Source organism: Oncorhynchus tshawytscha, unplaced genomic scaffold, assembly GCF_018296145.1.
Source record: "Oncorhynchus tshawytscha isolate Ot180627B unplaced genomic scaffold, Otsh_v2.0 Un_contig_12034_pilon_pilon, whole genome shotgun sequence".
NCBI lineage: Eukaryota > Metazoa > Chordata > Actinopteri > Salmoniformes > Salmonidae > Oncorhynchus > Oncorhynchus tshawytscha.
The window spans coordinates 123,192-184,139 of record NW_024609669.1 but is presented as its reverse complement, the minus strand read 5'-3'; the positions used below and the strand labels follow the sequence as shown (position 1 = coordinate 184,139).

Below are 60,948 nucleotides of genomic sequence, written 5' to 3'. Positions count from 1 at the left end.
TAACTTCCACTCACCCTGCACCCGACCGACCTGGGAGTATTCTCCCCAACTTCCTCACCCTGCACCCCGACCTGGCAGTAATTCTCCTTAACTTCCCTCACCCTGCACCCGACCGACCTGGCAGTAATTCTCCTTAACTTCCTCACCCTGCACCCGACCTTCCTCACCCTGCACCCGACCCGGCAGTAATTCTCCTTAACTTCCTCACCCTGCACCCGACCCGGCAGTAATTCTCCTTAACTTCCTCACCCTGCACCCGACCTGGCAGTAATTCTCCTTAACTTCCTCACCCTGCACCCGACCGACCTGGCAGTAATTCTCCTTAACTTCCTCACCCTGCACCCGACCCGGCAGTAATTCTCCTTAACTTCCTCACCCTGCACCCGACCCGGCAGGCAGTAATTTCCCAAACTTCCTCACCCTGCCCCGACCCGAACTCCTTAACTTCCTCACCCTGCACCCGACCTGGCAGTAATTCTCCTTAACTTCCTCACCCTGCACCCGACCGACCTGGGAGTAATTCTCCTAACTTCCTCACCCTGCACCCGACCGACCTGGCAGTAATTCTCCTTAACTTCCTCACCCTGCACCCCGACCGACCTGCTCCTGGCAGTAAACCCTCACCCGACCGATTCGGATTCCCGATCTGTCCTTTCCCCGAAGTGTGTAATTGTGCACTCCTCATGCATGTACATGCATTTTCACAAAATGAATGATGCCAACCTTCAGTTTTAAATCCATGAAGGGAAATAAACTAGAGCACACTTCAGAAAAATGAAAATTGGGATGTAGGAAGAGGGATAGGGAAACAATGGGATCAGAGGTTATGGGTCATTTAAGTAAACTGATTCAGAGGCCAGAGATCGTTCCCACTGATTAATATGTGCACAGTAGGTAAGGACTGTTTTGTCAATCAAGGATATTATTGAGTCATTTTCCAGGTATGCATTAAATTACAACTAACTGGATCACAACATGAGCTTGGATTTTGGTCATAACCGGTCATTGTACCTGACTTCACAGACATTCCCATCCAATGTTCTGTCATTCTTTTTCTATGCCAGACTTACTCTCATTGTTTACAACGGCTCTATATCCAGACAATCTAATTCCTGTTTACATTTCCTGTTTATATTGAATCTAGCCTAGTCTGGATCTAAAATGAATTGTTCCATTTCAACAAAAGTGAAACAGAGCAAATTAGTCAGGCTGAAACGAGCCCCTCGAGCTGTATTTGTATATGAAAGACAAATGTGTTTGTTAGATTTCCAAAATGTCAAAATAATTCTGTTACCAGCTCAGTCTCTCACTACATTATTGTAAGATAAGTTGTAGTATGGTTATAAATAGTTGCAGGAAGGGTGCGGTGGGAACATAATGTTGTCTAGAAACATCCTAAACAGAAGGAAACACTAGGTAAGGCCTGGTCACTGTGGTTCCTTGACTTCCTTAACTTTGCATTACATTAGTGATATAGTTTCTCCAGACATTGGATGACTCTTCTGTGATCATGTCAACCATAACGGCATCTGAAAACCCCTTTTATCTCAATGTATGTCCGTTTGTTAGTTATTCTCCTTCATCTACTGAACATATGATAACGTTAGAGTAGGACCAGTCATTCCAAACACATTGTGATGACTCCTGAAAAGCTCACTTTTCAGTGATGCGGGTTTCTCCAGGATGTTGACATTCCAGTTTTCACAGATTATATTGCAGAAGACAGTCATCCCAGCTGACCCAGATCATCTTTGTTGATACAACAGTATTTTTCTACGAAATGCTATTAGACAACAACTTTGGAATTGCCACGTCTGGGATGTCCTATGAGGAGTGTGGCTGTACAGTAATGATTTCATGATTCATAATAATTATTATTATTTTGGGGCTTATATTGTATTTGTCCTGTTATTTGTCCTGTTAAAACAGAGATCTCCACATTCCTTGCCCTCAATACCCACTTCCCTTCTCTCCACTCAAACCAACTCCGCCTTCCCTGAACCCAACTGAATGAGGGAGGAGAGAGTGAGAAAAGGAGAGAAAGAGAGACAAGGGAGGAGTGTAACAAGAGGAGGCTCCTGCTGCTGCCCGCTGACTCACACGGATACAGTTATTAAGGCGCGGTCCTCAGTTCTGTTCTTGTCTTCTCTACATTATCTGGAGTTAGGGAGCTGGACAGAGAGTTAGAGAGGAGACTTTCAGAGAGACAGTCTTAGGGTGTGAGAGTTAGGAGCTGGACAGAGAGTTAGAGAGGAGACTTTCAGAGAGACAGTCTTAGGGTGTGAGAGTTAGGGAGCTGGACAGAGAGTTAGAGAGGAGACTTTCAGAGAGACAGTCTTAGGGTGTGAGTTAGGGAGGCTGAGAATAAAGAAAGACAGAGAGCGAGAAAGTGTTTTGAGAGAGATAGAGAGAGAGAAAGCGACTTACTGAGCGAGAGAATAGGAATTATAAGAGTAGTGAGGCCTGTATAGGATGTCATGATAGACTAAGATGTGAAGAAAGATCTGCACCGTCTGCCTGTCAGGCCCAGAGACCCAGACAGAGGCCCAGCAGTCACACCCTGCAGCCTGAAGTAGAGAGGAGAGAGTGAGGGAGATACTGTGTCTTGGGCACCAGCAAACACAGGACATCCACTAAACCAGAGAAAGAGAACATGGAGACCCTCATCATCAAGAATGAAGAGAATACAGAAGAGACTCATCCCACAACTGGAAGCAAAGATGTCACCACATCCATGATAAACATGTGGGACCTGAACCTAAACCAGGAACAAGAGGACCCAACAACAACGCACGATAAACTAGGGGAGAACACCCAGCCTCAGAACCAGGAACAAGAGGACACAACAACAACGCAGCCAGGGCAGAACACCCAGCCTCAGAACCAGGAACAAGAGGACCCAACAACAACGCACGATAAACCAAGCAGCCTCAGAACCAGGAACAAGAGGACCCACAACAACGCAGATAAACCAGGGAGAACGCAGCCTCAGAACCAGGAACAAGAGGACCCAACAACAACGCACGATAAACCAGGGCAGAACGCCTCAGAACCAGGAACAAGAGGACACAACAACAGCAATAAACCCGAGGGGAGAACACCCAGCCTCAGAACCAGGAACAAGAGGACCCAACAAAACGCACGGCCAGAACACCCAGAACCAGGAACAAGAGGACAGCACGATAAACCAGGGAGAACACCCAGCCTCAGAACCAGGAACAAGAGGACCCAACAACAACGCACGATAAGCCAGGGAGAACAGCCTCAGCCAGGAACAAGAGGACCCAACAACAACGCACGATAAACCAGGGAGAACACCCAGCCCCAGACAATCTCTAGCGGGTTTACTGTCACCCCAGAAGATGTGCTGTGTGACTCCTGCATCGAGATCCCGTGCCGGGCCCAGAAGTCCTGCCTCACCTGCCTGGTGTCGTACTGCGAGGCCCACCTCAGACCCCACCTGGAGAACCAGAGGTTCCAGAATCACCGACTGGTGGAGCCCTTACAGGACATCGAGTGTCACACCTGTGAGCACCGGCTACCGGCTTGAACTATACTGCCTGACGGACGGCTGCGGTGTGTGTGTGTGCTGCGAGTGTGAGGGACAGGGGCATCTGGGGCACAGTACTGTACCTGTAGAGGAGGCTCGAAGACAGATCCAGGTATTGGTAACATTTATATTTTAGTGGAGGCTGGTAGAGGGGGAACTAGGGAGGACTGGATTCTTTGTAATGGCTGAGCCTGTCCTCCCCTTTCTCTCTCCACCAGCCTCCACTGATACATACAGACACACCACACACTTCCATTTCACAGACAGTGAGTGATAACTGTATGAGTGCTCCCTTTTCTCTGGCATGGACATGTTGTTTTGGGTTGTTCCACGAAAACACTGCCTTTTGCATCCCTTTGATATTTTAAGTAGACATTGTGCACCAATATTACATTTTAAAAAAGATTGTTATATTAAATGAAGTGTCCTTTAATATAGAACACATGGAGAATTCAATAAATCTTTAATATGAATATAATCTTGATTACCCAGAAGGGAATTCTCATAAAACGATTTGTTAAAGTGCCAAAATTAACAATTTTGACATGTCACTCCTTGCACCCGCTGTGACTTCTGGGAAGATTTGAACACACTTAACCCCAACATTCAGCATCATTGTAAAGCCCTGGTTATGTTGATGACAAAGTCTTGTCTGGAGATGATTATTTATTTCATGTGATTAGTGATTAATTTATGTCGGCCCCTCATTTTAAGGTCAACCCTGTTACGTGAACTGAACTCTCGATTTAATATGGTGAAACTATTCAAGAGGAAATGGTCTCCCCGGTTACGTTCAACTCTGTTGCCTTATTTGGCACTCAGCAGTAGAAACAATAATAAAGTATTTCCCCCTGGTTCAGTACAAAGCTGAAGGATGGGCCCGGAGAAATAAAACCACTCTCAGATTCAAAGGATCAATTCATCAATGATATGAAAATTATAGTTTTAAACATGTTTGAGGCTAATTAGTGTGTTTACATTTACTTTGTTTACAAACATTGCAGTAAACAAGCTATATTTTGGGTTCTGATGGGGTACGACAGTTGAACTAAGCTAATAAAACATTTATAAGTTATATTCTTCAAGAATCAATGGGTACATATAATTAATTTATAAGTAAAAAAAATGGCTTCAGCAACTGCGATTGCCCCTTTCATAGGTACTTCCTGTTGTCTTTTTTTAACCTCTTGAGATGGAAAACTAGTTTTGTTTTTTAGTTATTTCTGACAGAATGTTAAAATTTGGTAAAACCAAACTTTTCTTTTTTCCCAAGTTACATTTCTCAAAAGGCACGGTTGTTGTTGTTTTGAAGTCCAAAACTCCAAAACTGTCTAGTGATCAGGACACGATGTGGGAGCATAGGATAAGGAGTCTCCAGGCAAATGAGTTTTTATGACAATTTGTTTATCACAAGACTTCAGTACGTTTCTCTGTGATAAGAAACCTTCTGTGTGACATGTGATACGTACAGCCTGCCCATTGTTCTCTTCCAATAGGTGGCCCTCTCTCAAAGCTACTGTAGTAAATAAAGCAAATGCATTTCCCATGGGCTATGCTGGTAACCTGGCACTGGTCCCATCGTGTGTGTGTGTGTGTGTGTGTGTGTGTGTGTGTGTGTGTGTGTGTGTGTGTGTGTGTGTGTGTGTGTGTGTGTGTGTGTGTGTGTGTGTGTGATCGTCTATAGACAGAGCTGCAGAAGAAACAAGGGGACATTATGAAGACCGTCTCAGTGGCAGAGAATTCCATTGGCAAGCTACAGAGCAACACTGCATCCATAGAGGTTTTTCACTACACCCGCGTTACTTTGACCATTTCCTCTGATCTTAATGAACCTTAAACACACAGCTGATACAACTAAGCACCTCCTCCTCTCCTTTAAAAAAAAAGTATGTCACACATTCTCTCCATACATTCTTTCCCCACGTTCGCATATTGTTCATTTATCACTTAAAACATTGTCTCTGATCTTATTGAACCTCGAAACATACAGCTGATACACATTTACTAAGTACTTCTCCATTCCTCCTCTTTCTCTTTATCACATATTCTGTCCATCTTTCTCTCCCCAGAGCTCGGTGGCAGGGGTACGTGCTGTGATGGAGCAGCAGTTCTATCTGCTGCAGGGGCGTGAAGAGGCCAGGGGAGGGCCACGGAGGGGTTCTGGAGGAGCAGAGGCAGGCGCTCAGCAGCCAGGCCGAGGGCATCCAGGCCCACCTGGGCAAGAAGAGCCAAGAGCTGAAGAAGACCCTGGCCAGAGTGGAGAGACTCTTCAGGAACAAGAGGGACGTAGACTTCCTGCAGGTGAGAGACTGGGGCTCCGGGAGTGAAACTTATCCTATGTACAGACCTTGGATCTCCTCAACCTTAACCATTAGTGGGAAAAATGCTAAGCTGACCCAAGATCAGCGTTTAGGCCCGGGGCAACTTTAGAGTGCACCAGAGAGGTTGGGTTTAATTCCATTTCAGTTCAGTAAATTCAGGAATTAAACTCACCCCAGGTGAGCATTGATGAAATGAACTGACTGAATTTAAATTGAATTGACCCCAATCCCTGGTGAGTGTCACACATGAAATGAAATGAAACAGAACGCATGCAGCTAGTGTTGTTGCTGAAAAGCACAATATCAACCTGCTGCCTTCAAGTCTCCTGTGTCATGATACTGTGAGAGGTATTTTATGAATTTTTACATTCTATTGGTTGATGCTCGTTGAATATTTATTGACAAGACATTTCAGCTTAAAATGTTGAATTAATTTGTAAAGTTTGAAAAACATAATTCCACTTTGATATTATGAGGTATTGTTTGTAGGCCATTGACAAAAAGAATGGAATTTAAATTCAGGCTGTAACACAATGTGGAAAAAGTCAAGGGGTACTTTCTGAAGGCACATGTATTTTATAGGTTGATGGTGTATATTGCATCACACTGCAGTGTTTGGAGATGTATTTATTTTACTAGGCAAGCAAGCCTGTGGCTCAGGGGCAGAACAACAGATAAGAACCTTGTCAGCTCAGGGATTTGAACTTGCAACCTTTGGTTACTAGACCAACGCTCTAACCACTAGGCTACCCTGCTCTCTTCGACTGCTCAGGATAGGACTCATTCTGAGCCCTATCCTGAGAGGACTAATATCTTAGCCTTTGCCTCAGCTTTCCCCTATGATCTGTTAAATATTGTCTCGGTCAGTAATTTTTGACTGCGTCTCGGTCAGCGGTTTGTAATGTTGACAGTGTCCACAGTGTGAGGGAAGTGACAGGTGGGAGGAGCTATAGGACAGGATCACTGTCATGACTGGAATGGAAGTTAGTGGTTTTCCATATGTTTCATGTGTTTGATACTTTCCATTGATTTCATTCCAGCCATTAGAATTAGCCCGTCCTCCTATAGCTCCTCCCACCAGCCTCCGCTGCTTACCATAGACACTTCATTTAGATTTTGAAAGGATTTGATAGGTATTAACAGTATAGCCAAGAACCTACCAAGTCTATTCAAGGGAAAGCAATACTACCATATTGCCTTAACCTATCTGAAATGTCTCGGGGTAGAGGTTTGGGGTTATTTCTGGACGGAGTCCTATTGTGCATCCTAAATGGCACTCTAGTTCCATATAGTGCACTGCTTTATAGTACACTACTTTCATGCTGTGATGGAGCAGCAGTAGTGCACTATAAAAGGGCATAGGGTGTCATTTGGGAAGCAGATATAGCTGTCTTAGTAGTGTGACAGTAGTGTGGTGGCTCCTCCTGCTGGTGAATGTAGGAATACTCTGAGTGGAAGACGGGGGCTGTGGATGTCTGTCTGCCTGGGCTCTCGTCGGCCTCTGATCGCCTGGCCTCCTTCAGCTGCCCTGCTCACTGAGTCCACCCAGGAACTGTGTGACCAGCTCAAGGCTACCTACAGGGACAAACTGAAGGACATCTGCAGGACTGGTGATGAGTGTACACATTTTAACCAGGGCTGTGTTCATTAGGCACCAACACAACAAAACTATAGAAGCCTGGAAAAACTGCTCATGTTCCTTTGTTTGTTTTTGTTGTTGACATATGCTGTTTCATGACATAATGAAAACGACCCAAGTTGTTAGTGTAAAGAGAATATTCTCCCAATGACTTAGCTAAATAAAAGTTAAATAACTAGTTGGATAAGTAACCATAGTCTTCCCAATGCATTGTATTATAGAGTTCTCTATGTAGTACCTGGAGGATAACTTATCTTTCTCCTACACTGACCTACAGAGAAATCTGGGCATTACAACCATGGTCCATCCCAAGATGTCAAAGTCTTTTTCACTGCCTGAGCCTGAGATGCGAGACGACTTCCTCACGTGTAAGATGTCTTTTTTGCATTAGCAACCATTTCTAATTTGATTTGCATAGCTAGTGCTCTTCACAATGAGCTAACCCTTTTGAGAAATAGCCTGACTTGGTGTAACCTTTCACATGTGTTATAGCGACTGAGGTAGCCTTTGAATAAGTATGTGTGTGTTTGTATTGTCCCTGCATGTGTCCTGTGCTGGCGACAAATCCATTTTCCCTCTGACGATTAATAAAGTTTATTCAATTAAATGTGTCTACTTGACAGATGCCAGCAGTCTGACCTTTGACCCAGACACTGTCCACAAGTTCCTGAGACTAACCGAAGACGACAGGAAGGTGACCAACACCACGCCCTGGCAGCACAGCTACCCAGACACGCCCGAACGCTTCGAGTACTGGCGCCAGGTGATGACCTCAGAGAGCCTCTACCTGGGCCGACACTACTTTGAGGCAGAGCTGAGTGGGGAGGGCATGCACGTGGGACTCACCTACAAGAGCATCGACCGGAAAGGCGTGGAGAGAGGCAGCTGCATCACAGGAAATGACTTCTCGTGGAGCCTCGGAAGGGAGGGGCGGAGCTTTTTCCACTTGGCATGCTGATATGGAGGCGGTCGTGGAAGCCACAAGTGTGTTCACGAGAATCGGCGTCTACATCGACTTTGACTCAGGCTCATTAGCTTTCTATGGTGTGACTGACATCGCTGTGACACTCCTCTACAGGTACAAGGCTGAGTTCATGGAGCCCTTGTATCCTACTGTCTGGCTCTCAAAGAAGGACAGTGTGGTTTTATTGGTTGGTCCTAAGGACCCCCACTAATGAAGAGCTCAACTCTGCCTGCCACCCCCATCACTCCCATGGAAACATCAGCTCCTGTCAGTCCAGAATCATAATACTTTGACTGCAGAAGTGTAGTTAGGTTAGAGAGCGGACCAGTACACATTTCTGTTTCTCACAAATACAATAAAGTATCTATTCTATTCATAAGCAGTTGCCTTAAGTGACTGATACTGTACTTATTTTACAGGACACAGCATCAAGTATCACAAGACAACAGACAGGGACTTTACAGGGGTATCTGCACTCATCCAGGACCTATATACTAGGCGGTGTCAGAGGAAGGCCCAAAATTCTCCAGATTCCAGTCACCCAACTCATAGACTGTTCTCTCTACTACCGCACAGCAAGCGGTACCGGAGCGCCAAGTCTAGGTCCAAAGGCTCCTTAACAGCTTCTACCCCCAAGCTATAAGACTGCTCAAATAGCCACCCAGACGTTTTTACACTGCTGCTACTCGCTGTTTATTATCTATGTACAAAATTACCTCGACTAACCTGTACCCCTGCACATTGACTTGGTACCGGTACCCCCTATATACAGCCCTGTTATTGTTATGTAATTTTATTGTGTTACTTTTGATTTAACTTTTTACTTAAGTTTATTTTAGTAAATATTTTCTTAACTCTATTACTTGAACTGCATTGTTGGTTAAGGGCTTGTAAGTAAGCATTTCACAGTAAGGTCTGGACCTGTTGTATTCAGCGCATGTGACAAATATAATTTGATTTGATATAGAACAAAACATGACACTGAGGGATTGAGTAATAACTTTTAACTGCCCTTTTTATTGGAACAGGTTAGCAAGTGACTGACTTGCTAACTACTGTGGTTGGTCTTTCATATGCAAAAACATACTATGTTTATTTGACATTGTGCTGAGTACTAACTACCAAGATGAGTTCAAGGGCTGTCTTTCATTGTTGTGTCAATGGTCAATCCAATGTAAATCATATTAACAATGTGACAAAGCTTTTGCCAAATCTTTTTAGAATTGATTTACAAATATGAATTGCTTGACTTTTTAAAATACCTAATACTTCAGATGAAATTAAGCATGAGACATATTATTTTTACATTTTAGATACATATATAGCCTGGTTCCTCTCAGGTTTCTCCAGGTTTGGCCCTAGGAGTTTTTCTCCTAGCCACTGTGCTTCTACACCTGCATTGCTTGCTGTTTGGGGTTTTAGGCTGGGTTTCTGTACAGCACTGAGATATCAGCTGATGTACGAAGTATTATATAAATACATTTGATTGATACATTACAACACGTAAGAAATGATTCTCATAAGAATGTGCACAAAATATTTACAGATACCATGACACACAGTCTCAGGCAGAGAAATCGATTGAGGTCTCGTTCTCATCATACGCAGGATTAAATGCAATGGCCTGACGGCTCAGGGAGATAGAGTTGGCGGCTTCAGTCCCATAGATACCTGGTACTTCGGGCATCATGGTGGGCTTGTCGAAGATGGGGTTTTCAAAGCCGTGGTCCGTGAACTCCCTATCTCCTCCTGGCTTCTCCTGCTGCCTGTGAGAAGGGATGGAGATGGTGGGCATGGTTGGCATTTTTATGACGCCTGCGGAAGAGGACAGCCAGGAGGGGGAGACCAATGACTACTATCAGGATGCCAGAACACGGCTCCCACCACAACTCCTGGGCGTTGTCCCCTGCCCCGTCACCACTGGTGGCCCCAGAAGAGGCCTGAACTCAGCCCCGAAGTTATGCCCAGGTTTGAGCCTTGGGCTTGGACGTCCTTCAATATGTCCTTGCCAGGGCCTCTGCCACCGCACCAGACTCCCCCATCCAGGAGCACGATCTGGATCTCAGCTGCAGCCGCACGGGGATCACCTCGAGGAAATACTGAGATTTGAGCACCTTGACATGCCTAGCTGAATGGACTGGTACGAGGGGCAGACCAAGGAAGAGGTGTTGCAGTCGATTCTCGATAAGACTCAAGGATGAAGCCTGGGAGGAATACTGGATGGTGACGATGGCGCTGCACACGTCACAGCAGTGTCCTATGGGGTACAGTGGCTTACAGCTCATAGGAGCGCATGTCACAGTGCCGCAGATCCTGTTGTGATTCGCAGAGTTCCCACAGTCACAGCCAGAGGCATCACTGCAGCCAGAAGCCCCGACGCTGGGGGATGAGGTTCCGTGGAACTGCAGCCGGCCAGAGTGTGACCCCAGATAATGGGTGAACTCCGAGCTGCTGCTGAACTTTTCCCAGAACGGACACACTCTGGACAGGGGCTGGGCTGGTTGGAGGTGTCCACGCGGAACGAGGAGCCAGCGCGGAACAACACATTGTCATACTGGCAGGGTACGCTCTCCTCGTGTACAGAGAACAGGAAGCGACCTTTCTCCAGGTCGTCTAAAGACTCTGCCGCCTGCCACAGCGCCGGTCGAACCACTGCAGAGACTCTGCATCTTTGAACTGGGCAGTGACGCCGGCCCCGCAACCGGGTCCCCTCCATTACTGACCGTGAAGCCGCCCCGAGGGAAGGATGAACTCTCCGTCCACCGGTAGCTGGATCTCCTGGACAGAGTGGACCGTCTCCACATACACAGACACTTTCCTCTGAGCCGAGAACTGCACTATGTCATTACCGCAGGGCACGGACCCTTTGTCCCAGTTGGTCTTGTTTTCATAGTTAGTGTCGGGTATCCACTGCTTGTACAGGGCGTCAGCTGCCCCGAACAGACAGAGACCGAGGAGAAGAAACACGGCTGGTGTTTTGGCATCCTGAATGCTTCTGACAGAAGTGGATGAAGTACGGGGTGACCTTTGTCTCTGGCAGTGTGACTGTCACATGAGGGAGTGAGTGCACAGGTTCCCAGATTATGAAGTTGATGATCTCTGGTTGACTCATCTTTACCGGCTGGTCACCAGCTTGGTCAAAGATTAACTGCTGCTGCAGCCGCAGCAATAACACCCCAAAATAACAGTGTAGATGTCTCTATGAAAGAAAAGTGATTTGATTTAGGCCTACACCTTTTCATAGCCTTTATGCCTAAAAACTGTCTGGTGAAAACTGTATAGTGTTAAAAAAATGTGCATCTACAGTAAAAGTAAAAGCCGCTATAGTGATGTTTCTTGTGACCAGCGGTGGAATTGAAATTTTAAAAAAGTCATTGCGAACTCATCAATGTTAAATCTAAACATTCTATGTAAAAAATAAAAATAAAAGATTTGTCAAACTGTTCCCATCCATATACTTCCTTGATTGCGACCAGTCATTTAAGGCAGAGTTTCCCAAACTCGGTCCTGGGGCCCCTCCTGTGTGCACATTTTGTTTTTGCACTAGCACTACACAGCTGATTTAAAATAACTAACTCATCATCAAACGTTGATTAATTTAATCAGCATTGTAGTGCTAGGGCAAAAAACAAAATGTGCACACAGGACCGAGTTTGGGAAACCCTGGGCTGCATTCAGTATGTTTTAACGTTCTCGAACGTTCAATTGAACAGAAACATTTCTGTACTGAACGCCAGTTGAAAAACAGGGAGGGTTGTGTGTTGGGAAACACTGTCCGCATGTCCACTGCCCTTTAAAAACGTCACTCATTGCTTCAAGCCACACCCACCAAATGGAAGCAAACCTTCATATTTCCAGTCATTGGCGCAAACATACCTCAAAGTCTGTTCAATGACGTTTTGGAGAAACGTGTTGTTCAGAACTAATCGTTCTGCAACAATTGAACGCACATCTGATATAGGTCGTGTGGGCGATATACATATTGGTGATGGATTCTTTTCTTGGGGGTGAGACGCTTTGCAGATGATCAAGGTGGGTATGAAATGAAACCATTACAAATTAAAGACCTGAAAATGATCAGTCTAATCACAAGCAGTAAGTTGCGTTCGAGGTAAAGATATCGCCATGAATATGTTTTTATTAATTAATTAATTAATTAATTCATACAATTAGTGATATCACATTTCACATCACATTAGATTTTCAAATCTCTGGTTCTAGATCTTTACAAAGTTGCAACCAGGCAACTTATTCTGCACCTATGAGTGGGGTCCTTCATACAAGCATGTTTATTGTTTACCTACACGTCATCCGGAAGTGAGTGTCAAAGAAGATGAGACTGGTGAGATCTCTTACTATTTTCAAACAAATAAGTTGTTTTATATCTTTAACTATTGATGACACTATGCCTGGTAACGCTTTACTGTTCAAGTTGCTCTCATGGCGTTTTTCTTAGCGAACTTTGTGTTGCCCTACTTCAGTGAGCCTTACTAGGTAACTGCTAACTAGCTTGCTCACTTAACTTGTTATTTTAGCTAGCTACGTTTATATGCAATTATTTGAATAGATTAACCTTTGTAATGTTTTAAACCGAACTATTTAGCTAGAATGCACAAATGACCCCAGAGCCATCTAATTAGTGTGTCACTCACTGTCATGTCATTTAGCTGTACAGTAGTAGCTATCTAAGTAACGTTAGCCACCTCAAAGTGAGCCTTGTTTGACAGCTCATTTATTTCTTGAAAGGATTCACAGGGAGGCAGATGCTCCACTTTGGTGACGATGATGATGATGCCCCCACTGCCACCAGACAGAAGAAATCCCAGAAATCAAGTGCGTTTTGGAAGTTGATTCACTAATTGATGAGGAGTAACAGAACAAACAGATATTTTCATTTCCACTCCGGATCAGCTATTCTGATCACCAGAATAAGAGATATTGTTTGTGAACTATTCCTCTCTCTCTCTCTCTCGCTGTGTGTGTGATCAAAACCTGCTCTTGTTTTAGGCATCCCCTGGCCACGTTCTTCCATCTCTTCTTCCGCACCAGTGCCATCTTAGTCTACCTACTGTGTGAAATCCTGAGCAGTAGTTTCATCGTCTGTATGGTCACCATCATCCTCCTCCTTTCATGTGACTTCTGGACAGTCAAGGTGGGTGGGTTGTCACAGTTTGACGTGGTACAACTTTATTTTGTCATACCCTTTTCACTATCGTGTTGGTCTGGATATTTTTATTTTCACAATGCCCTTTCCCACATGTTTCAGCGATTGTTGGATGTGCAACCAGGCCAGGCTAGCACAGCTTGACAGAGTAGTGTGAAAAGGGTCAAAGTTGCCTTTGTTTTATAGGTCCAGTTGGTCAGTGATCCCATTGTGTTTCTTTCTCAGAATGTGTCTGGCAGGTTGATGGTGGGCCTCAGGTGGTGGAACCAGGTGGATGAGGATGGACAGAGCCACTGGGTGTTTGAGTCCAGACCAGTACGGTTGCAGTATAGTCCATGACTGTATTTGTATTTATTACGGCTCCCCATTAGCTGCTGCCAATGCAGCTGCTACCTGCCTGGGGTCCAAACACATTAAGGCACTTACATATAAAACAAAAGATAAAACAGTACATCATGTAACCACAACATATCTACAATACAAAATGTATAATACCATATTACAATATACGTATGTGCTAGTAGTTGTATGTGTGTGTCTGTACATTTGTGTGTCTCTTCACAGTTCCACTGTTCCATAAGGTGTATTTTTATCTATTTAAAAAAAAAAAAGTCTGATTCTACTGCTTGCATAAGTTACCTGATGTGGAATAGAGTTCCATGTAGTCATGGCTTTATGTAGTACTGTGCGCCTCCCATATTCTGTTTCTGGACTTGGGGATTGTGAAGAGACCTCTGGTGGCATGTCTTGTGGGGTATCCATAGGTGTCACTGAGCTGTGTGCTAGTAGTTTAAACAGAAAGATCGGTACATTCAGCTTGTCAACACTTCTAACACACAACAAGTAGTGATGAAGTCAATCTCTCACGCACATTGAGCCATGAGAGATTTACATGCATATCATTAATGTTAGCTCCCGTGTACATCCAAGGGCCAGGCATGTTGCCCTGATCTGAGCCAATTGTAATTTTCCAAAGTCCCTCGTTGGCACCTGACTACACTATTGAACAGTAGTCAGGTGTGACAAAACTAAGGCCTGTATGAGCTGCCTTGTTGATAGTGTTAAGAAGTCAGAACAGCACTTTATTATGGACAGACTTCTCCCCATCTTAGCTACTGTTGTATCACTATGTTTTGACCATGACAGTTTACAATCCAGGGTTACTGCAAGCAGTTTAGTCACCTCAATTTCCACATTATTCATTACAAGGTTTAGTTGAGGTTTAGGGATTGATTTGTCCCAAATACAATGCTTTTAGTTTTAGAACTATTTAGACTAAGTTATTCCTTGCCACCTGTTCTGAAACTAGCTGCAGCTCTTTGTTATGTGTTGCAGTCATTTCAGTTGCCGTAGTAGCTGACGTGTTGAGTCATCCTCATACATAGACACACTTTTTTGGGATTTTTTGATTTTTGGCTTTACTCAAAGACAGCGGCATGTCATTAGTAAAGATTGAAAAAGTAAGGGGCCTAAACAGCTGCCCTGGGGAATTCCTGATTCTACTTGGATTATGTTGGAGAGGCTTCCATTAAAGAACACCCTCTGTGTTCTGTTAGACAAGTAACTCTTTATCCACAATGTAGCAGGGGGTGTAAAGCCATAACACATATGTTTTTCCAGCAGCCGACTATGATCAATAATGTCAAAAGCCGCACTGAAGTCTAACAAAACAGCCCCCACAATATTTTATCAATTTCTCTCAGACAATTTGTTTACTGTAAAATAGCATTGTATCTGGTCAAGAAGGTTACTAAGGGTTGGTAACAGGCTGAGTGGAGTTGTAGTTGTGCCTGTCTATTAGTTTAGTTTTCATTTATTTATTCGCACCCACAAAATACAAGTGAAAGACAAACAGTGCCGATAAACAACCAGGTGCGTTTGGAAATCCAAGAGGGCTTATATGAAAATTGCACCCCCCCCAAAAAAAACAGTATATAGAAAATCAGACTGTTCAATCAATTAAACAAAGCACAGAGTCTACGACTGAAAGAATTGCAACAACTAAGACTTCTGTAGACACGTGCTTAATTTTCCCAACTCTCTCTGTAGGCAACCAGTAGAAAAGTTCCAACCAACTCTGAATCACAGATCTTCTGGCTGGGTCTGGTTGTGTGTCCAGTCCTCTGGGTCATCTTTGTGTTCAGTACTCTCTTCTCCTTCAAGTTTAAGTGGCTGGTGGGTTCAGTACCTTTCCTTTCTCCATTTGAATTTAGACATCTCTAATTTCCCACCCGATAATTAATATGTCAAACCTAGTATGAAGCTAGCTATATGATTTAACATAAACAGATACATGCATTGTTTTGGGTTCTCAAAGAAACATAAATAATCACAACGCATTGCATTTTTATGTCATGTCCCCTTGCAGGCAGTGGTGATCATGGGTGTGGCATTGCAGTGGGCCAACCTGTATGGATATGTGCGATGCAAAGTAGGCGGGAAGACCAACTTGAGGAGCATGGCAACCAACTACCTTGGCAGCCAGTTCTTCAAACAGGTATATAGTTCTTATTTAAAAACAGACCATATTAGACATTTCAGCTCATAGGTAGCAATTTGGAGGATAATAAACACCAACTCATTTTTAATTTCGACTACAATTATATTTCCCATTTGAGATCGGGTTCAGTTGCAACATGGACTACTTTTGTCTGTGATAATATATGATATTTCTGCCATCTAAACATTCATGTTTGTTTTCTTTATATAGGCAATGGCCAAACAGGGACCTTAGAGGTGGATGTGCAGAGAGAAGAAACATTAGCATTTCTGCTAATGTAATATTTTATGTTATCAAGAGGATCTTGCCTTGCTTTAACTGAGGCATAGGCTACTGTTATTTTCTTAATTCCTGTTGAACAGGTGGAAGGCATCTCTCTATTCTGAGGGCACGGGGTTGTTTCCCACCGAGTCCTACAAACGATGTAGTATAAAACTAAGAGACTACTAGTTTTCTTTGTATGTTTGTTTCATTTGTTTTCCTGCTAACTATTCAAAATACAACCTTGTTAATGATTGATAACTGCTGATTGTAATATAAGACATTTGTAAATATTATATTTACATAAAATGTCTGGGTGAATGAATAAAAACAAAAGTGTGTGAGTCAAGTGAGTTGTAATAATATCATGCAATGTCCACACTAAATGCAGCCAATGGAATTTGTCCTTGGAAGTTTGGCGCAAAGAAGCAGAAGCCACTTGACTAACCATCAACAACCCTTTAATTAACCTGTGGTTCAGTTGGCTAACTCATTTACCTGGCAGGGGAGAACTGTTTTACAAATGCTTGACAATAAAATAGTTAAGTTATACCTAAAAGAGAATTGTTAACAGAATGACTGCGACAGATGAAACATATTTGTGGAGAGAGAAGATTGAGGAGAAGCTCAAACGGGTAACGTTAGGCTCGCTGGCTAGTTACAGTAGCTAGCCTTAGCAAATCAAGTTATCATCCATGAACTAGGACTAACGTTAGCAGCTGTAGCTTGTATCTAGTAACATGCCTGGGTTAGGGTGTCATTCAGACCACACAATGGCTAGTGAACACTTCACATGTCTGTCCAAATATTATATGACATTGCTTGCTAGAGTAGTAGACTTACTAACGTTTTGACTATTTGTATGAGAACTCACTGTAGCCTCATTAAATGCGACAATAATATGTAAGGAGAGCTAACGTTAGCCAAATTAGATGAAACTAGCTAGCTACCAATCCGTTTTCTTCTCAAGGATCAAGATCTGCTGACATTCGTTAGCGACAGCCTCAAAAGAAGTGATCAGCTGACTGAAGGCATGGTAAGATTAATCTGAAATCAAAGAACTTGAATCCTCTTACCTAAGCTAGCTAACTGTTAGCTACCTGACTTGTGTTCAACTAAAGTTACTGTGTCACAGATATGAATTAAATCAGTGCTTGAAATGGGCCGGAGCTCACTGGAACTGAGTACCACACCTCAAATGTGCTACTACTTGAGTTCTTACAGAATATTATTAGCTAAAACGTATTGGTGAGTTAATGTTTTGAATTGCAAATGAAGTAGAGTTCAAATGCCATGTCTTAAGATAGCTTCAGTTCTATGCAAGCTTTAACGTGAGACAGTGTAGCTCAAGGTGTGGTGTCCTAGGTGTCCATTCTCTCGTCGTTGGAGGGCCGTTTGGAGCACCTGGAGAACTCAGTCATTCCCATGCACGACAGCACACAGAACCTACTGCAGCTGAAGGGGACAACGCAGAAGACATTATTCTACCTGGACGATGCCATCAGCCATTACCAAGCCGTCCGAGACACAGACAAGGTCATCATACAGGGGTGAGAGTAGGGAGAACGATGTAACACTCACACAAGCCCCATATTTGACCTCGTATACCCTATTCACAATACTGTGTGGAGTTGGCCTGCACTGGCCTGGTTAGATTACATTTAGTTGCTGGAATTATACTGGAAAAGGACAATGATCCAAGCCAGCACAGTTCGTATTGAGAAACCACGAGAGAGTGAAAAGAGTACTACTGATGTTCTGTTAATTGAGGTTCAGTATGATGTTCTGTTAATAGACGTTCAGTATGATGTTCTGTTAATGTTCTGTTAATTGAGGTTCAGTATGATGTTCTGTTAATAGAGGTGCGGTGTGATGTTCTGTTAATAGAGGTTCAGTATGATCTGTTAATAGAGGTTCAGTATGATGTTCTGTTAATAGAGGTTCAGTATGATGTTCTGTTAATAGAGGTTCAGTATGATCTGTTAATAGACGTTCAGTATGATGTTCTGTTAATAGATGTTCAGTATGATCTGTTAATAGAGGTTCAGTATGTTCTGTTAATAGACGTTCAGTATGATGTTCTGTTAATAGAGGTTCAGTATGGGTCAAGGGAGAAGGAGAGGGAGAATAGTCATATTTGTGTCAACTATGTGTTTCCAATACATGACTGATCAGCTGATAATTTCTGTATGTACATGTGTTTCTTTGCAAAGGCCTACAGGAAGACTTTCTGACTATCTAGCCTGTGTTCACCGACTCAAGAAAGCAGAGGAGTACTTTCAACAGGAAGACCCGGACGGGCCTGAACTGAATATGCTGGTAACACTGTCTTCATGTATTTCTGTTGCCATCTCTAATTCAATCAAGCCAGGTTCTCTTTGTAGAAGTATGAATACTATCAAACAGTTGGACAAGAGAATAGAGTATGCTTCGCTTCAGTGAAAGGGTGCTCATTAATCACAAGATGCCTTATTTTACTAGAAGATATGGTCGCTATTAAATCTTAAATCACTACAGTCACTATCCAGCTGTTAGATTTAAATCACTATATAGACACTATCCAATAACTGTTAGATTTAAATCACTACAGTCACTATCCAATAACTGTTAGATTTAAATCACTATATAGACACTATCCAATAACTGTTAGATTTAAATCACTATATAGACACTATCCAATAACTGTTAGATTTAAATCACTATATAGACACTATCCAATAACTGTTAGATTTAAATCACTACAGACACTATCCAATAACTGTTAGATTTAAATCACTATATAGACACTATCCAATAACTGTTAGATTTAAATCACTACAGTCACTATCCAATAACTGTTAGATTTAAATCACTATATAGACACTATCCAATAACTGTTATTAGATTTAAATCACTTCATAGTCACTATCCAACTGTTAGATTTAAATCACTATATCCAATAACTGTTAGTTCCTCCGATTTGAACGTACAGCACACACTGAGTGTACAAAACATGAACCCCTGCTCTGTCCTTGCCATAGACTGACCAGGTGAAAGCTACGATCCTTTATTGATGTCACTTGTTAAATCCACTTCAATCAGTGTAGATGAAGGGGGGGTGACAGGTTAAAGAAGGATTTTTAAGCCTTGAGACAAGCTAGACATGGATTGTGTATGTGTGCCATTCAGAGGGTAAAAGGCAAGAAACAATATTTAAGTGCCTTTGAACGGGGTGTGGTAGTAAACTAAGATCTCTAAACCACAGTTGGGTTCAATTTCAGGAAGTCCCCTAAAATTCTCATTTCAATTCTCTTCAATGCTTTTCAATGAGGAACATTTGGAATAGGAACTGACATTTGGTTTACTTTCTAAATTGACTGGGTTTGAAATGGAATTGACCCCAATACTACTCTATCTGTTTTTGCAGAGAGGTCGTTTAGAGAGTGCCAAGTCACAGCTGGAGTCCGAGTTCCAAGTCCTGTTGGGGCGCTACAGCAAGCCAGTGCAGACAGTCAGAATCCTGGATGTCCTGGACAAAAAGTCACTGAATGGGTCTGCAGGCGGAGTGGAGGAGGTACAACTCATACCCCAAACTAGGCTTCAGGACATCATCTCCATCTCCACCTGGCTGATAGGTAAGGTAGTGGTGCTGCCCATCTCCACCTGGCTGATACTGTAGGTAAGGTAGTGGTACTGCCTGTTCACCTGTAGTATGTCTGTCACGAACAGGAGGAGGTCCCTACTCTCAGCATTCTTGTCCATGTTGTAAACCAGGGTTGGGGTCAATTCCAGTAAATTCCAGAAGTACACTGAAATTCCAATTCACTTCAATGCTTTTCAGTGAGGAAAATTTGCAATTGGAATTTGTTTTTTAAAACTTTCTAAATGAAATTGATCCCAACCCTGGTGTAAAGTTTAACCACATAATTCAGTGGATTCTTGGGTCGTGTTCTTTAGGAAAAAATAACTATTTGCTTGTCCCTCTGAACCAAACCCTGATGTTAAAGGCAGAGTGCAGCAAATGTTAATGATGTCAGTGTTAATCCAGATGAGGATGCTAATGATGTCAGTGTTAATCCAGATGAGGATGCTAATGATGTCAGTATTAATCCAGGTGAGGATGCTAATGATGTCAGTGTTAATCCAGGTGAGGATGCAGATCTGACAGCTAAGAGGAGAGTCTCTGCCAGCAAATTCAAAACACGGTCACTGGAAAGAAACCCATCCCACCACTCTCTGGGAAAACTGGAGCCCAGCAGCTTTTTCACCAATAAGTCCTACTGCTCCAAACTTAAAACACAGTCTCTAGGCAGAAAGCCATCAATAGAAAACAAGCCATCAATGGACTCTCTTGGAAAACTGAAAGCAAACAGCCTGTTCACCAAGATGATCGGCCTGAAGTCATTTGGTAAATTCAAAACGCTGTCCCTGGACAGAAAGCCATCACTAGACAAGAATCCATCACTAGACTCCCTTGGAAAACTGGAATCCAGTAGCTCTTTCACCAAGGTATCCACCTCAAAGCCGTGCAGCAGACTGAATATTCCCGATATTAGACAACCATCTTTGGAGTCCATCCCATTTCTGCCTAGAGACTCCACCTCCCATACCTTCCCATCTTGCAAACCCAAGCCCCCAGCTTCCACCTCCTACATCCTGCCATACTTCAGACCCAAGCCCAGCTCAGCCTTTGGTAAGTTAAACGCAGCCTTGGTGGCATCTCTTCTATTGAGACGGTGGAGGCGTATCTGTATCAATTAGCTTTCTTAAATATACGTAACTGAACTGACGTTTTGGTGAGGGCCAAGACCCTCCCACATGTCACCTCTGGGGGGGTTTCCCTGACCTCTCCCTGCACAATTATCCTTCACTTCATTGTATATGTTTGTTGTCTCTGTTTCTTTATGTTCTAGGGCTCGTGTATCTGTAACACGGTTTATCTCTGCCACAGCGGACCTAGGATTCGAACCTGCATCCCAACAGCACAACATAAACACCCGTTGCTCCATTGATCAGTGGTCATGGTAATCAGTCGTGCTGTTATTGTTCCACAGACCTCAAGGCCCACTACGCCATGGTGCGCTCCAATCAGTTGGACTGCTCCATGAAGGGTTTGAAGGACCACAAGAGTAGGAACCTCCTCTACCCGGTGTTGCAGAGCAGGCGTGTGGATTCTGCCATCAAGAAGAACAAAAAACAGGTCATGAAAGTCCACCTTGCACACCACCTTCATGATGGTTATACAGTGCCTTGCAAAAGTATTTATCCCCCTTGGTGTTTTTCCATTTTTTTGCATTACAACCTGTAATTGAAATGGATTTTGATTTCGATTTAATGTAGTGGACATACACAAAATATTCCAAATTGGTGATTTTTTTTTTTATTGTTTCAAAAAAGAATAAAACTGAAAAGTGGTGTGTGCATATGTATTCACCCCCTTTGCTATAAAGCCCCTAAATAAGATCTGGTGCAACCAATTACCTTGAGAAGCCACATAATTAGTGAAAGTCCACCTGTGTGCAATCTAGGTGTCACATGATCTCAGTGTGTGTGTGTATATATACACCGGTTCTGAAAGACCCCAGAGTCTGCAACACCACTAAGCAAGGGGCACCACCAAGCAAGCTGCACCATGAAGACCAAGGAGCTCTCCAAACAGGTCAGGGACAAAGTTGTGGAGAAGTACAGATCAGGGTTGAGTTATAAAAAAATATCTGAAACTTTGAACATCCCACGGAGCACCATTAAATCCATTATTAAACAATGTAAAGAATATGGCACCACAACAAACCTGCCAAGAGACTCAAGGACCAGGCAAGGAGGGCATTAATCAGAGAGGCCACAAAGAGACCAAAGATAACCCTGAAGGAGCTGCAAAGCTCCACAGTGGAGATTGGAGTATCTGTCCATACACTCCACAGAGCTGGGCTTTACGGAAGAGGGGTCAGAAAAAAAGCCATTGCTTAAAGAAAAAAATAAGCAAACGTTTGGTGTTCGCCAAAAGGCATGTGGGAGGTTCCCCAAACATATGGAAGAAGGTACTCTGGTCAGATGAGACTAGAATTTTGCTTTTTGGCCATCAAGGACAATGCTATGTCTGGCACAAACCCAACACCTCAAGAACACCACTGTTTTTCATCGGCAGGGACTGGGAAACTGGTCAGAATTGAATGGAGGTTCACCTTCCAGCAGGACAATGACACTAAGCATACTGCTAAAGCAACACTCAATTGATTTAAGGGGAAACATTTAAATGTTTTGGAATGGCCTAGACCTCAAAGCCCAGACCTCAATCCAATTGAGAATCTGTGGTGTGACTTAAAGATAGCTAGTCAGTTTTGCCTTGAAGTATGGGCAAAAATCCCAGTGGCTAGATGTGCCAAGCTTATAGAGACATACCCCAAGAGACTTGCAGCTGTAATTGCTTCAAAAGGTGTCTCTACGAAGTATTGTTTGTTTTGTCTTCTTTCTTGTTTGTGTCACAAGAAAAAATATTTAGCATCTTCAAAGTGGTAGGCATGTTGTATAAATCAAATTATACAAACTCCCCAAAACATCTATTTTAATTCCAGGTTGTAAGGCAACAAAGTAGGAGAAATGCCAAGGGGGTGAATACTTTCACAAGCCACTGTAGACACAGTTACAGGGGATGCTTTTCTGTTTGCACATTCTTTTGTGAACATATTACTAAGCATGCCATGGATCCAGGTTTCCCTAAAATAATTACCCTTTATTTCTTATATCAAAGTACTTCCTGGTTATATATAGGACTCTATATCAAACTTCCTTGTAGAATAAAGGATTCCTTATATCAAGGTACTCCCTGGTTAAATACAGTTTTCATTAAACTATAGATAGATGATATGTAATGTTAATGATATTTCCATGGCACTCACCCTTTCACTCCTGTCTTGTGTCACTAGGGGGGGACAGCATATTACACGTTGAGATTGAGACCTACATGGCCTGCATCACAGCCTTCTTGTCCCTGGCCAAGAGTGAATACACCATGGTGTCCAAAGTCTTCCTCTGAACTGCTCCAATACCTTTGAAACTCTCATCCAGGTCAGAAGTGAAGGATATTAAAATGTGATGAATAAAATATTACAACTTTATTGTCAATGTCTGCACAACTGTGAATGTTTGCTTTTGGCTATTATAAGGCTTCACAGTGGCCAGATGATTCACAAAACAAACAAACATTTCATATGGGGAGCTCTTCATAATGGAGCTCATTACAGGTGTATAACCATCATGGTTATATATACACATGGTTCTACATCTTACACTACCGGGGTGATGTGGATTTATTTGGACTCCCTGGCTGTCGGGTATCTTGATGATTCTAGTTTTAGACCAATGATGTCATTATGTACATGTTATGTACATGGTGTTATGTACATGCTGTTATGTACATGCTGTTATGTACGTGCTATGTACATGGTGTTATGTACATGGTGTTATGTACATAATCTTGCACTGCAGCACTTTTGTACTTTGATTATGAGTTTATTTAATGGTCTTGAGAAGGATGTGCTCATGAGGGTGTTTATTGTCTGTTTTTATGTGGTGAAGCCGAAGACAAATGTCCACATTGTGTGGACAATAAAGTTGTTCTAATTTGTAATTGTAATCTTATTTCCTTCAGGTGGCTCTGAACCAGCTGATCCAGAATGGGGAGAACATCGTGTCCTCTGTCAGACGAGCCTGTTCACGTCACGACTACACAGCCCTTGTCGCCATGTTACCTGTCCTGGGCCGTCTCCTGGAGGAGGACAAAGAGTTTAACACGTTACTAAAGGTGCCATATAATCCTGAGAGGACAGTGTAAAATTGAGCTTTCTCTCTATTGTTGTGTGCTCAGGTGGGTCAGGGTCGGGGTCTTGGTTGGGGACAGGAGGTGTCATGGTCAGTGGTTTTGGGGTCAGGGGGTGATCATGGTTGGGGTCATGCTTAGGGGTGGGGTCAGGGGTGTCATGGTCAGGGGAGTCAGGGTCAGGGTTGGGGTAAATTATATTTAAATTCCAGTCAATTCAGAAACTTAACCAAATTCCAATTCCAGACTTTCCTCCTTGAAAAGCATTGAAGAGAATTGGAATTTCAGTGTTCCTGAATTGTCTGGAATTGGGGTCAGTATACTGAGGGAAATGTACAGTCGTGGCCAAAAGTTTTGAGAATGACACAAATATTAATTTTCACGAAGTCTGCTGTATATACTCCAGAATGTTATGAAGAGTGATCAGATTCTTTGCCATGCAAATGAACTGAATCCCCCCCAAAAATTCCCACTGCATTTCAGCCCTGCCACAAAAGGACCAGCTGACATCATGTCAGTGATTCTCTCGTTAACACAGGTGTGAGTGTTGACCAGGACAAGGCTGGAGATCACTCTGTCATGTTTACTGAGTTCGAATAACAGACTGGAAGCTTCAAAAGGAGGGTGGTGCTTGGAATCATTGTTCTTCCTCTGTCTACCATGGTTACATGCAAGGAAACACGTTCCGTCATCATTGCTTTGCACAAAAAGGGCTTCACGGGCAAGGATATTGCTGCCAGTAAGATTGCACCTAAATCAACCATTTATCGGATCATCAAGAACTTCAAGGGGAGCGGTTCAATTGTTGTTAAGAAGGCTTCAGAGCACCTAAGAAAGTCCAGCAAGCGCCAGGACCGTCTCCCTAAAGTTGATTCAGCTGCGGGATCGGGGCACCACCAGTACAGAACTTGCTCAGGAATGGCAGCAGGCAGGTGTGAGTGCATCTGCACGCACAGTGAGGCAAAGACTTTTGGAGGATGGCCTGGTGTCAAGAAGGGCAGCAAAGAAGCCACTTCTCTCCAGGAAAAGGTCAGGGACAGACTGATATTCTGCAAAAGGTACAGGGATTGGACTGCTGAGGACTGGGGCAAAGTCATTTTCTCTGATGAATCCCCTTTCCGATTGTTTGGGGCATCAAGAAAAAGCTTGTCCAGAGAAGACAAGGTGAGCGCTACCATCAGTCCTGTGTCATGCCAACATTAAAGCATCCTGAGACCATTCATGTGTGGGGTTGCTTCACAGCCAAGGGAGTGGACTCACTCACAATTTTGCCTAAGAACACAGCCATGAATAAAGAAAGGTACCAACACATCCTCCGAGAGCAACTTCTCCCAACCATCCAGGAACAGTTTGGTGACGAACAATGCCTTTTCCATCATGATGGAGCACCTTGCCATAATGCAAAAGTGATAACTAAGTGGCTCGGGGAACAAAACATCGATATTTTGGGTCCATGGCCAGGAAACTCCCCAGACGTTAATCCCATTGAGAACTTGTGATCAATCCTCAAGAGGCGGGTGGACAAACAAAACCCCACAAATTCTGACAAACTCCAAGCATTGATTATGCAAGAATGGGCTGCCATCAGTCAGGATGTGGCCCAGAAGTTAATTGACAGCATGCCAGGGCGGATTGCAGAGGTCTTGAAAACGAAGGGTCAACACTGCAAATATTGACTCTTTGCATCAACTTCATTTAATTGTCAATAAAAGCCGTTGACACTTATGAAATGCTTGTAATTATACTTCAGTATTCCATAGTAACATCTGACAAAAAATCTAAAGACACTGAGACAGCAGACTTTATGAAAATTAATATTTGTGTCATTCTGAAAACTTTAGTCCACCACTATTATTATGGCTGACTGTGTGATGTCATGTTTCATATTGCCTGTCAGTGCACAACAAGCGGCACCTTGGCCAAGTTTTCCAAACTCGTTACATCTATGAAGACCCTGGCAGCCAGAGCACTGATGGACTTTTCTGCTCACGTCAAGGTATGACATTCTAACCATTCAAAGATTGTTTTAGTTGGAAGGACTTTGAAATATAGAACATTTCATCATCCAGCAAGGGAACCTCTGACTGGATCATTGTAATGATATGATTTAATCAGACAGACAAGCGGGTGAGTTTCCCAAAAGCTTCATAGCACTGAGATCATTTATTTGGGCCGTGATTGCGTACATTCCAATGACTAAAACGATCTGGAAGCTTTGAGAAACTCAACTCCAAATTGTAATTTTCCCCTTTCTCTCACAGAACAACCCTGATAGGGAGAGTATGTCCAAGGATGGAACGGTGCATGAATTCAACAGCAATGTAACAGCTCTCTTTTCTGATGTTTCCTCTCCATCAGTTTCCATTCAATTAAGTGAATCAGTAATGCCGATGTGCTTATCTAGATTTGTGTAAGGACAAGGGTGTTTTGTTCCAGAGGGGTTTGTTTCCTTATATTTTGCATCATGGGATGCAGACAGAAGACACATGTCAGTTTCTCACTAAATGTAGAATAAAGTATCTTTTATTTTTTATCCCATTTGAACTGACCTAACTAAAGATGTCTAATATGTTAATTGTTCTCTTACTGTCACCAGACAATTCTATTCCTGCAGCAGTTGCTGTCCTTTGCAGATGCTGTTCGGTCCATCCTTTATCCTCATGATGTAGACAGTGACACAGTAACTATGGAGGTGTCCAGTAGTGTTCAGGTGGACGTTCAACATGACACTGGTACGGTGTTTCTCTTTGTTTATTAGATTGAGTTTTCGGTTACAAAACTAGATGGTTATTAGATGGTTGGTTTTTCCTCATTGAGATAAGATGTGTAGATATAGAATTGTTTTGTTCACCAGATGCAGATGAATCAGAAGAACAGCCATCAGACAGTCAGGAGTCCAAGGGGAATGACAATCAGAGAGCACTGAGTCCTTATGTCTGTGAGTGTTCAACATGGCTGTGTCTAATATCCAGAATGACCTTTGACAAGGGCAAGACGCTGAACCGTTTGGTCTTAAGGCGTCCGCATGCTTCAGTTCAGCTGGCGGCTAGCCGAAGTCGAGTGGGCTCGCATACCTTCGCTTAAAAATTATTTTAAAAAGTGGCAATAGTACGGTTTGTCCATTTTGAGACACCGTAGACAGTTTACACTTCCTCAAAATAATCAAATCAAATTTTATTGGTCATATACACATGGTTAGCAGATGTTAATGCGAGTGTAGCGAAATGCTTGTGCTAGGTCCAACAGAGCAGTAATATCTAACAAATTCACAACAACTACCTATACACACAAATGTAAAGGGATGAATAAGAATATGTACATATAAATATATGGATGAGCGATGGCTGTGCGGCATAGGCAAGACGCAGTAGATGGTATAGAGTACAGTATATACATATGAGATGAGTAATGTAGGACATGTAGACATTATTAAAGTGACTAGTGATACCTTTATTAAATCCATTTATTACATTTATTGGCCAGAGATTTGAGTCTGTATGTTGGCAGCAGCCTCTTCATGTTAGTGATGGCTGTTTAACAGTCTGATAGCCTTGAGATAGAAGCTGTTTTTCAGTCTCTCGTTCCCAGCTTTGATGCACCTGTACTGACCTCGCTTTCTGGATGATAGCGGGGTGAACAGGCAGTGGCTCGGGTGGTTGTTGTCCTTGATGATCTTTTTGGCCTTTCTGTGACATCGGGTGGTGTAGGTGTCCTGGAGGGCAGGTAGTTTGCCCCCGGTGATGCGTTGTGCAGACCGCACCACCCTCTGGAGAGCCTTACGGTTGTGGGGGAGCAGTTTCCGTACTATGCGGTGATACAACCCGACAGGATGCTCTTGATTGTGTTTGTGAGTGTTTTAGGTGACAAGCCAAATTTCTATTCAGAATTTATCTAAGATAGCTCAAGAATTATGTCATTAATTTGCACGTTTTTGCAGAGATCTTAGTTGCGCAACTTTACATCTAACTAAGATGTTTGGTGCTGTTTCTCAATGAAAAATATGCATAAACGAGTCGTCTCTCATTGTATGACAACAAAGACTTTACTGAAGAATCCCTACTGTTGACCAATCACAGACGAAGGGGGTGTAGACTTCAGCTACCGACTTCAGCCTGCCTCAAGAAAAAAATGTGTGTGCCCGAACAACTGAAAAACCCTTGCAAGTACAAAAACGAAGAAAACGTCACAAAATGTTGTCATAATATATGCACAAACTCTTCCGAACTGTTTTGGCTGGGAAGCATGCGGACGCCATTAAGCTAAGGCAATATGCTGGCTTCTGGCTTTTGGCTCCAAAGAAAGTAAATTCGATACTGGAGGTCCCATAATCTACTTTCACCCCTGATTATGAGTCAGAATCAGCTACAGGTGGTGTTTAGTTCAGGTGACTGCCCCCATGTGGTGGTTATGTGGTTTGCATGAGGAACCTTGACTGCCACCATGTGGTGGCTACTGCTGCCCCATGTGGTGGCTATGTGGTTTTACATGAGGAGCCTTGACTGCCCCATGTGGTGGCTATGTGGTTTTACATGAGGAGCCTTGACTGCCACCATGTGGTGGCTATGTGGTTTTACATGATGTTCATGATTTCCCTTTTCCAGGTAAAGTGCTGGAACATCTCCAGTACAACCTACAGAGTAAGGCCAAGGTGTACGAGGACCACGCTCCGGGGCCATCTTCCTCCTCAACAACTACAACTACATCCTCAAGTCAATGAAGAAGTAGGCCCTCTCTTTGTACATTTCCAGTGGTGTTAGCTGTAATATTCAGTGTGGATGAACCATTGCTTGAGTCTGGCATTAGGGCCTTGCATATTAATGAACAAGGTGTTGTGAAAAAATTCTTACACAGGGACACTCAAAGCAATCTTAAATGAACCATTGTTTATTGTCAGCGCGCTGGAGAGGTTCCAACCAACTCAATGCACCATTGTACACATGTCAATCAGGTGCTCTGCCTGGGCAGTCCCCGCAGTTGTCTTATATATGACTATACATAGACAAGTTATATTTGCATGATTTAGCATAATTCATTAATCATTACCATCTTGTTTCATTCATGTGACCGGTCAATACTGGTTCATAACATGTTACTGACCAATACTGTTTCATAACATGTGACAGACCAATACTGTTTCATAACATGTGACAGACCAATACTGTTTCACAACATGTGACAGACCAACACTGGTTCATAACATGTGATAGACCAACACTGTTTCATAACATGTGACAGACCAATACTGTTTCACAACATGTGACAGACCAACACCTCACAAGGCCTCTTTCTCTCTAAGCTGAAACCTTGAAACTGAGATCTTTTTTGTTTGTTCTCAAAACATGGTAGTTCGTTCGCAAAACACGATCTGGGCGTACTGCCAAATTGCAGCTACTGATAGGTGATTTGTACAGTCAGCCACTTGCGTGAACGCAGAAATTGGTTTGTAGAACAGCAGATGAATAGAGCACAGAAATTAGTTATAAGATAATGTTTATTAGGCAACAAATGGAAGAAAACAGTCAAACAGGGAGGGGAGGGACCACCTGGAATTAAGAAATGAGAAACGCACATTTTATTTTTCAGTTACAAAACATTTTTAAAACTTTTTCTGTGGCGTGCCCTAATGAATACGAATCTGGTCATGCAGTTTACCAGAATGCGTTCCAGAACAGTCCGGAACTATAATAAATCTTCATTTGAGACATTAGAGATCCCTAAGGTTGAGATATAAACTAGGCCTACACAACAAAATTATCACTCAAAGTGACCTACATTTTGACTTTCCATGTACTTTAGTTCAGGGTTGTAAGTGAATTTGTCACAGCTCACAGGGGTGGCAGACTAGCTATGACAGGGACATCTACCTGCAGGTCATCTCTGTTTGAAGTGGTTAAAACCAGCGGCAGGGATCCGGAGGTTGAGTACGGGAACTGATTGAGCAACAGAAGCAGGTGTACCAGCACAGGTGAGGGACCAGGAATCCAGAGGAGGAAGAAGGGAGTGATGGAATCTAACATTGTCTAACATTAGTCCTGATCATTATGTATTATTAGAAGAGACTAGCTGCCTCCCGCTAGCCTGAAATCCACAGCCTTTTCTGCTAACATTCCACTTTTTGTACTCCCTGTCATTGCTAAAACATGTTTTGCATGACAAGGAGTGGAATGATGACAGGAACAGATTGGTAACCAGGTTAGCATACTGCCCTTTACGGCTGGTGAATCATTGTAAATCATTAAATGCAACTTCCTCCTCAAAATGATATTCATCTGTTCAGCTTTTCGGCCTCTGGATATGCTGCTAATATTGTCAACTCTGGAATATTTTAAAAACACCCATATCTCCTGTGAGATCCTGGCACTTGCTTTCCCTTGGAAATGTAATGTTTTGAATCAAATTCCCCCCTCTCTGGTGTGGGTTGACTAATCTACCAGCTCATGTTTGTTGCCTAGGTTTATGATATTATAATATAGATTATACGGTGGTCATACATGCTCATGACAAGTGTTATAATGCATTATAACTGCATCAAAATCCATTATAACTGCATCATAATGCATTATAACTGCAGGCTTTAAGTGAAGCATTACCATTACTTCACACGGGGACAATGCTACATTAAATCAAGTATCTTATGCTACAACTTGAATACAATGTATTTGTTACATGCTTCGTAAACAACAGGTGTAGATGAACAGTGAAATGTTTACTTGTGGGACCATCCCAACACTGCTGAGAGAAATAATAGGAAAATAATAACACGAGGAATAAATCCACAATGAGTAACGATAACTTGGCTGTATATACGGGGTACCAGTACCAAGTCGATGTGCAGGGTACGATGTAATTGAGGTAGAGAATAAACACTAACAGCAGTGTATTAGATAAGTCAAAAGAGTTCATGCAAAACGGGCCAATGGAGATAGTCCTGGTACCTATTGGTTAACTTTTTTACTATTTAGCAGTCTTATGGCTTGGGGGGTATAAGCTGTTCAGGCTTGTTGGTTCCAGACTTGTGGGCAGTCCAATGAATGATTATGCTACTGAACATGACTGATCTGTGCAGTGAATGTGTGTTGCAGTTGGTTGAAGGTGACCGAGTGCCTGACTGAAAAGAATCTGCCCACCTTTAAGCCAGGTGACAAGGTGAGGGTAGATGTTTTGATACTGTATATTAAATTAAAAGGAGATGTATCAAATTACACTATCTACCTTTAAGTGGATTTGCTTGTTTTATTCAAACCTAATCACACCTTTTCTATTCTTCATATGTCATCACCATCGGGCTTCAGTTGAAAGAAAAAGACTGTCAGGTGATTAAAGACAAGTTCAAGGTAAGACAAGGAGGCCAGATTCCTCAATGTACCTAAAGGATCTGTTTCAGTACTAGTGATGGGGGGTCGATACAGATAAATATCGAGGTATTATCTTTGACGATATAACGTATCGTTTTGACAATACCGCAATATTATATTTGTGCTAGTTGGTTGTTCCTGCACTAAAACTCCAGTATGTTTCCTTCATAGCTTGTTCTCCATCTTCATTTTAAATAAGGCGCCAATTTATTAGGGAAACAATTTGTTTTCAGCACTTTTTTATTTCCATGACTCATCAAAACTAGTTTTCTCATGTCTGTCTCTCGTCTCAGCAGCAGACATATGGTGAGCAATATGTTTGGAACATCGAATCGCAATAAAATCACAGTATCGAATAGCAATACATATAGAATCATTAGAATCACAATACATATAGAATCATTAGAATCACAATACATATAGAATCATGAGAATCACAATACATATAGAATCATTAGAATCACAATACATATAGAATCGTGAGAATCACAATACATATAGAATCGTGAGAATCGCAATACATATAGAATCGTTAGAATCGCAATACATATAGAATCGTGAGAATCACAATACATATAGAATCATTAGAATCACAATACATATAGAATCATGAGAATCACAATACATATAGAATCATTAGAATCACAATACATATAGAATCATGAGAATCACAATACATATAGAATCATGAGAATCACAATACATATAGAATCGTTAGAATCACAATACATATAGAATCGTGAGAATCGCAATACATATAGAATCATTAGAATCACAATACATATAGAATCATGAGAATCACAATACATATAGAATCGTGAGAATCGCAATACATATAGAATCACAATACATATAGAATCATGAGAATCACAATACATATAGAATCATTAGAATCACAATACATATAGAATCATGAGAATCACAATACATATAGAATCATGAGAATCACAATACATATAGAATCATTAGAATCACAATACATATAGAATCGTGAGAATCGCAATACATATAGAATCATGAGAATCACAATACATATAGAATCATTAGAATCACAATACATATAGAATCGTGAGAATCACAATACATATAGAATCATTAGAATCACAATACATATAGAATCATGAGAATCACAATACATATAGAATCATGAGAATCACAATACATATAGAATCATGAGAATCACAATACATATAGAATCATTAGAATCACAATACATATAGAATCATTAGAATCACAATACATATAGAATCATGAGAATCACAATACATATAGAATCATTAGAATCACAATACATATAGAATCGTGAGAATCACAATACATATAGAATCATGAGAATCACAATACATATAGAATCGTAATACATAACATATTGGCACCTAAGTATCATGATATTATGGTATGGTGAGGTCCCATGGCAATTCCCAGCCCTAATCAGTACCTCTACACAACAACCCTTATTCATACTCACAAACAGAATGATCATAAACGTCTAAACCCAACATGTCAGCTTATTTTATATTTTTAGATGTTATATATTTTATGACTGCTGCAAGATGAATTGCCTCTTTGAGGACATTAAAGTTTTTTAATCTGAATGTCAGCTTAGTATTTATGGGGCACCGTTTGTGACATGCTATATTTATGGACACCAAAGATTGTAATGTTTGCATTTTCTGTTACAAAACAGTGCCCTCATATGTGATAACATGACGGTCCCCCAAAAAAATGATATGACCTTTGACCTCATGTCGTCCAGAGCTTCAACGAGGGCCTGGAGGAACTGTATAAGGCTCAGAAAGCGTGGGCCATCCCAGACAGAGAGCAGCGCCAGGCCATCTGTCAGGCCCAGAGAGATGGTGTCCAAGGCCTACACAGCCTTTCTGCTGAGGGGAGTCATGGCATATCACAGAGCTTATGACTGGAGACTGCTGCTGCATTCAGAATCAACCCCTATTCCCTAGCTCTTACTTCATAGCCCCTATACCCTACTCCCTAGCCCTTACTCACTATTCCACTGTTCCTAGCTCTTACTTCATAGCCCCTATACCCTACTCCCTAGCCCTTACTCACTATTCCCTAGCTCTTACTTCATAGCCCCTATACCCTACTCCCTAGCCCTTACTCACTATTCCCTAGCTCTTACTTCATAGCCCCTATACCCTACTCCCTAGCCCTTACTCACTATTCCCTAGCTCTTACTTCATAGCCCCTATACCCTACTCCCTAGCCCTTACTCACTATTCCCTAGCTCTTACTTCATAGCCCCTATACCCTACTCCCTAGCCCTTACTCACTATTCCCTCTTAGCTCTTACTTCATAGCCCCTATACCCTACTCCCTAGCCCTTACTCACTATTCCCTAGCTCTTACTTCATAGCCCCTATACCCTACTCCCTAGCCCTTACTCACTATTCCCTAGCTCTTACTTCATAGCCCCTATACCCTACTCCCTAGCCCTTACTCACTATTCCCTAGCTCTTACTTCATAGCCCCTATACCCTACTCCCTAGCCCTTACTCACTATTCCCTAGCTCTTACTTCATAGCCCCTATACCCTGCTCCCTAGCCCTTACTCACTATTCCCTAGTTCTTACTTCATAGCCCCTATACCCTACTCCCTAGCCCTTACTCACTATTCCCTAGCTCTTACTTCATAGCCCCTATACCCTACTCCCTAGCCCTTACTCACTATTCCCTAGCTCTTACTTCATAGCCCCTATACCCTACTCCCTAGCCCTTACTCACTATTCCCTAGCTCTTACTTCATAGCCCCTATACCCTACTCCCTAGCCCTTACTCACTATTCCCTAGCTCTTACACTCTAGCCCCTATACCCTACTCCCTAGCCCTTACTCACTATTCCCTAGCTCTTACACTCTAGCCCCTAGCCCCTACTCCCTAGCCCTTACTCACTATTTCCTAGCTCTTACACTCTAGCCCCTACTCCCTAGCCCTTACTCACTATTCCCTAGCTCTTACTTCATAGCCCCTATACCCTACTCCCTAGCCCTTACTCACTATTCCCTAGCTCTTACTTCATAGCCCCTATTTCCTACCCTACTCCCCTAGCCCTTACTCACTATTTCCTAGCTCTTACTTCATAGCCCCTATACCCTACTCCCTAGCCCTTACTCACTATTCCCTAGCTCTTACTTCATAGCCCCTATACCCTACTCCCTAGCCCTTACTCACTATTTCCTAGCTCTTACACTCTAGCCCCTACTCCCTAGCCCTTACTCACTATCCCCTAGCTCTTACTCTCTAGCCCCTACTCCCCAACTACTCCTGTAGATCTGTGCGGATTGGATGGATACAAGCATTATGGTAATACCTTCATCTTGCCTTCTGATTGGCCTAGTGAAAATGTTGTCGTATTGCTTCTACCTATCCAATCCTCTTAGATCTGCAAGGGTGGCTAGGGAATAGGGGGTTCATTTGGAATTCAGCACACATAAGGTGGTTGAATAACTGATTTCAAATATTGTAGGTGAAACTGGGATGTCCCATGTATGTTTGGTACAAGACATGGGTTATTTTATTCACCACTGTCCAATATTGATGTGCAGTAAGAATTTCATACAGAACGCTGGTACAGTGATATTCATTATGGTCCTTTGCCTGTACTTTACACAGATGTGACCATGATTTCTCCAAACACCCTGAGAGATACCACAAATACAGCCCAGCGCAGGTGGAGGAGATGATTGAGAGACTATTTGATATCTCAGCCTGAGGTTGAGAACCTGCTTAGTTAGGAGATAATATAAGGCCTTCACACTGCCTCTATAGCAAATAACACACTATTAATTTGTTTCCACACTACTAATACTACAGCTTCAGTCCCCATTACATGTATTCATTAGAGTTCTAAGCCTCTATTCTGGGGGATTATATCACTACAGTCCCCATTACATGTATTCATTAGAGTTCTAGGCCTCTATTCTGGGGGAATTATAGCACTTCAGTCCCCATTACATGTATTCATTAGAGTTCTAGGCCTCTATTCTGGGGGATTATAGCACTACAGTCTCCATTACATGTATTCATTAGAGTTCTAGGCCTCTATTCTGGGGGATTATAGCACTACAGTCCCCATTACATGTATTCATTAGAGTTCTAGGCCTCTATTCTGGGGGATTATAGCACTACAGTCCCCATTACATGTATTCATTAGAGTTCTAGGCCTCTATTCTGGGGGATTATATTACTACAGTCCCCATTACATGTATTCATTAGAGTTCTAGGCCTCTATTCTGGGGGATTATAGCACTACAGTCCCCATTACATGTATTCATTAGAGCCCTAATTGCTAAATGTATTATTACACATATGACTGGCTAGTTCTAAACATGTTTAAATAAATATTGTTAAAGCCCTACTTCAGAATAAACACATCTAGTTATTTTACCCAGAAATGCAAAACAACTAGCTTTTTGTTTGTGCTTGCAAAACTTCTGAAGACCCAAATACACCAATATTTTTTAAAATGGTTGTTAAAAGCGAATAAAGAATTTATGACCAGAAATCTAATTGGTTGATCTTACATTGAGAACCAAAGGAGAAATATAAAATGACGACTGCATAAACAATGAGAATGGTGAGATAGATACAGAAACAGATCAAGTCCACTTTGTTGGCAAAGCGATGGTGTATAGCATTTTTCTGGTCTTGTGCAGCCATTTTGTTGAGAAACTTCACCACCTTCTGGAGGGCTGTATTCTTCTCTTCCGCTGAGGCTTTAATATCAGACTTGGATTCTAGACAAAGTAAATGAGAGGAAAAAGGATAACCTAATATTAATATAACATGATTAAATAAAGATGTACAAATTGACAGTTTTCAGTGACAGATGAAAGATCAAATGGAGTAGCTGTCCAGACCAGCGTAAACGCCAGACAAATGATGCTAACAAGAAAAGATGCTGGGAAAGACGTCAACTGCATGCTTTAACTGCAGCTAAAGGGTACGAATTAAAAGGTTGAGCATTAAAATACAACTTGACTAGTTTATGATGATGAAAGTCATTTATGGGGTACCCAGTAAAACTGGTTGCAGTAACGTCATTATGACTTCATGGTCAGGTTATAAATGGTTGTATAAGGACGTTTTGTTAATGTCTTTGGAAACCATGAAAATATCTTGCTCTGTGGATAACTGAGATGACAGAAGAATGAAAACATTTACCCTCTTCATTGTCTGTGTCTTTAAGTAGTGAGTCTTTGGACTTGGAGAGGCTGCAGGGCCAGAGAGTGCCACACTTAGCCAGGCGTGTGAGCACCATAGACTGCAACGTGCTCAACACCAGGATGACCAAACAGAAACAGAAGTGCTTTCCTATGGAGAACAACAAGAGAGATGTGTGAGTGTTATATGGTGGCAGAGAGGTCCTGTATACATGAAACTGACATCAGTGTGCTGCTACCAGTATATCTTTCTTTACTGTCCCTGTAACATACCGGGCTGGAAATAGTGAAACTCTGCACCCAACGGATCACTGTTGCTGTTCAGGAACACTGCTCCCAAATTGACAACATACCAAACTATTGAGCTGCAGAAAAATATTGAATTCAATAGCTCCCTTGGCGACATTTCAAGCTAGCTGTGAAATAAGCTTATGGACCATTCTTAACTCTGTTACATACACACCGTTTATAACAAAATGCTGTTTCATTCTGGTGCATTACACACAGGATACTCACGGATGATGGGGCTGCACTGGCCTCCTCCAGGCAGTAGGTCGTTGAGGATGATGAGGAACATGATGAAGCTGAGAACCAGTGTAACCTTGAATGAGATACGCTCGCCCCTCCCAGTGGCAGGGAGAAGCTCACCACATCTGCCACAATGATCAGTATACTGGGCAGGACCAGGGACAGAAACGGGTTTTCAGACCGCATTTTCAGCGACACCTGTGAAGACAGATGGGTAGGCCAGACTGAAATCATTTGTTTTTTGAGTTCTTGCTTCTAAACGTATAGCATTTGTTTAAAATTGAAAGGGAAGAGCATTACATTCCAAAATCAGACTGTCAGATGTTTTAGAACTCTTAAGAAGCCTTATGTCAATGAGTCCACATCCTTCACCGTCGGTTGTGCAGATCCAACTATGCCTTAACCCCAATTAATGGGAAAAGAAACGCACTGCAAATTTGGAAATGACATGGTGCTCATCTTTTTAATTCATTTGGAATTGTGGCATGTAACTGGGTCTACACAATACATAGCCTGGGACGTGGGTCTACACAATACATAGCCTGGGACGTGGGTCTACACAATACATAGCCTGGGACGTGGGTCTACACAATACATAGCCTGGGACGTGGGTCTACACAATACATAGCCTGGGACGTGGGTCTACACAATACATAGCCTGGGACGTGGGTCTACACAATACATAGCCTGGGACGTGGGTCTACACAATACATAGCCTGGGACGTGGGTCTACACAATGCATAGCCTGGGACGTGGGTCTACACAATGCATAGCCTGGGACGTGGGTCTATTAGCCTGGGACGTCTACACAATACATAGCCTGGGAACATTTGTCTACACTACTTATGAAAGGTATAAAAACGTCTGATACATTTTTATTTAAGTGTATTGTATTTTTCAGGGAAATGTTGTTTAAGCTCTGCCCTTAAACAGGAAGAGTAAAGTATCTTTACATGTCCCACAAACTACTGAAATCACCCGGAGCACTGACTAACCCATAGATAGTTGCGATCATCTCTGCCTCCTTTCGCATCGAGTTTCACGTTCTCGGTTAGCCAGTCTCCACGGTTTGCACTAGTTGTGCTCACATTCCCAAAGTTCAGGAACATGCCACATCCTGGAAAGCAGATATTTGATACTAATTCAGTCATTCAAAGATCATACCGTACGTAGCTTCACACCCCTAAAAAATCTTTTGTTGTTGTAGGGGTGTAAAGATTGACATTTTTTGTTCGGTTCATTTCTTGATATGACTCTTATTTTGGTTCTCAGAAGAGGATGGAAAAATGACCCTTTTAAAAAAAAAACATAAATCTATAGTACTTCAGTGGTGGTAGCCTACTGTAACACATATCTCAGAGCCACTTTGGTGAAACAACCTCACTTTGATTCATTCTGGCAGCCATATCCTTTGTTTGTTAGCGTGGGCTCTCAGAGAGAAGTGCCACATCATTTGCAAAATGCAATAAAAAAATTAAAAAACAAGTGTCCAAATCACCATTAAGTAACATCAAACTAAATGTGGTTGATTTGGCCATGAAATGTTGACAATTGCCCCGATCACTCCCATTGATTTTTTTGTTTGTTAGCGGTGGCTAAAGTGATGACATGATGACTCCTTGCTGTCCCCAGTCCACCTGACCGTGCTGCTGCTCCAGTTTCAACTGTTCTGCCTTATTATTATACGACCATGCTGGTCATTTATGAACATTTGAACATCTTGGCCATGTTCTGTTATAATCTCCACCCGGCACAGCCAGAAGAGGACTGGCCACCCCACATAGCCTGGTTCCTCTCTAGGTTTCTTCCTAGGTTTTGGCCTTTCTAGGGAGTATTTCCTAGCCACCGTGCTGCTACACCTGCATTGCTTGCTGTTTGGGGTTTTAGGCTGGGTTTCTGTACAGCACTTTGAGATATCAGCTGATGTACGAAGGGCTATATAAATCAATTTGATTTGATTTGTTAGTAGTTGTTGTTCAGAGAGAACTGAACCATGGGTTAATGTTTCTCCAGGCCCATAGACTACTTTAAGGGTGACGAACCATCTAACATCAAGTTGTAAAATCATGAACTTCCCCAATAAGGCTAAAGCTTAAGGAGTAATCAAATAAAAATATGGATTTCTAGTGTTCTTGCTTTCAGCATACACACTAATAAAACACTGCCTCCTCTCATGGTGTTTCATACCGCTCAGAACATAGTGTTTGTCTTCCACTCTTTTATAACACCCCCAGTTCTCATGTCTATCGTCATGCAATACTGCTAAAACCATTCACCCCAGTATCTGTTATGTTTATATAATTCTTATTCGTGCTTAACTTATTTACCTTATTTAATGTGGGAGATAGCTTAAGCCTACATTAAAGATTGTCCATCGTTTACACAGGATGGTATAATGGTCTTTTTTTTTCCCCCTCCTGAAAATTGAGCCAAAAAAAAATCGAGGACTGAACCATTACAGCCCTAATATTCACTGTGTCCAGCCCAAAAGGCCAATTGGGTCTGCAGCATGCTACACCGGCCCAAACACACCTCTGTCACCACAAACCTGGAAGGGACAATGATGTATATATACACTATACAGTAGATGACTGATGGGGGGCGCTGTGTTGAACCACCGTGCCTCCATCTTGGCACCCCCCCCATCATTGTATTTTTTTGGAAGCATTTATTAATGTCTACATTTGTTTTTGCTACATTTTATTTTACAGACTCCATAGAAACACCTTGAATAACAGCTTCATACATGGATACACAGATAGTATTTAACCCCTTATCTCCATATATTCTTACATACATTTTTTTTTTAAACTTAAACTAGGCTCGTGAGAGACTCACCTTTCCATAGAAGGGTCATAGTGTGTAGCCCAAACTGTTGGGATGCTACAGACAGAAGTTGGCATATCGGCTGTACTGACTTCAGACCAGTCCTGTGACTGTTGTGGGGTCATAGAGCAAAACGGAGAACCGTCATGTTCCTGAGTCATGTTCTCATCTTAATAGTTTGTAGGCCAAACCGTATGGACTCTAAAGACATTTTTGTGAGAAGACCGATTTTCGGGATGTCTCATGGTCTGATAAACACCGCCCTAGCTCTGGCACCTTTCATCGCAGATGCGGAAGGGCGATATTGGCAGGCGCAGTGAATTGAAACGCATTTCATACGAAAACATATCTTAAATTGACAGATTTTTATGGGGATTATTATGCTAATTCGATTTCCACAGGGTCGTGGGCATAGACTTTAGGGGAGTTTTAAAGTATACTTTTTTGGAATTACAAATGTTACTGTCACCACAATAACAGAACAATACTTAAATGCATGTAATTTTGTCCTTGAAACATTTAATTTAAATACTGTAGAATTACATTCATTCCTATGGAGCACTGCTCCTACTGGGGGAATGGCTTCAATGCCTCTCAATGGCCAATACATAGCAACGGCAATCCAGGGTTTATATACCCCTTGATTTATTCTAAAAATAAAAGTGTTACACATCTTGGTTGTGTTGCACATCTGATTTTGGGGGATTTTCTCCCATTTTTCCCTGCAGATTTTCAAGTTAGATGGGGAGCGGCGATGAACAGCAATCTAAGTTTTTTTTCAATGAGATTCAAGTCTGGGCTTTGACTGGGCCACTCAGGGACTTTCACATTCTTGTTCTGAAGCCATTCCATCGTTGCTTTGGCTGCAAGTATTCACCCCCAGTCTAATGTCGTTTGCACTCTGAAGCAGGTGCTCATCAAGGATGTATTTGGCTCCATTCAATGTTCTCTCTATCCTTACCAGTCTCTCAATCCCTGCTGCTCAACAGGGTAGGGATGGTGTTAGAGGGTGATGAGCTGTGCCTGGTTTTCTCCAGACATAGTGGTTTGCATTCAGGCCAAAGAGTTCCATTTTTGTCTCATCAGACCACAGAATATTTTTGCCTTATGCTCGAGTCTTTCATGTACCTTTTTCAAACTCCAGACGTGCTGTCATGCGCCTTTTTCTCAGGAGTGGCTTCCGTCTGGCCACTCTCCTTTAAAACCCAGATTGGTGAAGTGCTGTAGAGACTGTTGTCCTTCTGGCAGGTTCTCCCATCTCAGCCAAGAAACTCTGTAGTTCTGTCAGAGTGGTCATTGAGTTCTTGGTTACCTCCCTGACCAAGGTCCTTCTTGCCTGGTTTCTCAGTTTGATTTGACAGCCAGCTCTAGGCAGAGTCTGGGTAGTTCCATGTTTTTATTTATTTCCCCAATGATGTTGACCACTGTGCTCTTGGAAACTTTCAACACTCTAGAAATTATTTTATATCCTTCCCCAGATATGCCTCATCACAATTCCCGGAGATCTACAGACAGTTCCTAGGACCTTATGGTATCATTTCTGCTCTGACATGCACTGTCAACTATGGGACCTTACATAAACAGGTGGATAGTGACATATCAAGGATGATCAAAGGAAGTTGGATGCACCTGAGCTCAATTTGTAGTGTCATAGGAAAGGGGTGTGAATAATTATGTAAATTCGAGTTCTGTATTTTTTTACATTTATAAAGACTTTGTCATGATGGGGTATTGTGTGTAGATGGGTGAGAGAGAAACAATATTTAATCATTTTGAATTCAGGCCATAACAACAAAATGTGGAATAAGTCAAGGGGTATAAATAATTTCTGTACATCATTGGTAGGGAGGACAGTCAGGGAGCATATAAAACTCCAAAGATGACAAATAAACTGAATTGCTTCATATACGGAATTGCAGTAGGCTATACAGATTTTTTTTAAATGAAGTTTTAGTTGTTTTTGGTAACATCTTGTTTTTAATAAGATCTTTGGTAAGTAATAGTGCGCACTAGCTGTTTAGCAGACAGAATGAGGATTGAAATGAGGCACTTACCTTTAAGTGCCCATACATTGATGGCGATGGGGCAGAAATCTGAAGCGAAGGGGTAATTGTACAGATTGACCTCACAGCCCACCACAGTGTTCATGATGACCATGTGCTCTATAGTCCCGTTGCTGTGCACCAGTAAATCCTTGTTGCTGTGCTTTATCGTTGTTTGCACTCTTTAGACATGAGAAGTTAAGAACAGACTGAGGATTGATCTACTAAAACTGTCACACCTAAACAATTGGCCACTCCAAAATAAATACTGTATCTCTATTTAATTTCTGTAGATGTTTTACTCACTATTTAGAAGATCATGTTATAAAAGGAATCAAGAATAAATTAAATATAACTTACTGGTAGGTTATTGTATTCTGTTGTACGTGGACTCACCCATTAGTCACATGGAGTTCAGGAGTCCAGATTTTGCTGACAGGCAGGACCACCATATCATGATGATAGACTGATGTGTCCCATGATAAATCAGGGTCTTCCAAGACTGTAGTGTATAATCATAATGAGTGGTATTACAAAATGTCACATTTACTTGAATGTTTCTGGATTTTTTAAAATGTGTACTTACCAACATAACTTGCAGATGACTCTCGAAGCGGAGATCTTTTGTGTCCTATTTAGAAGATAATAAGGGATAAATGCCAACATTCTGTACATTCCCTTGGAAAGAAACAGTGGAGCATGTGTTATATTGTATATGTTGAAGAGAGGGACAGATGGAAGTGTAGGATCGTTGGGGTGGGGGGATTTGGGGATGGGAGAGGGTCTATTAGCAGTTAGTAGGGCTCGTTTTTTACACAGAAGTACTAAATTTAGGTAGGATGATTTAGAAATGTTGTAAACCGTGATTGACCTCACACTCCAGCACAGTAGGTGGCGGCATGCACCTTTAACGTTGGTTTGCAGACCGCCATTATATCTGAGAAGATGATGATTACCTTGGAAATAATGGACGACGCGGCAGGGTCAAGTCCCTTTGCAGTTTATTTTTCAATGGTAATGTACAGAACTGAGAAGTTTATCCCACAGTTGCCAAATAAAATACTAAAGCACACATTTACTGCTAGACATAAAAAGGTTTGTTAATATTTTCATAAAGATAATTCATACATTTCACATATTTTTGTTGCTAGAGACCCAGTCGTTCGTTAGATTAGTTAGATATTTATGGACGCGTTCTATTTGTTGTGCTCGCTGCCAACGTTTTTGCAGTGGTGGAAAAAGTACTCAATAGTCATACTTGAATAACTTTCTATTAATAAGGTATACTTTACTCTTATACTATACTTTTACTCAAGTAAAAGTCACCCAGTAAAATATGACTTGAGTAAAAGTCAAAGTATTTGGTTCTAAATATATTTAAGTATCAAAAGTAAATGTAATTGCTAAAAATATAGTATCAAAAGTGAAAGTATAAATAGATTCCTTATATTAAGCAAAGCAGATTGTCTTGGCACCATTGTCTTGTTTTTAAATGGATGGACAGCCAGGGATACACTCCAACACTAAGACATAATTTACAAACGAAGCATGTGTTTAGTGAGTCTGCCAGATCAGAGGCAGTGGGGATGTGTTCTCTCGATAAGTGAGTGAATTTGACCATTTTCCTGTCCTGCTAAGCATTCAACATATAACGAGTACTTTTGGGTGTCAAGGAAAATGGAGTAAAAAGTTCATTTTATTATTATTATTTGTATTTTCTGTAGGAATGTGATGTTTTCAGAAATAGTAAAGTAAAGATATCGCAAAAAACGACTTTAGTACTTCAAAGTATGTTTACTTTACCACTGTTTTTGTCCATTTCTTGCTAGTTAGCCAACAAGCTATGGCTAACAGTGTTACAATCTCTGCAGTCAGAATAACAGCAAAGTAGATGTGTTTAAGATTTTTTTCTATTAACATTCATTTGGATACATCCATAACAGTGAGCTCATCATGCCTGATTTTGCCTGACATAGCTAAAGTCTGCCTTCCGTCAGGACGCTGGACACTTTATTACGAGAAGATTGCATTACATATCAAACACTAGGCTAGAAGCTGGCTAAATAGTTTGTTGCTAGCAAATCTGGGAACCTAAATCAAAAATACCAGTTGAACACAGCTGGTCAAACTAGAAACGTGGGAAGATTTGACAGCATAGCGCCGCCGTCATGACTGCAAAAATGTATGTTCATTACTCACCACATTAGGTCATCAGATGCTCAAAAAGTCTGCAAAAACAAATCAATGACAGCTAGCGAAGTTTATCCCCGTTGTACCTGCGTTTACAATGTATCCAATTTCGGTTTGTGTGGTTGTTGGTTTAGCTTTTTGTAATTTTGTAGCAAGTACGGTCTGCATGTGTAGGCACATAATGCATCATGATTGCAAGGTGTCCCAATTTATTTTCCAACTGGCACAATATATTTTTCAACTCTCCCGTTAGCTGGTTTTAATATCCATTTTAGAATGCCCTTTCAGCCAATTAGAAATTAGTATTCAACAACGCTGTGGTATAACTAATCATCACATACATATATATGTCAATGAGTTCTCTGAAACTCATCACATTGTACAAAACTCAATTAAAAGGAACAGAAAGTGACTTACGACAGACAGAGTTTCATACACTATTAACGGCACACTGATATTTGAGATGCATGATGGAGACTGTGGCTGACTCAGAGCTTCTTTCGCAATCAGCATGCTGGCCAGACATCGACGTGTTGTACAGGGAGGGTGTCGTTGCCCTGGATGAAGTGGCTGTGTTGGATGGTTGGTTTGTACTGGCTGTGTTGGATGTATTAGTGGATGTATTGGGTGCTTGGCCTGTATTGGATGCATTGCCTGAATCATTTCACTAGCTAAAATGGCTGCATTGGATGGAGGGTCTGCTGCAGACACTGTGGAACCAGAGACAGGTATATCATTTCAGAATAATACATTGGATTTATATAGCGATTTTCTAGGAACCAATGATGCCTTCCAATATTTTAACAACCACAGTACAATAAATAAAACACTTAATCTAAATTCAATCGGATAAGGTTGTTGCCTTGCATCGTGGTAGCAGAAATACTTTAAGATATGAGGAGTTGGGAATCTCATTGGTCAATTAATGGATAACGTATAACGCTACGCTCATTGACAATCGCGTTCACGTTGTCATATGTTGTCTCGCGCGGTTGTTAAACTAATCGCCCCGAAATCCCTTGTAGAAAGTTAGTTTCCAGACGCATAACATTTTTATTTTCTTAAGTAAGTAATGTCACAAATAACAAACTAGGTAAACAAGATACATATCTCAGATCTCTGAATATATTTCTAATGTGCTTTTTTTCCCGTGTAACTCATGCTAATGTTGGATTTTTGAGCTAGCGCTCAATTGACTCCCATTCGCTCATTGAAGGAGTGCGCTTCTTGTCCCAGATTTACCCAGAATACACTGTGCGGCCAATTGACAACGCGTGGACATTGTACACAATGGGCGGTAATACGAATCAAATGGAGTTTCCCATCTCCCCATTTAGAGTATTTCTGATGGCTTCATAGTAGTGACTCAATAAGTCTGAAAAGTGATCTAAACCTGGTACTCTAAATCAGTTATATTGGAGTGATACTGGACTAGAGATAAGAGTACCAGGTTTAGATCAAACAACATACTACATTGCCAGCTTTTAGTGCAACATGTTATACAGCTTCAATACACTTAAAAATATATTTGAATATTTTATTTCTAATTGTTTTCATCACTTTAGTAAGATAATCTGTTTGAAAGGCAATGTGCTGCATTTTTCACATGCAGCCCAAGCAGTGCGTCAAAATGGGACGAGGCAGTTTTAAACATGTTTTGAATATTTCAGCTTGTTAACCATTTGAAATGCTTGTTTCGCAATGTTTACTTAAAATCTGCTAATAGGAACGAGAAAGACGATATTCTTCTAGTGTAATCTGTGCCTGTTTTAAGAAGAGTAAAATGGAGCCCAATGTCTTACCTGTTAGCAAGAGTAGAGAGAAGAGACAACATTTCAGCACGCTGTGGTCCATGGGTCTCATCCCTGCACGTCCTCCTGTCACAAAGTACATGGTCAGTTAGACATTGTTGCACAGTCGTACTAGAAATGACGAGTTTCCTCCAATGAAACTGTTAGAAGGACTGAAAACCTACCTTAAGATGCTTAGTGATCACCACTTGCCTTCTCCTTTCCTCTCAAGCCAAAGCCTCACCTGGGATGACCCTTATAAAGGCTGCTCTGGAACATGTGGTCACGGCAGTCTTCCATGAGAACATACACACCCCCACAAATTGTCTACATTAGAATATTATCCTCGATATTGTACAGGATGTGCTTGACCATAATCCCCAAATAATGAGTTTTTAAATTAACCTCCCAGGATTCATTTCACCATCTTGTGTAAACAACAACCCACAACAGACAGGTATTTACTAATTACTGTGACTAGGCAGAAGTGGATATACTGCACCGCCACCTGCCTCTAAACCCTATAGTTGGCTATATGTTTCACTGGACCTCAATAGGACCGTAGGCTGTTATCATATTGTTGAGCATACAGACTTCATACAGACAATAATACAAAAGGGATTGAGTTGGTTTATTTGAAATGTCATCATGCATGGGCACCAGACAGCATTGTGGTTTCAGTGGTGCTGTCTCCTCTCTGGGTAATGGAGAAAGGTTGCTATCTCCTCACTAGTGGCTCAGGAAGCAGCTTGTTTTGACAGCTGGTTGTGGACTAATTGTCTGGACATTTATTTATATAGACCTTCTTACATCAGCTGATATCTCAACGTGCTGTACAGAAACCCAGCCTAAAACCCCAAACAGCAAGCAATGCAGGTGTAGAAGCACGGTGGCTAGGAAAAACTCCCTAGAAAGGCCAGAACCTAGGAAGAAACCTAGAGGAACCAGGCTATGAGGGGTGGCCAGTCCTCTTCTGGCTGTGCCAGGTGGAGATTATAACAGAACATGGCCAAGATGTTCAAAATTCAAAAGATGTTCAGCAGCGTCAAATAATCATAATCAAAGTGGATGTCGAGGGTGCAACAGGTCAGCACCTCAAGAGTAAATGTCAGTTGGCTTTTCATAGCCGATCATTCAGAGTATCTCTACCACTCCTGCTGTCTCTCGAGAGTTGAAAACAGCAGGTCTGGGACAGGTAGCACATCCGGTGAACAGGTCAGGATTCCATAGCTGCAGGCAGAACAGTTGAAACTGGAGCAGCAGCACGGCCAGGTGGACTGGGGACAGCAAGGAGTCATCAGGCCAGATAGTCCTGAGGCATGGTCCTAGGGCTCTGGTCCTCCGAGAGAGAGAAAGAGAGAGCATACTTAAATTCACACAGGACACCGGATAAATACTCCAGATATAACAGACTATCCCTAGCCCCCCGACACATAAACTACTGCAGCATAATACTGGAGGCTGAGACAGGAGTGGTCAGGAGACACTGTGGCCCCACCTGACGATACTCCTGGACAGGGCCAAACAGGCAGGATATAACCCCACCCACTTAGCATGGTGGTTCCTTCCTCTGATGAAAGCATCAGGAACAACTGAATCATTTCCAGACTGTTGAGAATAACCAGATGTACTTTGGGGGTCCCCATGTACACTGCACCTCTACCATGACCACAGTAGATGGGTCATGGATGATATGGTGTTCTGCATTTCAGCAGAAATGTTCCATTACTGTGTGTTTGAGAGCCATAGAGAAGAGGATATACCATGTCATCTCTAGTCTGTAAACATGGCAGAATGACTCCCAGTTTCCCAGACACATGTTTTCCACAGTAATAGCTTCATCTGTGTCTGGGAAACCGGCCCATTATGTATTTATCCATACACACCTCAGGAGGAATTTATAATAAGCACAATCCTTTAGAAAAAGACTATTTGTTGAGAAATGCATTATCTATTACATTACTAGCAACAGACACATATTATTCCTGAGTTATGTCGGTCTGGTCCTACCAATAACTGAGGCTTATATAAACAGGCAGACATCCAAACGTGCCACTTTTAAAAGATGACTTCTTCAGATACACACACAGTTTTATTTTATTGTTACAAACATGTACTACTTATTCTATAGCTTAATTACATACAGGTAACTACCAAAATCAGCTACCAGTAGCGAGGCATGGGTAGAATTATGTGGCTGTTCAGTACTGATTTGTTTGTGTGTGGACGTGTTTAACTATACAAGAATAGTAAACCAACCAAAATTTGACCAATTGGGGACATTTTGTTGTCTCCACAAGTTCAACTGCTGTTTCTAGGGGGTTTAGGGTAAAGGTTAGAATTAGGGTTGGGAGCTAGGGTTAGGAGGTTTAGGGCTAAGGTTAGGTTTTCAGGTTAAGGTTAGAGTACGGGTTAGGGAAAATTGGATTTTGAATGAGACTGAATTGTGTGTCCCCACAAGGTTAGTTGTACAAGACTGTGTGCGTGTGCATGCAAAGTTGAAAAAACATGTTGACTCACCCTACTTGTAGAGAAACGCCAATGCCATCCTCCTGTCTTTCATGACTCTGTCATACAGTACACACTTTTAGTTTTAGTTTTCCTAGGCTACCTGGCTAAAATGCTTGCTCGCAACCTAACTTCCTTTCATGGGCAACGATGTGCCGCTAGTTAACATTAGCCTACTACAGTACATTAGCTACATATTGAACTTCCATCCTCTCAGGCCAGGGGCACAATGTATGAATTAATGGTTGTATCAGAATCGCTGGCATAATCATTGGTCAGTAAGGAGAATTAAATAAAACCACATGTCCAAATCCCTATCTCCATCCAAGGCTAATTTAGGAAAGAGACTATTCATTATTTCTTATTTTTTTACTGACTTTTATGTAATTGGTGTTACCGCCTAGGAAAAAAACTGCCCAAAGGCATGGCCCTAATGCTGGGTCAAGTTTCAAATATGGCTGAATTGTGGTGTATGTACAGAATACCCATGTTGTACAATTTGCCATCCACTAGATGGCAGTTATGTACTACCACCTCTACTGAAAGGTAACAGATCACACTTGTATGGAGCTGTTTGCAAATGTAACGTGAGCATAAAGCCAATTTTCCAGTAGTTTTTGGGTCAAGAGTAAAAAAAAATTTAAAAAAGTAAAACACAGTCCTAATTTCAATGTAGTAAATCTTGCTCATTTGCCCCTGGTTGTGAAACGGAGCCATATTCTTTGACCTATTAGCAACCTCCGCGCTAAAAGGTTCTTGCTGCTCCCACAGGATATCCTAATGTTAAAAGTGTACACCACTGAACGTAGAGACTGGGTTTAAAAACTCTCGTAGGGTGTTTGACATTACCATTTTGGTGGGTGCTATGCTGACCCAAAGGTTCCATGGCCACAATAAAACTAAATAATGAATGAGAATGTCATGGTAATTTTAGTGGCAAGTTGGAGAATAGTTTGCCAACTATGGCTCTGTACCTACCTACACCTACTTAGTGTAATATTTCTGTTGCTGCTAATGGACACAGATTGAGGCTAGTCCTAGAGTAAAAATCAAGCTCAGTGGAGATGATTTATTGAAAGTGCTTTTTGTTGTTGTCTATGACTGGGCTTAATCTGTGTCAGGGAAACCAGGGCTGCGTCAGTACGTGTTTACGTTCTGGAATGTTCAATTGAATGGAAACGGTGCTGTGCTGCACGATCAGTAAAAAAATTAATGGGAGGGGTTGGGGAACGCTGTCAGCATGGCCCTTTAAACAGAGGGGTTGGGGAACACTGTCAGCATGGCCCTTTAAACAGAGGGGTTGGGGAACGCTGTCAGCATGGCCCTTTAAACAGAGGTGTTGGGGAACGCTGTCAGCATGGCCCTTAAACAGAGGTGTTGGGGATTGCTGTCAGCATGGCCCTTTAAACAGAGGTGTTGGGGAACGCTGTCAGCATGGCCCTTTAAACAGAGGGGTTGGGGATCGCTGTCAGCATGGCCCTTTAAACAGAGGTCGCTGTCAGCATGGCCCTTTAAACAGAGGGGTTGGGGAACGCTGTCAGCATGGCCCTTTAAACAGAGGGGTTGGGGAACGCTGTCAGCATGGCCCTTTAAACAGAGGGGTTGGGGAACGCTGTCAGCATGGCCCTTTAAACAGAGGGGTTGGGGAACGCTGTCAGCATGGCCCTTTAAACAGAGGGGTTGGGGAACGCTGTCAGCATGGCCCTTTAAACAGAGAGGTTGGGGAACGCTGTCAGCATGGCCCTTTAAACAGAGAGGTTGGGGAACGCTGTCAGCATGGCCCTTTAAACAGAGGGGTTGGGGAACGCTGTCAGCATGGCCCTTTAAACAGAGGGGTTGGGGAACGCTGTCAGCATGGCCCTTTAAACAGAGAGGTTGGGGAACGCTGTCAGCATGGCCCTTAAACAGAGGTGTTGGTTGGGGAACGCTGTCAGCATGGCCCTTTAAACAGAGGTGTTGGGGAACGCTGTCAGCATGGCCCTTTAAACAGAGGTGTTGGGGAACGCTGTCAGCATGGCCCTTTAAACAGAGGTGTTGGGGAACGCTGTCAGCATGGCCCTTTAAACAGAGGGTTGGGGAACGCTGTCAGCATGGCCCTTTAAACAGAGGGGTTGGGGAACGCTGTCAGCATGGCCCTTTAAACAGAGGGGTTGGGGAACGCTGTCAGCATGGCCCTTTAAACAGAGAGGTTGGGGAACGCTGTCAGCATGGCCCTTTAAACAGAGGGGTTGGGGAACGCTGTCAGCATGGCCCTTTAAACAGAGGGGTTGGGGAACGCTGTCAGCATGGCCCTTAAACAGAGGGTTGGGGAACGCTGTCAGCATGGCCTCTCAGCATGGCCCTTTAAACAGAGGGTTGGGGAACGCTGTCAGCATGGCCCTTTAAACAGAGGGGTTGGGGAACGCTGTCAGCATGGCCCTTTAAACAGAGGGGTTGGGGAACGCTGTCAGCATGGCCCTTTAAACAGAGGGTTGGGGAACGCTGTCAGCATGGCCCTTTAAACAGAGAGGTTGGGGAACGCTGTCAGCATGGCCCTTTAAACAGAGGTGTTGGGGAACGCTGTCAGCATGGCCCTTTAAACAGAGAGGTTGGGGAACGCTGTCAGCATGGCCCTTTAAACAGAGGTGTTGGGGAACGCTGTCAGCATGGCCCTTTAAACAGAGGTGTGTCAGCATGGCCCTTAAACAGAGGGGTTGGGGAACGCTGTCAGCATGGCCTTTAAACAGAGGGGTTGGGGAACGCTGTCAGCATGGCCCTTTAAACAGAGGGGTTGGGGAACGCTGTCAGCATGGCCCTTTAAACAGAGAGGTTGGGGAACGCTGTCAACATGGCCCTTTAAACAGAGGGGTTGGGGAACGCTGTCAGCATGGCCCTTTAAACAGAGGGGTTGGGGAACGCTGTCAGCATGGCCCTTTAAACAGAGGGTTGAACGCTGTCAGCATGGCCCTTTAAACAGAGGTGTTGGGGAACGCTGTCAGCATGGCCCTTTAAACAGAGGGGTTGGGGAACGCTGTCAGCATGGCCCTTTAAACAGAGGGGTTGGGGAACGCTGTCAGCATGGCCCTTTAAACAGAGGGTTGGGGAACGCTGTCAGCATGGCCCTTTAAACAGAGGGGTTGGGGAACGCTGGCCCTTTAAACAGAGGGGTTGGGGAACGCTGTCAGCATGGCCCTTTAAACAGAGAGGTTGGGGAACGCTGTCAGCATGGCCCTTTAAACAGAGAGGTTGGGGAACGCTGTCAGCATGGCCCTTTAAACAGAGGGGTTGGGGAACGCTGTCAGCATGGCCCTTAAACAGAGGGGTTGGGGAACGCTGTCAGCATGGCCCTTTAAACAGAGAGGTTGGGGAACGCTGTCAGCATGGCCCTTTAAACAGAGGGGTTGGGGAACGCTGTCAGCATGGCCCTTTAAACAGAGGGGTTGGGGAACGCTGTCAGCATGGCCACTGCCCTTTTAAATATGTCATTCAATTCTTCAATTCACACTTCGCCGCACCCACCAAATGGGAGCAAACATACCTAAAAAGTCTGTTCAAGAACGTACAACGGCAATTTTGGAAAACGTGTTGTTCGGGACAAACCGTTCTGCAACATAGCAAACGTCTGTCCTTAATGTTTATTTAAATAGTTTTATTTAACTAGGCAAGTCAGTTAGGAACACATTCTTATTTACAATGACGGCCTACCCCTGCCGCACCATGGGACTCCCAATCATGGCCGGATGGAATACAGCTTGGATTCCAACCAGGAACTGTAGTGACGCCTCTTGCACTGAGATGCAGTGCCTTAGACCGCTGCACCACTTCAGTATATAATATGACTTGTACTTTATACTTTAAAAAGGTCTCTGTCAGTATGACATCTACTGGCTTTTTTGGTACTTCAGTTATCCACTGGTGTCTGATGATCTCTGGCTCCTTGTCTGTTGTTTGTGGAGATGCTCTGAAAACAAAAAGTCAGGATTGAATGCATTGAGTTGCACATTCTAGAAGTTACGTTGGCTACTAGGCAGTATGTCTACTATAGGTGCCTTAAAACAGCAATAAAACTACCACTGCAGTGCTATAATATAATGCAATGTGTGGTTTGAAGCAATTATATTCACCTTCTAGTGCATTTCTTTAATGGAATTTATATCCATTACATCGGTCCAGAAATGAACACACATGCACCAGGGTCAGGCTTTTCCTGCCTCACCATAAGCTCTCACCATTGACCACACGCCCTTCTTTAATGAGCTTCAAAAAAACATTTTGGGGCAGATCGAGGATCCGTTTGGCTTTTTATATATTGTATTGACACGATTTGTCAGGCTTTGACACCGCACTCCTACATCATCCAAGACTTTTATGTGTAAGGGCACCCAGTCTTCTGTTTGTTGTTTGTGCCAGTAGGTTCGGTCCTTGGGCTATGAATCTTTATCCCTCTACTGCCATAATCATGCAGAGTTGCAGCAAACCTTTCACATTAGGAAATGCCCAGTGAGACAGTGTCATGACAATTTATTTAGGTTACAATGGTAGAACATTACTGCCATCTAGTGGATAAAAACCACACTTGATGCAAATTGAAACATTAAATCGATTTAATCAAAGTGCTGTTGAACAAGAGGGAGCAAAATTTAGGATGAGCAGTGTTGTGATGTGACTTGCATTAATGTGATGACTGTTATTTATCGAGTCAACTAACTGTGTTTAATTGTTACCCAATTAAATGAATCATGTAACAATTAACTCATTAGGAATTTGGGGCACCACAGAAGAAGTTGATTATTCAGTACTACACAAATTGATTTAATTACTAACTAACTAAATAATAACACAGTATACACATACACACTTACATGAGACAAAGGTCCCTAGTGGACTGACAAGATATGACGGCTTGGTACACATATGGAGAGGGAGGGGTAGATAAAGGGAGGAAGAGACAAATAGTCAAACTTATTGTACATTTGGAAACTACCCTCGAAATAATAATAATAATACTTTGTTCACGATCCACCGCCCGTTTGGGTAAGGAATGTAATGTATTTACGTGTAGATGTCTTTGTCGTCTCCCTGAAGTCAGTTGATCCTTCCACAGGAAGTGACTCGATGGGTATAAGGCTCTCGTTTTCAGTTTTGACTCGGAAATCAAAATAACAAAATGTACACCCCATTGACCGAAAAGGAATTGCAAACATGATATTAATTTATAATTTGCCCATTGCATTTAAAATTCAATTTGTAGAAATACTTCTAAAGTGGTTGGATAAATGATATGTTTCAAATTCTGTAGCTGAAACTCTGAGGTGTACCATGTATGTTTTGATATCTACAGTGGCTTGCTAAAGTATTCACCCCCCTTGGCATTTTTCTGAATTTGTTGCCTTACAACCTGGAATTAAAATTGATTTTTTTGGGGGGGTTGTATCATTTGACAACATACCTACCAATTTCAAAATGCTAAATATTTTTTGGGTGAAACAAACAAGAAATAAGACAACAAAAAACAGAACTTGAGCTTGCATAACTATTCACCCTTCCCCCAAAGTCAATACTTTGTAGAGCCACCATTTGCTGCAAGTCTCTTGGGGTATGTTGCTATCAGCTTAGCACATCTAGCCACTTGGATTTTTACCCATTCTTCAAAGCAAAACTGCTCCAGCTCCTTCAAGTTGGATGGCTTCCGCTGGTGTACAGCAATCTTTAAGTCATACCACAGATTCTCAATTGGATTGAGGTCTGGGCCATTCCAAGACATTTAAATGTTTACCCTTAAACCACTCGAGTGTTGCTTTAGCAGTATGCTTAGGATCATTGTCCTGCTGGAAGGTGAACCTCCGTCCCAGTCTCAAATATCTGGAAGACTGAAACAGGTTTCCCTCAAGAATTTCCCTGTATTTAGCGCCATCAATCATTCCTTCAATTCTGACCAGTTACCCAGTCCCTGCCGATGATAAACATCCCCACAGAATGATGCTGCCACCATCATGCTTCACTGTGGGGATGGTATTGTCAGGGTGATGAGAGGTGTTGGATTTGCGCCAGACATAGTGTTTTTCTTGATGGCTAAAAAGCTCAATTTTAGTCTCATCTGACCAGAGTACCTTTTCCATATGTTTGGGGAGTCTCCCACATGCCTTTGGTGAACACCAAAAGTGTTTTCTTATTTTTTCTTGAAGCAATGCCTTTTTTTCTGGCCACTCTTCCGTAAAGCCCAGCTGTATGGAGTGTACGGCTTAAAGTGCTCCTTCAGGGTTATCTTTGGTCTCTTTGTTGCCTCTCTGATTAATGCCCTCCTTGCCTGGTCTGTGGGTTTTGGTGGGCGGCCCTCTCTTGGCAGGTTTGTTGTGGTGCCATATTCTTTCAATTTTTTTAAATAATGGATTTAATGGTGCTCCATGGGATGTTAGAAATTTCTGATCTTTTTTTATAACCCAACCCTGATATGTACTTTGTCCCTGACCTGTTTGGAGAGATCCTTGATCTTCATGGTGCCGCTTGCTTGGTGGTGCCCCTTGCTTAGTGGTGTTGCAGAATCTGGGCCCTTCAGAACAGGTGTGTATATATACTGAGATCATGTGACACTTAGATTGCACACAGGTGGAGTTTATTTGACTAATTATGTCACTTCTGAAGGTAATTGGTTGCACCAGATCCTAGTTAGGGACTTCATAGCCATTTCCGTTCTATATTTTTTACATTTGATTTATTCATTTCACTTCACCAATTTGGACTATTTTGTGTACGTCCATTACATGAAATCCAAATGAAAATCCATTTAAATTACAGGTTGTAATGCAACAAAATAGGAAAAACGCCAAGGGGGATGAATACTTTTGCAAGGCACTGTATATCAAGTATATTTTTAATACAGCACTGTTCAATATTGATGTGCAGTAAGAATTTCATACAGAACGCTGGTACAGTGATATTCATTTATTATGGTCCTTTACACAGATGTGACCATGATTTCTCCAAACACCCTGAGAGATACCACAAATACAGCCCAGCGCAGGTGGAGGAGATGATCGAGAGACTATTTGATATCTCAGCCTGAGGTTGAGAACCTGCTTAGTTAGGAGATAATATAAGGCCTTCACACTGACTTTATAGGAAATAACACACTGTTGATTTGTTTCCACACTACTAATAATACAGCTACAGTCCCCATTACATGTATTCATTAGAATTCCCAATTGCTAAATGCATTATTCCACATATGACTGTCTCTTTGTAAACATGTTGAAATTTAAAGCTCGAGTGAAGAATACACAAATACATTTTTTTCCCACACAGAAGCTCTAAAGGTAGCTTTTTGCTAGTTCTTGCAAAATTTGTGATGACCAAACCATAGAGAATGATAGAGACCTCTTGTGGCCAAAAAGCCTGTATTAGCATTGGCAGCATGGGACTTGAAGCATTTTGAAGGAAGGACTAGAAGGACACATGATTCCATTGGGTCAAGTAGATCACAATGTGATTCCATAACTGCAATCGTCAACCTCATACCTGTTCACTACATGTGGCAGTAAATCATCAACCTTTCAGTTTATACCAACTCATAGATAGTGAAGAAGAAAATCATCAACCTTAACTTTATACCTGTTCACTACATGTGGCAGTAAATGCATCAATAGGAACTTTATAGGAATGTTCATATCATCAGTAAAATCATCAACCTTAGTTTGTTTACTCATAGAAATTATTGTTCAAACATTAACAATAAATGTATCAACCCATTTCTTTAAATATTTTTGTTAAAAGCAAATTTATACCTGTTGACTCACATGAAGAACCAAGGAGAAATATAAAATGATACCTGTTCATAAACATGTGGCATGTAAATCATCAGAAACAGATACAAGTCCACTTTGTTGGCAAAGCCTTAACTTTATTCTGATCTTGTGCAGCCATTTTGTCAAAATTTCACCACCTTTTGGAGGGCTGTAAATCTTCTTCTTTTCCTCAGACCTGTTCAGTTTGATGGCAGTAAATCATCAACCTTATTTGGACCTGACAAAGTAAGAGGCAGTAAATCATCAACCTTAAGTTATTCCTAAAATAAGTGGTTGGCAGTAAATCTGAACCTTGAAGCTTTATACCGTTACCACGTGTATGACACATCAAAACATACTGCACTATGGTAACAGTTTTAAATTTTAACTTTATAATTTTGTTGGTACCTGTTTTATAATAACAGTATGGCTGTATAAAGGCACTTTGCAGTTTGTTTACCAACTCATAGAAATAGTTTGAGAAGAAGAAAATGGACTACTACAAAATGGAGATGGCCTCAATGGCCTTATTACTCAAAGATGCCACTATTAAATAAGGAATAAAAATATGAAGACCATTTTTTAAAATTTTTGTTAACCGCAAATTAACAATTTATATTCACAGTTGATTGCTAAATGGTTGATTTACTCACATGAAGAACCAAAGTGTGAAATATAAAATGACGTCATTCAAACATTATGAGCCGTCATGGTGAGCATAGATACAGCGCATCAGATCAATTCCACTTTGATCAAAAGCTAAGAAACGATCCCGTCAGCTTTTTTTCTGGATTTAGTGCAGGAATTTAAGATGAATAATATTAAACTCATATCTGTTGATGACTGTAAACTGCCAGTATCAAATGTCTGCCAGTGTTGAATGTTATGGTTCAAGTTTGGATACTAGAAACATTAACAATGGGCCGGAAAAGACTGAAAATGTATCTGTGACCCTGTGCTGATTCTATAGCAGCTGATGTTGTCTGTATGGCGCCAATAGCCAGGGTTGCTGTGCATGGTTTAGAGTTCCTACATTATTTAGTGACATTGTTGACAGAACACTTGTTCCTGAAAGGGGTTAAAAGGTTCTTCTCTAGGTAGGTGTATAACACAGGAGGCAGCTGACTGGAGGACGGCTCATAATAATGGCCGGAGCAGAGCTAATGGAATTGAAACCATGTGTTGGATGTATTTGATACCATTCCACTCATTCCACTCCAGCCATTACCATGAGCCTGTCCTCACCAATTAAGGTGCCACCAACCTCCCGTGTACAACTACAACAAGTTAGGAAGTATCGATAAGCACGTGAACACGGCATATGTGTGACTGGTGCCGGGGAATGACAGTCAGGAAGTGAGAGAGGGAGAGATGCGCTTGTTCTAATCCACCGTGACAGCAGCCTTAACCTATACCCCCCGTTTTCTTTACAGACGATTTAGTTAGGTTATTTACAGCGCTTTACACTATTTGTGACACAGATGCGTGCTGGCAGCTGAACATGTTCTGATCACAGGTAACTACAAAAAAGACTTGTATCATTATTGCATCTGGAAGTTTCCATATCCGTTATGATATTTGTTTTGTCCGATATTCGTTTTGTACTCGGCACATCCTTCATTTAAACCTTAAACTATGTCATGAATGGTTTTCAGTGACAGATTAAAGATCAAATGGAGTAGCTTTTTTTTTTAATGGGGTACCCAGTAAAACTGGTTGCAATAACGTTATTATGACTTCATGGTCAGGTTATAAATGGTTGTATAAGGACGTTTTGTTAATGTCTTTGGAAACCATGAAAATATATCTTGCTCTGTGGATAACTGAGATGACAGAAGAATGAAAACATTTACCCTCTTCATTGTCTGTGTCTTTAAGTAGTGAGTCTTTGGACTTGGAGAGGCTGCAGGGCCAGAGAGTGCCACACTTAGCCAGGCGTGTGAGCACCATAGACTGCAACGTGCTCAACACCAGGATGACCAAACAGAAACAGAAGTGCTTTCCTATGGAGAACAAGAGAGAGATGTTTGAGTGTTATATGGATGCACCCTATACACACAACACACATTGTCATGTTATGCTGAATTTTATATTGTACATTTGTAATAATAGAGTAAGGTCTTGTATGATGTAATGTTTTATTGATGATCTAGGATGTTGTGTTTTGTTGTGATGTAACAGTTTAACCCTGTTTAAACAGGACACTCACGGATGATGGGGGCTGCACTGGCTCCTCCAGGCAGTAGGTCGTTGAGGATGATGAGGAACATGATGAAGCTGAGAACCAGTGTAACCTTGAATGAGATACGCTCTCGCCCCTCCCAGTGGCAGGAGAAGCTCACCCATCTGCTACAATGATCAGTATACTGGCAGGACCAGGAGCCAGAAACGGGTTTTCAGACCGCATTTTCAGCGACACTCTGCAAGACAGATGGGTAGGCAAGAGAGAAAGCGTTTTTGCATCTAAACATTAGTTTGACATTGAAAGGGAAGAGCATTAACCTTCAAAATCAAACTGTCAGGCGTTTTCAGAATTCTAATGTCAATGAGTCCACATCCTTCACCATCGGTTGTGTACATCTAGCTAATGTTGATTCAAGCGTATTGTCTTTTTTGAGTGTAATTGTTGGTCAAGCTTTGCCCTTAAAAACAGGAAGAGTAAAGTATCTTTACATGTCACATAAACTACTGAAATCACCAGGAACACTCACTAACCCATAGATAGAGATACTTTACTCTACATATCACATAAACTACTGAAATCACCAGGAACTCTCACTAACCCATAGATAAAGATACTTTACATGTCACATAAACTACTGAAATCACCAGGAACTCTCACTAACCCATAGATAAAGATACTTTACATGTCCCACATAAACTACTGAAATCACCAGGAACTCTCACTAACCCATAGATAAAGATACTTTACATGTCACATAAACTACTGAAATCACCAGGAACTCTCACTAACCCATAGATAAAGATACTTTACATGTCACATAAACTACTGAAATCACCAGGAACTCTCACTAACCCATAGATAGTTGCGATCATCTCTGCCTCCTTTAGCATTGAGTTCCACTGCCTCGGTTAGCCAGTCCCCACGGTTTGCACTAGTTGTGCTCACTTTCCCAAAGTTCAGGAACATGCCACATCCTGGAAAAGCAGATATTTGATACTAGTTCAGTCATTCATAGCTTATAACAAAAAAATATTTGTTTCTATCAATTGGCATTGTGGGTGTAACGTATTTGGTTCCTGTTCATTCCATAATTTTTGGCTCTTGGTTCGGTTTTATCTGGGTTCTCAGGAGAGGATGGGAAAAACTAAATGGATGGAAAAACCATCACATTAAAAAAAAAAAACATCACTGATGGGATCCATTCTTACAGTGGCTCTGGTATCAGGTTCTAAGGTCATCAATATCAAAGCAATGTTTCTCAAGTTCATACTAGCTGTCAATCATATCCCTTAAGAAGCTGTTTGATTCATTCTGGCAGGCATTCATTTGGAAGATAACTTGCAGGTAAATATTGCTCCATCATTATTATTATAATTTACAAACAGTGGTGTAATGGTATTTTTTTCCTAAACTGAGAAAGAACAGCCAAAAAATCCATGACTGATCCAATCCAACATTTTTAGGACTATATTCACTGTGTCCAGCCCCACTAATGAGCACCAAAATAATATTCACTGTGTCCAGCCCAATATTAATGAGCACCAAAACAATATTCACTGTGTCCAGCCCACTAATGAGCACCAAAATATATTCACTGTGTCCAGCCCACTAATGAGCACCAAAATAATATTCACTGTGTCCAGCCCACTAATGAGCACCAAAATAATATTCACTGTGTCCAGCACACTAATGAGCACCAAAATAATATTCACTGTGTCCAGCACACTAATGAGCACCAAAATAATATTCACTGTGTCCAGCACACTAATGAGCACCAAAATAATATTCACTGTGTCCAGCCCACTAATGAGCACCAAAATAATATTCACTGTGTCCAGCCCACTAATGAGCACCAAAATAATATTCACTGTGTCCAGCACACTAATGAGCACCAAAATAATATTCACTGTGTCCAGCACACTAATGAGCACCAAAATAATGTTCACTGTGTCCAGCACACTAATGAGCACCAAAATAATATTCACTGTGTCCAGCCCACTAATGAGCACCAAAATAATATTCACTGTGTCCAGCCCACTAATGAGCACCAAAATAATATTCACTGTGTCCAGCCCACTAATGAGCACCAAAATAATATTCACTGTGTCCAGCCCACTAATGAGCACCAAAATAATATTCACTGTGTCCAGCCCACTAATGAGCACCAAAATAATATTCACTGTGTCCAGCACACTAATGAGCACCAAAATAATATTCACTGTGTCCAGCCCACTAATGAGCACCAAAATAATATTCACTGTGTCCAGCCCACTGATTTTACCACCTTTTTTTTTTACCACTATAGCCTCATCTCTGGTTAAGAAGTTACCCACCTGCTCTGGACACTATGGCCAGTCTTTCATTAACACCTTTTACCATACCAAAGG

General features: G+C 42.0%; 1 protein-coding gene, 1 long non-coding RNA gene and 3 pseudogenes across 2 annotated transcripts; 3 read left to right on the top strand and 2 right to left on the bottom strand.

Annotated features, from left to right (window-relative positions):
* The first annotated feature begins 3,307 nt into the window (after window positions 1-3,307).
* LOC121845425 lies at window positions 3,308-8,941 on the top strand (annotated as a pseudogene).
* A 1,026-nt stretch (window positions 8,942-9,967) lies between these two features.
* On the bottom strand, window positions 9,968-12,336 carry LOC121845424 (annotated as a pseudogene).
* Window positions 12,337-13,299: 963 nt separating this feature from the next.
* On the top strand, window positions 13,300-16,748 carry LOC121845427 (Golgi apparatus membrane protein TVP23 homolog B-like). The gene is made up of 6 exons (XM_042316774.1): window positions 13,300-13,307; window positions 13,482-13,626; window positions 13,864-13,953; window positions 15,688-15,813; window positions 16,007-16,135; window positions 16,349-16,748. Exons 2-6 carry the CDS (start codon window positions 13,579-13,581, stop codon window positions 16,370-16,372), a joined length of 417 nt encoding a protein of 138 aa, XP_042172708.1. The 5' UTR covers window positions 13,300-13,307; window positions 13,482-13,578; the 3' UTR covers window positions 16,373-16,748.
* Window positions 16,749-16,963: 215 nt separating this feature from the next.
* On the top strand, window positions 16,964-33,696 carry LOC112239694 (annotated as a pseudogene).
* An 11,278-nt stretch (window positions 33,697-44,974) lies between these two features.
* LOC121845422 lies at window positions 44,975-46,364 on the bottom strand. Its single transcript, XR_006082559.1, has 3 exons — window positions 46,294-46,364; window positions 46,121-46,195; window positions 44,975-45,028 (listed from the first exon to the last, which is right to left on the bottom strand). It is a non-coding gene; the product is annotated as an uncharacterized LOC121845422 (long non-coding RNA).
* Window positions 46,365-60,948: the final 14,584 nt, after the last annotated feature.

Bases quoted from the DNA above. Each gene is read 5' to 3' on its own strand.
- LOC121845427 (XM_042316774.1), top strand. From the start codon at position 13,579: ATGGTCACCATCATCCTCCTCCTTTCATGTGACTTCTGGACAGTCAAG. The intron at 13,627-13,863 runs GTGGGTGGGTTG...TTTCTTTCTCAG, and splicing joins GTGACTTCTGGACAGTCAAG to AATGTGTCTGGCAGGTTGAT. The intron at 16,136-16,348 runs GTATATAGTTCT...TTCTTTATATAG, and splicing joins GCAGCCAGTTCTTCAAACAG to GCAATGGCCAAACAGGGACC.